We start from the raw sequence: 60,948 nt of genomic DNA, 5'->3' as shown, positions 1-60,948 counted from the left end.
TTTAAGTAGAGACGGGGTTTCACCGTGTTAGCCAGGATGGTCTCGATCTCCTGACCTCGTGATCCGCCTGTCTCGGCCTCCCAAAGTGCTGGGATTACAGGCTTGAGCCACCGCGCCCGGCCACCTTTACTGAGTTCTAAGGCCGAAGTTAAAGCAATGAGCTCAGCTTAATGACATGTCCTGGGTTACCACCGCATACTCTGCACATCTCTCTCCTTGTGGGTTGATGGAGCTGTTCCCGTCCATGTATAGCTCCTAGTCTACTGATGCCCAAGGCTGGTCCCGGAGGTCAGGTCTGCTAGAGTAAACTTGGGTCCAACACCTCTACACAGTCATGCTCGACAGGGCTCTAGCTGCTGAGAGCAAGGTGGCGGGTTCAGGGTGTTTCCAGTTTAGTAGATCAGTGGTTGAAAAGGACTGATAGATGAAAGTCTGTTGCCCCCACAGATGTAGGCCTGGTCATTATACCTTGTGTCTCCCTAAGAGGCATTTACATAGCTCGAGCAAGACCAGATCTGAGAAGGCCCACTTGACTATCTTGACTTCCTTCTTTGGCCTCTTGAGGCTCTGACCCTCCCCTTCGAGGTGAGACCTGGGGCATGTTAGCTCCTGAATCTTGTGTCTGAGGGGGCTGTTTGGCCTCGGTAAAGCGGGGTAGGCTGGGACACATGGAGAAAGAATTTCTGTTATCTCTGACGGCTCCTGCAAAACTGGCTTCTCTTGCTGTTTCTGGGACTCCCTTTTTAACTCTGTGTCTGCTGGCGAAGCTGCTGTTACTTTTACTTTTGGGTTTTTTGCAAGAATCTGTTAAACAGGGCTAAATTTGGCCGGGCGCGGTGGCTCAAGCCTGTAATCCCAGCACTTTGGGAGGCCGAGACGGGCGGATCACGAGGTCAGGAGATCGAGACCATCCTGGCTAACGCAGTGAAACCCCGTCTCTACTAAAAAATACAAAAAATAGCCGGGCGAGGTGGCGGGCGCCTGTAGTCCCAGCTACTCGGGAGGCTGAGGCAGGAGAATGGCGTGAACCCGGGAGGCGGAGCTTGCAGTGAGCTGAGATCCGGCCACTGCACTCCAGCCCGGGCGACAGCGCGAGACTCCCTCTCAAAAAAAAAAAAAAAAAAAACAGGGCTAAATTTATCCTGGTTTTGTCTATATTATATTTAACCATGAGTCAATCTAAAGGAACTTGATCTAGGTACACTGGCTGTCCTCCAACCCCTGTCACCACCTTAAATACATGGCCAATTGTTCCTTGTCTATAGTTCCTTCGGTGGGCCATCCGACACCAAAAGAGGGCATTTCTAATTCACACAGAGATCTTAACCTCTAAGGGGTTAACTTAACTCTATAATCTCCTGCAAAACCTTTCTCAAGGTTCTGTAACATGCATTTTAATAGAGTAAGTTTTGATGATTTGATGACTTTCCTTTTATTTTTTTGAAACTTTTCTTTTTGAAAATTTTTTTTTTTTTTTTTTTTTTGAGACGGAGTCTCGCTCTGTCGCCCAGGCTGGAGTGCAGTGGCCGGATCTCAGCTCACTGCAAGCTCCGCCTCCCGGGTTTACGCCATTCTCCTGCCTCAGCCTCCGGAGTAGCTGGGACTACAGGCGCCGCCACCTCGCCCGGCTAGTTTTTTGTATTTTTTAGTAGAGACAGGGTTTCACCGTGTTAGCCAGGATGGTCTCGACCTCCTGACCTCGTGATCCGCCCGTCTCGGCCTCCCAAAGTGCTGGGATTACAGGCTTGAGCCACCGCACCCGGCCTTTTTTTTGTATTTTTTAGTAGAGACGGGGTTTCACTGTGTTAGCCAGGATGGTCTCGATCTCCTGACCTCGTGATCCACCCATCTCGGCCTCCCAAAGTGCTGGGATTACAGGCTTGAGCCACCGCGCCCGGCCGTTTTTTGTATTTTTTAGTAGAGACAGGGTTTCACCCGGTTAGCCAGGATGGTCTCGATCTCCTGACCTCGTGATCCGCCCGTCTCAGCCTCCCAAAGTGCTGAGATTACAGGCTTGAGCCACCGCGCCCGGCCTCTTTTCTTTTCTTATTTATTTATTTTTTTTAGAAAGAGTCTCGCTCTGTCGCCGAGGCTGGAGTGCAGTGGCGCAACCTCAGCTCACCGCAACCTCCACCTCCCAGGTTCAAGCGATTCTCCTGCCTCAGCCTCCCGAGTAGCTGGGATTACAGGCATGTGCCACCACATCCGACTAATTTTGTATTTTCAGTAGAGATAGGGTTTCTCCATGTTGGTCAAGCTGGTCTTGAACTCCCGACCTCAGGTGATCCGCCTACCTCGGCCTCCCAAAGTGCTGGGATTACAGGTGTGAGCCAACATGCCCGGTCTTTTCTTTTTTTTTTTTTTTTTTGAGACGGAGTCTCGCTCTGCTGCCCAGGCTGGAGTGCAGTGGCCGGATCTCAGCTCACTGCAAGCTCCGCCTCCCGGGTTCACGCCATTCTCCTGCCTCAGCCTCCCGAGTAGCTGGGATTACAGGCGCCCGCCACCTCGCCCGGCTAGTTTTTTGTATTTTTTAGTAGAGATGGGGTTTCACCGTGTCAGCCAGGATGGTCTCGATCTCCTGACCTCGTGATCCGCCCGTCTCGGCCTCCCAAAGTGCTGGGATTACAGGCTTGAGCCACCGCACCCGGCCTTTTTTTTGTATTTTTTAGTAGAGACGGGGTTTCACTGTGTTAGCCAGGATGGTCTCGATCTCCTGACCTCGTGATCCACCCATCTCGGCCTCCCAAAGTGCTGGGATTACAGGCTTGAGCCACCGCGCCCGGCCGTTTTTTGTATTTTTTAGTAGAGACAGGGTTTCACCCGGTTAGCCAGGATGGTCTCGATCTCCTGACCTCGTGATCCGCCCGTCTCAGCCTCCCAAAGTGCTGAGATTACAGGCTTGAGCCACCGCGCCCGGCCTCTTTTCTTTTCTTATTTATTTATTTTTTTTAGAAAGAGTCTCGCTCTGTCGCCGAGGCTGGAGTGCAGTGGCGCAACCTCAGCTCACCGCAACCTCCACCTCCCAGGTTCAAGCGATTCTCCTGCCTCAGCCTCCCGAGTAGCTGGGATTACAGGCATGTGCCACCACATCCGACTAATTTTGTATTTTCAGTAGAGATAGGGTTTCTCCATGTTGGTCAAGCTGGTCTTGAACTCCCGACCTCAGGTGATCCGCCTACCTCGGCCTCCCAAAGTGCTGGGATTACAGGTGTGAGCCAACATGCCCGGTCTTTTCTTTTTTTTTTTTTTTTTTTGAGACGGAGTCTCGCTCTGCCGCCCAGGCTGGAGTGCAGTGGCCGGATCTCAGCTCACTGCAAGCTCCGCCTCCCGGGTTCACGCCATTCTCCTGCCTCAGCCTCCCGAGTAGCTGGGATTACAGGCGCCCGCCACCTCGCCCGGCTAGTTTTTTGTATTTTTTAGTAGAGATGGGGTTTCACCGTGTCAGCCAGGATGGTCTCGATCTCCTGACCTCGTGATCCGCCCGTCTCGGCCTCCCAAAGTGCTGGGATTCTTTTTTTTTTTTTGAGACCGAGTCTCACTCTGTCACCCAGGCTGGAGTGCAGTGGCGCGATCTCAGCTCACTGCAACCTCCGCCTCCCAGATTCTAGCGATTCTCCTTCCTCAGTCTCCCATGTAGCTGGGATCACAGGTGCTACAATACCCAGCTAATTTTGTATTTTTAGTGGAGATGGGGTTTTGCCATGTTGGCCAAGCTGAACTCGATTTCAGGTGATCTGCCTGAGCCACAGCACCTGACTGATCCTGGTTTTTTGGAAAAACTTTAAAGAGCACGCCTAGGGCCGGGCGCGGTAGCTCACACCTGTCATCCCAGCACTTAGGGAGGCTGAGGTAGGCAGATCACCTGAAATCAGGAGTTCAGCTTGGCCAACATGGCAAAACCCCATGTCTTCTAAAAATACAAAAATTGGCCAGGCACAGTGGCTCACGCCTGTAATCCCAGCACTTTGAGAGGCCGAGGCTGGGCGATCACCTGAGGTCAGGAGTTCGAGACTCCCTGGCCTGGCCGACACAGTGAAACCTCATCTCTACTAAAAATATAAAAAAAAAAAATCAGGCCGGGCGCGGTGGCTCACACCTGTAATCCCAGCACTTTGGGAGGCCGAGGTGGGTGGATCACGAGGTCAGGAGATCGAGACCATCCTGGTTAACACAGTGAAACCCCGTCTCTAGGCCGGGCGCGGTGGCTCAAGCCTGTAATCCCAGCACTTTGGGAGGCCGAGACGGGCGGATCACGAGGTCAGGAGATCGAGACCATCCTGGCTAACACGGTGAAACCCCGTCTCTACTACAAAATACAAAAAAACTAGCCGGGCGAGGTGGCGGGCGCCTGTAGTCCCAGCTACTCGGGAGGCTGAGGCAGGAGAATGGCGTGAACCCGGGAGGCGGAGCTTGCAGTGAGCTGAGATCCGGCCACTGCACTCCAGCCTGGGCGACAGAGCGAGACTCCGTCTCAAAAAAAAAAAAAAAAAAAAAAGAAACCCCGTCTCTACTAAAAATGCAAAAAATTAGCCAGGCGTGGTGGTGCGCGCCTGTAGTCCCAACTACTCGGGAGGCTGAGGCAGGAGAATGGCGTGAACCCAGGAGGCGGAGCTTGCAGTGAGCCGAGATCACACTCCACTCCAGCCTGGGCAACAGAGCAAGACTCTGTCTCAAAAAAATAATAATAATAAATAAAAATAAAGGGCATGCCTGGGCTACCAGGGCCCTCAAAAGCCTTGCTGTATCCCTCGTTAACTCTGGGCTACCCTGGCTCTTGGGGGAAGGAGGCTGCAGGGCCTCGGGCTGGCGGGTTGCAGCAGCTGCTGCTTGCTTTTACGTAGGGCAGCACAAAAGCGGGTAGAGTGACAGCACGTGTGGCAAGATTTTCTTAGGCGCGTCGGCTGAAGATGTGCGCTCAGTTATTCTCGCAACTTTTCTGAAAGTTTAAAATGTTCTTTTTACTGTTGTTTTGAGACGGAGTCTCACTCTGTCATCTAGGCTGGAGTGCAATGGTACAATCTTGGCTCACTGCAGCCTCTACCTGCCGGGTTCAAGTGATTCTCCTGCCTCAGCCTCCCGAGCACCTGGAAATATAGGCGCCCACCACGACAACCGGCTAATTTTTGTAGTTTTAGTAGAGATGGGGTTTCACCATGTTGGCCAGACTGGTCTCGAACTCCTGACCTCAGGTGATCCACCCGCCTCGGCCTCCCAAAGTGCTGGGATTACAGGTGTGAGCCACCGTGCCCAGCAGAAACTGTTCTGAGGAAGATGCTAGGGGGTGTGTTTGCTTTCAACACTGCATTACACATCGTCACAAATGAAGCCTCTAGAGATGACGCCCCCGTGAACTGTGTCAGTCTGTGGGCGGCTGTCCAGGTCCAGCCTGGACTCGTCCTGTGCGCTGGGTCTCCCTGGGCCTCGGCTGGGCCATGTTCCTTTCTCGACTTCTTCCTGCCATGATTCAGCACCTACAGTTGTAGGATGGAGGCTGCTGTGACCTGAAGCCCCAAGGGTCCTGCCTTCTGATGGCTCTCCCACACATTTCCCTTGGTTGACCACCAAACCCACACCAGCCCCTCCAGTAAGTGGGTGTTCCTCCCGGTTCTTCCAGAGTTAGCTGCCCCCAGGGCCCAGGACAGCTTCACCCCAGTGACCCAGCCTCTCGGGGACGCCAGCACGCCCATCCCACTGTCCCTCAGGTGGCCACGGCGAGCGTCTCATAGGAACCCAAGTGGATGCGTCAGCCCAGCCCACCCAGGCCTGCCAGTGCCCTCAAGCCCATGGGACCCTCCCCTGTTGTCCCCCATGTGGCACCATCCCTCACCTGAGTCCACCCTCCACCCTCCTGAGGAGCCTTGAAACGGCCTAAGGCAAGAGTCTGACCTTGGCCCAGATCACGGGGCATGAGCTCTGGGGGCCATTCATGCCCCTCCCCCATCTCCTGCCCACGGTGCACCAGGCTCCACTGCCGATGAGCCTCAAAGTTTCCGGGTCCTGCCTCCCTGGGGCCTCGGCCTGTGCCCTGCCCTCTGGCTAGGATGCCCTTCCCTTAAGTAATCTTCACAGACTTCAGTCTCCTCCTGGAGGTCGCCTCCTCCTGGAAGCCCTCCCTGTCCCTTCCATGACATGCAGACAGCCCAGCCCAGGCCACTGCAGGCCCCACATGGGCAGCAAGGGGTGAAGAAGGCTTAGAGGGGGCGGGTGGATGGGAAGATGAAGGCTAAGGGGAAGGGGGCCAGGAGCAATCCCTGAGGGTGGGATGGGGGGGACAGTGAACCATGGTGAACCACCCTGCCTCAGTTTCCCTCCTCCAGGCCGACCCGGCCACCCCCACCAGCACCTGTGCCTGAGGGGCAGGGCCTTCAGGAGCACTAACCCACCCGATGGGCCCATGTTCCCCGCCCCTCCCACCTCACACACACAGGCCCTCAGGCGTTTTGTTTATTTATTGAAAACAAACATCTGTGCGCTATGTACAGGCCCGGCTTCCAGGCAGGTGGGCGGGCAGGGGGCCAAGCTGGGTGGGAGAGCGACAGCAGCTGGGGGTAGGGGGGGTTCTGGCCCTCGCCTGGTCAGCAAGGCCAGCTTCTCCATTCCTGCTGCCTGCCAGCTGGCCCAAGCTGATGGCTTCCCGCTGGACAGCCACCTCCCTGCAGGAGAGCAGGGCCAGAGGAGCCTCTTCTCAAAGCAAAATAAATACGCGACTGACCCAGCCCCCTCCACAGTCCGCCCTCAGCGTCAGCCTTCATTGTAGGAAAAAAAAGCTGGTTCCAAGGCTGGGCAGGAGAAAGGCCGGCAGTGCCTGGTCCAGCCGGTGTCGCCTTGGGCGGTGAGCAGAGCTAGGAAGGGGCGAGGGGCTGGGCAGATGATGAGGCTTTAAGGCAAAGCAGGGCGAGGGTGTGCGCAGCCCGGGCCGGGTCAGCCTTTGGCACAATTGGGGGCGGCAGCCGCAGTGACCACAGGGCATGGCCGAGTACGGGGGCTGGAGGGCCAGAAGCCCCTTGGTCCTCAATCTCCACTCCAGGGCCTGGCAGGCACTGGGGGACATCTGTCCCCACGGTGGAGTCCCTGGTCCAGCTCTGAGTGGTCAGCGGAGCGTATCCTCCCTGGCCCAGCTCTGAGTGGTCAGCAGAGCGTGTCCGTGTTGAAGGACAGCTGGGCCTGTGCACAGGGGAGATCAGGCTTAGGGGGTGTCCTGTGCCACCCCCTTGTGGGGCTGAGCACACTTGTGCTGGCCTGCCCTGGCTCTCCTGCAGGCTGGGCCTGGACACAGGGTCTCCCCGCGAGCTCCCTCTGTGTCTGGGCTCTCCTGGGCCTCTGTCTGCTGAGTCTGGGGGTCACTGACTCTATGTCGGTCCCCTGTTCCCGGGCTCTGGCCCCCTCTGCCCCATCCTGGCTCTGTGCCCCTCAAAGATTCCAGCAAGTCTGGGCCCTGCGTTTGGTCTCTCCAGGCCTGTCTGCAAGTCTCCCTTGCCCACTCTGCCCCCTTGACCTCCGGACAGCAAGCATCCTGGGGCCACTTCTCCCCCTACCCTACCCGGGGCTGGAGCCGCCAGGCAGCCTAGGTGCGGTGGGCAGAGCCCTGGGCAGCCGTGAGGGCAGACTGCTCACCCGCTCCTCCTCGAAGCTGATGAGGCCCTCGTCCTCCGTGTCTAGGTCCTCAGGCTCATCTGCCACAAGTGCCCGGAGCTCCGTGGGGGCAGGCCGGGGCCGGAGCAGGCTGAGCAAGCAGCCAAGAGGGGACTGCAGTGCGGACGGCGGCTCCGTCTCCTGCTGCTCCAGGTTGTCGCTCTGCTTCTTGGCGAAGTTCACGAATACCTGGTGGGTGGGGCAGGCGTGTGGGGAGGGGGCGGGTCTGGGGTAGGGGGATGGGGAGGTGCTGGGCGGAGGGGGGCAGGGCAGGTGGGAGGAGGGGTAGGTGTGGTGTGCAGTGCCCTCGGGGCACTCACGTTGTCTAGTGTGGTCTGGCTGACCGAGTAGTCCTCGATGCCCAGCACGCCAGACACCTGCTCCATCTTGCTGAACACCTGGGCCAGCGAGATGTGCTCCGACTTGAGCTGGTACTGCACCTTTGTGTGGTGCCGCTCCTGCAGGGATGGAGATCAGAGGCCGCTGGCAGCACCCCCACCCCGCAGCACCCGCTCCGCGACCCTGCCTGGGACCACCCACCTTGAGCATAGCTTCTGGGAAGCTGCGGTTGAAGAACCGCACCACGTCCTTCACGCTCTGGCTGCTCTTGGTCCGCACCGTGATCATGTAGCCATCTCCAAACCTGGTGGGACAGGCCCATGGCCCAGAGCCCTGCGCCGCCCGGCCAGAGCACCAGCCCCCCAGCCTCCCAGCCCCACAGTCCCCACAGGCACCCCAGGAAGCCCCATAGCCTCCCACAGCCCCCCAGTCCTACAGCCCCCACAGTCTTCCAGGCCCCTCCCCTGGCCCCACTGCCCCAGGCCCCACAACCCCAGTCCCCCCAGCTCCCATGGCCCCACAGCCCTGCAGCCGCCCCCACTCTGGGCCCCACTGCCTGGTCCCACCCCTGGGCCCGCCCCGGCCTGCCCCTGGCCCCGCCCTGGCTCACCGGTTCTTCAGGTGCTGAATGCTGCCCAGGCACCGAAGGCGACCGTTCACCATGATGGCCAACCGCGTGCACAACGCCTCACACTCCTCCATGCTGCGGGACACACACAGGCTGGCACTAGAAGGGGTGCTGCGGGGTGGGGGCACGGGGGGAGGGTGGGGGCGCCCTCACCTGTGTGATGTCAGCACCACCGAACGCCCTGTCTTGATGAGGTCGAGAATGAGGTTCCAGAGGAAGCGCCGGGCCTTGGGGTCCATGCCTGTGGTGGGCTCGTCCTGGAGATGGGCGGCAGGCTCAGCCGCTGCCAGGCCCACACACCCCGGCCTGAACGCTGCCCCTGCCCGTGCTCACCAGGAAGTCAAAGGCCAGGCAGCCGCCCCCCACCCCACCCAGGGCTTACCAGGAAGATGAAGGCTGGGTACCCAATGAGGGCAATGGCCGTGGAGAGCTTCCGCTTGTTGCCGCCGCTGTAGGTGCCGGCCGGCTTGTCTGCGTACTTGGTCAGCTCCAGCTTCTCCAGAGCCCACTTCACCACCTGGCCGGGGAACGCAGATGTCAGCGCAGGCAGGGCCGCCCAGCGCGCTGGCTCCCTGCCCCACCCTGCAGATCCTCACCCGGGCCTCATCCTTCCAGGAGATCCCACGCAGCCGCGTGTACAGCTGCAGGTGCTCCCGGGCCGTGAGCTCGTCAAACAGTGCGTCGCACTGAGGGCAGTAGCCGAGGCTCTGTTGCACCTGGAGCAGCTCCTTCAGCACGCTGGGGACACGGCGGCTGTCAGCGCGTGGGGACGTGGCGGCCCCGCCCACCCAGGGTTCCCGCCGCACCTGTGTCCGTTGACAAAGGCCTCGCCCCCCGTCGTGCTCTCGTCGCCGGTCAGCATCTTGAAGGTGCTGGTCTTGCCCGCACCGTTGACGCCCAGAAGCCCGAAGCACTCGCCAGGACGCACACCGAGGCACAGGCGGTCAACGGCCAGGATGCGGCCAATCTTCCGGGACTTGTAGACCTGGCCAGGAGCCTGCCCGCTCAGCGGGGCATGGGGGCATGGGGGCGTGGGGTGCAACGCCCTCAACCCCATCCTGCTCCCACACTGCCCCTCTGGCCCCACCCAACCCAGGCCCTGCCCCACCTCCAGAGCCCAGGGCCCTGCCCACATGCCCCATGGCCCCACCCCACACAGGCCCCACCCCCAGAGCTCAGGGCCATGCCCACCCAGGCTCCACCTCCACTGCTGGGGCCCCACCCCCCTGGCCCTGGCCTTGGCCCTGGCCCACCCCACCCAGGCCCCACCCCAAACGCTCAGAGCCCACCTTGGTCAGGTTCTCAATCTTGACCATGTCGTTGTCGGCGTCTCCCCGGAGCACTCGCTGCCGCTCGCTAGCCACGTCCACATCATCCTCCACAGGCTTGGTAGACACAGGCATGCGCCTTGGGGGACAGGATGGACAGCGTCCAGCAGCTCGCCACCCCCACTGCCCCTCCCTGCCACCAGTCTCATGTCCTCTGGCTCCTTTCCCATCCCCTGCCCCACCCCCTCCTGCCCCATCCCTGCCCCCACCCTGCCCCACTCCCTGACCCCATCCCTGCTCCCGCCCTGCCCCCTGCCCCCACCGCCGCTATGCGCCCCGCTCACTGTGGCCGCCGCAGGAAGTTGTACTGGCACATGATGGTCAGGAGGAAGCCCACGACGCCCTCGACCGCCATGGCCACCAGCCCGCGGGTGACAATGTCCCATTCGAATGGGGACTTCATCTTGTCAAACTGGCCTGTGGGGAGCCAGCTCAGGGCCTGTGCTCTAGGCCTTGAGGGGCCCCAACCGCCTCACCCACCCCACGGGCCCCCTCACCAATCTTGGCGTAGTACTCGTTGATGTACTCGTTGTAGGCCATCTCCATGAGCCCGTGGCCCAGATTGTAGTTGGGGAAAATGAGGAAGCAGCTTTTCAGGTAACTGTTGACAACCTTCAGGTCCTGCGGGGTGGTCGGGGTCAGGCGCACAGCCTCCGCAGGGCCCGCCGCCCCCGCCATGTCGCCGCCACCCCACCTTGTCGTGCTCGAAGAGCTGTAGCAGGAAGGTGGCCACCGTGGCAGTGATGCCGATGAAGAGATTGATGACAATGAGGAATACGTAGGCCGAGCTGGGGACCTCGAACCAGAAGGAGGCCGGGTACATGATGGGCGTGATGGACCACCTGTGGGCAGGTGGCGGGCAGTGGTCACCAGGCAGCCCCGGCCCCATCTAAGGCCACTCCCTCATCCGCTCCCCCTTACCCATAGAGCAGGAAGAGGGAGAGGACAGCAGGGAAGTTGGTGGGCGATGTGTAGGCCGGCAAGTCGAACACAAACAGGATGATGACGCAGCAGGTAGCGGGGACCAGGTAGTTGAGCTGCAGGGGTGGGGGTGGCTGGTGAGAGACCCGGGGCAGGGCGGGGATGGGGGATGAGAAGGGCCGGGGCACCCCCGTGGCCACGCCAGGCGCACCATGTCCCACACGTAGTTCGCCAGCCAGTAGATGACGGGGTTGCAGCCGCTGACAAACTGCAAGTGCTTCGCCTTAGTGGACTTCTCGGCCACGAGGAAGACGACGAAGCTGGCCGGCACGAACGACATGGCCACGATGATGAAGATGGCGATGACGACATCCGTGCCCTGCAACCTGGAGCAAGGAAGCCCTCAGTCCTCACGGCCGGGCTGCAGCGCCCACCTGCCCCGCCTCATCCCCACCGGCCACACTTACAGGTAGTCCAGGGAGAGGCTGGCACTGGTCTTGTTCATGGGATGGTTGGTGACGGTGATGCCTGCACACGGCGGGGTGGGGGTGGCGGCTTCAGGCCTCTGCGCCATCTGGCCCAGCCCCGGCTCCTCCCCGCCCGGCCCCGCCTGCACCAGCTCACCGTAAGCTGCCGGGTTGCCCTTGCTCTTGGGCAGGTTGGCACGCAGGATGGCGTTGTTGAGGCTGTTGAGGTAGGTGGGCATGCTGTGATAGCCCTTGTTGTTGTAGAAAACCTGCAGCACGAAGAGGACAAAGGCCCCAGGAGCCCCGTGGGTCTCTGCAGACCTCAGGCGGCACCACACACCGCGAAGCCCCAGGGCCGCAGCCTTGCTCACCTGGGCAGCCCTGCGCACCGCGATCTTCCGCACCATGGGTGGGGCCCTGGTGCCAAATGAGGCTGGGATGGACTTGAGGACGTTGCCAAAGGTGATGGCCCCATACCTGGGCAGGCAGGTGGGAGGGGCGGTGAGGGTAGGCAGGCAGTGAGGCTAGAGGGACAGGAGTTGAGACCAGGTGGCTGGTAGCCGGCCGCCCTCGCCCACAGCCTCCCCACCCAGCTCACCGGTGCAGTCGGAAGCGGTCAGAGGTGAAGAGCAGGTACTCAGACACGTTGTGGCCGGTGATGTCGGTCAGGATGTCGCCTGTGACCACCCGCATCTGGGGCGGGTGCCCGCCCACACTGCTGGGGCAGGAGAAGCCGGTGCCCTGCGCGGAGCAGGTGCAGCGGACGGGCTCCCGTACCAGGTGCGGCAGGGAGGGCGCGGACGTCCACATTTCTGTGGGCACAGTGTGGTGCGGTGAGAGGGACCCCTCGCTGCCCCTGCCCCTTAGCCGGCCCCCGGAACCGCTACCTGGCCCGGCGGTGGGGGGCAGCGAGACGTTCCAGGCCTGTGGGTCCTCGTCCAGGGACGCTGGGGAGTCAGACGGGGCAGGCGAGGGTGGGGGCGGCACGAAGTTGGACAGCGGCAGCCCCTGCGTGAAGGACTCCAAGCACATGCTGTCGAAGAACCGAGCCGCCAGCAGGCGCGACTCCCCGCTGCTCAGGTTCAACGTGGGCCCCAGAGAGCCGTTGGCCGGAGACTTGAGCACGCAGGTGGCGCCCACCCCCGACGGCAGCCGGAATGTGCTCACGAGCTGCTGGGGGCTGGCGTCGGGTGACAGCCGCAGCCTGCGGGCACCCACAGTGTGAGGTGGGGCTGCCCGTCCCTGCTCCCTCGCCCACCCCACCCACCAAGGCTGCCCCCGCCAGCGGCCTCACCGGTACTCGCGACGCTCCTCGTTGGCGTAGGGGATGAAGTTGCCACGGGGCTGGGTGTAGTTGTGGTACTGGGAAGGTGACAGGGCCAGTGGAGGCAGGTCACCTGGCAGGGAGAGCACGGAGGCCTGAGCAGGTTCTGCCCACTGGCCAGCAGCCTCCAGGCCTCGGTCCCCTTCCACCAACCCCAAAGGACCCATGCCTGGGATCTGGGCCCCGAAGAGGCAGGACTCCCGGATGAACCCCGGCGTGTGCCCAGCCTCAGGTGCGGGGTGAGGCCCAGAGTCAGGAAGCTTGGGAGAGGGCATCCTCAGGGCTCCCGGTGGAAAGGGGGGACATAAGCCCGGCACGCCCGCCCAGCTGGTGGCCTACCAATCTCGGGGACGGACAGAGCCACGGTCATGGCCACGCAGACGAAGAAGGCCGGCAGCAGGATCTGGGAGAAGAGTGCCTTGGAGTTGCGGCGGGCACAGTGGAAGCGTTTGACCAGCAGCCCGTGGAACTGGCGCACCTTCAGCCACCCGCCGTCCAGCTTGCGGCTGCCCTGGCCAACCCTCGACAGGGCCTCCGCCTCAGCCTCTGTGCAGACAGGTAGGGGCTGAGCAGGTGGCTGCACGCTACCCTCTCCCCACTGGCTGCCCCCATGCCGCTCCCCTCTAACCCCGCTCCCCCTCCCCGGCTGCCCCAGCCTCACCCAGCCACACCCACCTTGCAGGCTGACGTTGTCTGGGTCCTGTGGGTTATCAAACAGGGGGCGGTAGTCGCCATAGACGTCGGCGTAGCCAGCTCCCTCGTCACCACGGGCAGAGCCCACAGACGACGCCGACTGCAGCGATGCCTGTGACTGGGCCAGCTCCGAGCACCGGGCCAGGTTGCCGGCGTGACCCTCCCCAGACACCGTGCCCTCCGCCCCGGGGAGCACGTCCTTCCTGGACTCCTTCACATCTGCCGCAGCAGAAGGGCCGAGGGGATGCTCAGAGTTACTGGCCCCTAGGCCTGCCCGGGACCCCCATGCCCGGCCTTTAACCAGTTCCCAGGGTCATACACCTGTCCAGGACCTCTGGCCACCATGACCACCCACCCAGGACCCCAGGCTAACCCTGGGGATGCCACCTAGGACCAAGGTGGCGCCCCCAGACACCAGGCAGGAGTGACAGCACAGGCCCGAGCTGGGACCTTGTGGGTGGGGTGGGCTGAGCAAGTGGCCCGGGCCCCTCACCGGCCTCACTGTTCTCCAGCGACTGATCCTCCTCCGACACCTTGAGGAACACCTCCTCCAGGGTGGTGTCCATCAGCCCAAAGCTACTGAGGTGCAGCGCGTCCAGGCTGCGCTCCAGGTGCTGTGGGGGCAGTGGAGGGGGAGGCTGCGGCAGGGACGCCCAGGCAGGGGTGCGTCCACCTCCACCGCCTGCAACTGCCCCCCAACCCTTAGGCCCTGGCCTGCTTTTGGCCCTCACACCTGGAAGAGGCGCTCGAAAGCCCCCTTCTTGGCAGCCTCGCTGGGCAGGATGTAGGAGAGCTCCGTGCTTGTGTCTGAGACCAGCAGGCAGGAGGCCACGTGCTTGCGGATGAACTGGGACACCTGGAGCTCGGAGCAGCTGCTCAGCGGGGTGCGACCTGGGGGGCTGGATGCCAGCCCTGGCTCTGTGGGGGATGTGGGAGCAGGGAGGAATTCACTCAGGGGCTAGGGGGAGGGACCCCCGATGGGAACCCAACTGAGTCAAGATATGGGCGTTGGAGAGGGCTGGCCAGGCCTCAGCAGGTATCCCGGGCCCAGTGGGTGATGGTGAGGACCCAGCCTCTCCAAGATATGGGCGTTGGAGAGGGTGGGCCAGGCCCCAGCAGGCATCCTGGGCCCAGCAGGTGACAGTGAGGACCCAGCCTCTCCAAGATATGGGCGTTGGAGAGGGTGGGCCAGGCCCCAGCAGGTATCCTGGGCCCAGTGGGTGATGCTGAGGACCCAGCCCCTCCATTGTGGATTCTCAGGTGGGGGTCCCGGGGAGGGGGTGGCCCAAGGCCAGCTCAGGCAGCTTCAACACAGACCTTGGGGGCCCCCCGACTCGGCAGGCCGCTTGACCAGCGTGAGGCGGTACCCATCACCATAGGTGCCCTTGAGGAAGAGCGGGGAGCCGCAGCACTTGAGCTTCCCGTGGGAGATGATGGCAATGCGGTCCCCAAGCAGGTCAGCCTCGTCCATGTGGTGGGTGGACAGAAGGATGGTGCGGCCTAGGGCAAGGCCAGACCCAGGGTCAGGGGGCAGGGGAGGCACCGTCTGCACCCCTGCCTGCACGGCACCCCTGCCTGCACGGCACCCCACTCACCCGGCTTGTACTTCAGGATGAGGTCCCAGATGGCGCGGCGCGCGTAAGGGTCCACGCCCGCCGTGGGCTCGTCCAGGATGATGGCGCGAGAGCCGCCCACAAAGGCAATGGCCACGGACAGCTTGCGCTTCATGCCACCTGACAGTGTCTGCACCAGCGAGTGCCGCTTGTTGGAGAGCTCCAGGTCCTCGATCATCCTGGGACAGGGAGGTGTGGCATGGGGCTGGGGCTATGCACAGCCCCAGGGCCTCTCCCCACCCGCTCCGCCCCACCCTGTGCCCACCCACTTGTCCATCTCTCTGCGGATCTCCTCCTGGGCCATGCTTTTGAGCCGTGAGTAGAACCAGAGGTGCTCCTCCACCGTGAGCCGGTCAAACAGCACGTTGTGCTGCGGGCACATGCCCAGGTTCTTGCGGATCTCATCCATCTCCGTGCGGATGTCGTGCCCATAGATGGTGGCGGAACCCGACGTCGGAGGGAACAGGCCGGTCAGGATGGACCTGGGTAGGTGGGCGGGGTCATGACCCCACGCCCTCTGCAGGGGCCCCACTCTGCCCCTGACTAGGACTCCTGCTCTGGTCAGCAGATGCCCACGGCCTCGCCCCTCTGAACACTCACATGGTGGTGGTCTTGCCCGCCCCGTTGTGGCCCAGGAAGGAGACCACTTGGTTCTCGTAGAGGTTCAGGCTCAGCTTGTTCAGGGCCAGCTTCTTGTCATCCTTGTAGACCTTGGTGAGTTTGTCCACGCAGACTACCAGAGGCAGGTGAGTGGGCTCCTCCTCCATGCCACGTGTCTCCTCTGCACCAGGGCTGTGGATTAGCAGGGTAGGGGCGGCACCAAGGCCACCCAGGACTCCGAATCCAGCGCCCACCCATGCCACCATTCTGGCGCCAGCCTCACCAAAGCGCCGGCTCTCCATGGCACAGGCCTGGTCCTCCTCCATGACACTGAGGCGGGGGGTGCGTGCCCACGGCCAGCTCCACTCCCAGGCTTCTGTCCGCCCACTGCCCAGCCAGTAGGACTTCTGCAGTGGGAAGTACCAGGGCCGGGGCAGCCCGTACATGCCTGGGGGTCGGGGAGGGGAGGGGAGGCTGACCTAGGGCCTGGGGTGACCATCCACCACGTGGGCCATGTGCCCACCCAGGGAGCCACCCGTGCTGCGTCCAGGAGTGGACCCAGAGCGCTGGTCCCCAACGCTGGCTGGGGACCCCGCCTCTCCCCTGCCCTCCAAGGGCTGGCCAGTACCTGGGTGCACAGCCTCGATGTACCATGTGAGGATGCCGTAGACCACGGCGTCCACCATCAGCATGGTGACGGCCAGGAGCAGGTTGAAGTCATCCCCCTCCACTGGGGACTGGCTGAAGGTGTGCCACTGGATGCCCACGCCAGCCACCTCGTACAGTGCGAAGTACTTGGAGCCCAGGCCAAAGGCCGTCGTGGACATGAGGGACTGAGGAGGCAGTGGTGTCAGCGCGTGGGGTGGCCAGGCAACCCAGCAGCCCGCCTGCCCGCGACTCTCACCGCGATGCACTTCTCGAAGGCTGTGATCTTATCATGCGCCACCTCCTCTCGGATTGCCACATACATATAGGGCACGTAGCTCAGGAAGTAGATGATGCCGCCGCAGGCAGAGGCCAGCTTGGCCTTGGAGTACAGCACGGACACCAGGAAACTGGGTGGGCAGGGGCCATGCGCGCCGTCAGCCACCCACACTCCTGGCCTCCTGGGCAAGCCTCTGCCAGGGTCCAGGGGGCTCCGAGAGGGTGTGGGGTGAGCTTGCTGGGCCAGTGCCTGCCCCAGGTCCCTGCCACCATGGCCCGTGCTCACCAGAACATGATGGTGGCCACGGCATAGACGGCCAGGAAGAGCCAGATGATGACCACGTGGCTGTGCATGAGCACCTGGCCATACTTCAGGATGGCGGTGAGCGCTGTCACGGAGATGGACAGCTGCACAAAGCCGGTGATGAACCAGGCCACCCAGTGCACCGCGTTGTTCAGGCCCATAGTCTTCATCACCTGCGGGTGGGCCAGGGGCTTGGGGCAGGCCCCGGGGAGGACGCCGCCCCTCCCTGCCAGCCCACGCCTCCAAGGAGGGTCCCGACCCGCCGCACCTCCTTGAGCCGGTGCTCCTTCTCCGCCACGATGTGCTGGATGGTCATGGCCACGGAGTAGACCCAGGAGATCACCATGCACAGCGGCATCATGTGCTCGATGACGAACAGGAAGCTGTGGGGAGGCCACGCTCAGGCGCCACTCAGTCCCTGCCCCAGCCCAGCCCCGGGCGCCCGGCACTCACTCATCGCGCGTGTAGCAGGGGTAGGGGAACATCTGCACGTAGCTGCCTGGCTCCACCACGTCGTGCCCCACAAAGGTGTCGATGATGGCGCGTTCCATCATGTCTGTGGGTAGGGGCCGCCATCAGGTGCCGGGCAGGCCCTCCTGTCGTCCCACCTGTCCTCCCCCATGAATCCTGAGGCCGGTCTTCCGGGCCCGCCCCTCACCCTGGATCCAGACGAAGCCGTAGAGGAAGTAGAAGCGGCCGCCAGTATTGGGCCCAGGCCGCCAGTAGGCGCGGCGGATCTCGTTGGTTTTCTCGGTGAAGCTGGAGTTCTGGCGGATCTTATAGTGCACGTGCGGCGGGAGCGAGCCGTCCTTCCGGGTCTGGAAGATCACACCTGGGGCCGGGAGGTTGGGGCGGGGCCAAGATGTAGGGGCGGGGCCAAGAGGTGGGGGTGGGGGCAAGGCACGGGGGCGGGACCAAGGCGTGGGGGCGGGGACAGGAGGGTCCAGGGAAAGGTGGGGCAGGGCTGGGGTGGGGGCCCCAGGGTAAAGGTGGGCAGAAGTGGGGAGGTGCAGGGAGGGGGCGGGTTGTGGGGTGGGGCCGTTTGGAAGGGGCAGGGGTGGGGAAGGGAAGTGGCGGGTGAGGGGGCAAGGCCAGGGCGGGACCAAGGAGTGGGAGGGCACAGGGGGACAAGTGGGGCTGGGCTGGGGAGGAAGAGGTCTGTGGCGGGCTGCGGCGGAGCGGGGAGGGCAGCTCACTGGCAAACACAGTGACGTTATCCTGGTAGGCCTGGTTGAGCGTGTAGTTGACAATGCTCTCCTCGTCCGGGAAGCCCTTGAAGATGTCCACGCTCACCTAGGGGGAGGGGCATCGCTGGAGCCCTCTGGGGCATGCACGAAGCAGGGGGTATGGGGGTTGGCTCGGCGGCCCCACCTCACCTTGGACATGAACTGGATCCAGCCGCAGGCCGCGTTGTCAATGGTATCCAGCTGCTGCAGGAGGGCCATGCCACTGGGCAGCGAGAAGTTGTCCTGTCTCAGGGCCGGCGGCAGCTCATCCAGCGACAGGTTCAGTGCCTCGGGGTGCAGCCGCAGCTCCGCTACGTACTAGGGGTAGAGGAGCAGCTCAGAGGGGGGCCTGCAGGCCTGCCGAGCCGGGCAGAGAGGGGCTCCCCGCGCCACCTGCGGCTGCCTCCCTCGTGGGCACCCTTGGCACCTGCTGTAGCCAGTGCAGGTGTTGCTGCAGCCTGCCCTGCTCCAGGAAGCTGCGAATCTCGGCCGAGATGTTGAGCCAGACCTGGGCATAGTGAGTCACGTTGCCCACAAAGGCAAAAGTCTCATTGGCCTGCAGAGGGTGAGGCAGGGGCATGGAGTTTCCTGACGGCCCCCCGCCGGCTTGGGGGCTCTCACCCCACTCACCTCCCCAGTGGCTGACCTGTTGAAAACAACCAACCCTCCCCACCTTTTTTTTTTTTCCCCGAGACACGGTCTCAGTCACCCACGCTGCAGTGCAGTGGTGCAGTCCCGGCTCACTGCAGCCTCCACCTCCCAGGCTCAAGGGATCCTCCCACCTCAGCCCTCCAAGTAGCTAGGATTACAGGTGCCCATCACCACACCTGGCTAACTTTTTTATTTTTGGTAGAGATGGGGTTCCGCTATGTTGCTCAGGCTTGTCTCAAACTCCTGAGCTCAAGCGATCCTCCCACCATGGCCTCCCAAAGCGCTGGGATTTCAAGCATGAGTCCCACGCCCGGGCTCTCCACACCTTTCTGCAGTGTGCACGTGAAACCTGCTTTGCCCTCCACTCCCAGGGCAGCATGGCCTCCGGACCCCCAACTGCCCAGCTGTGCCCACCAGCTCCTTTGCTGGACCTCTCTCCATGTGTCCCTTAAGCACCCCATGCTCCACCCTCATTTCTCCCACCCTTATTCTAGGGACCCCCCTCTACACCCAGGATTGGCCTCATCCACAGGCCCTCCCCTCCCAGGCCAACATCCAGCCCTGGCCTCTGCTTGTTCCAGACAGGACCTCTCACCCAGAACGCAAACTACCCAGCTGCCCGCCCACGGAACACTCTGGAAGGTCTCCGGACACACCCATCCTCCACCAGCACTGCCCTGGACCGGCCACACCCAGCCGGGGGACCCTGCCGGAACAGACTCTCCAGTGCCTTCCCACAGCAGCCCCTCCCTAAAGGAAAAGCAGCCCCCTGGTCCCCCACCTGCAGAGCCTGTGTACCCAAAGCTGCACCCCGGTACCCCTCCCATGTCAGTTCTGCCGACCCCCTCTGCCCAGGGGTCCCAAGCCTGCAGAGACCCCCTCCCACTCTGCCTGTCAAGTGTCCTAGACCCGCGCACCTTGAGGATGACGCGGTCGACCTCAGAGCCGGCAGGCGCGTACAGGATTTTGGGGTTGCTGGTCATGAGGTGCACGAGGAGGCCCAGGTTCCGCTGCTCCTTGCTCGTGAAGCCCAGGGAGCTCATGTTGCCCCGCCGCAGCGCCTCGGGCTCAATGGTGCTGGGGCAGGGGACAGGAGGTGGGGCCAGGCCATTAGGGGGCGGGGCCGCAAGTGGGAGGGGCATCGGGATGGGGCGGGACTTCGGCGCACAGGGCAGGGCGCCAAATGAGACCTCCAGAGCCAGGGCCTAGAGTCAGGGCTCAGGCCCTGCCCCTGGCTGTCCTCCTCACCCCCATTCCCCTGCCGCCCACCTACCGGTTGTTGCCACACAATATGGGCTGCAGGCCGGCCCAGAGCTGCACGAAGGCTGAGCACTGGCCCTGCAGCGTGTCCGGGGAGGCCGGTGCTGCAGCAGAGGCTGCGCCCTCCTCAGCGGTGGCGTTGGGGCCCACGAATGTCCCTGCCCCAGTGCCATTGGCCACCCCACCCGCACCGCTGGCTGGGGGTCCGGGGGTCCGGCCAGTGCAGGCACCCTGGGGCAGTAGCAGGGCCAGGGCCGACAGGACATCCACATCCTGCAGAACCTTCTGGGCATCCAGCAGGTCCCCCAGAAGCGCCTGCAGCCTCCGTGGGGATGGCGCCTGTGGCGGGGAGTCTGAGCCGTTGAGGGCATCCAGGCCCAGCTGAGAGGAAACAGGCATGTGGGCAGTGAGGGGTAAGATGGACTGCAGGTGGGTGATAGGTCAGGTGCGTAGCGGGGAGACAGCAGCTGGGAGGCACAAGCTGGGGATGCTGGGAGGGAGTCTGTAGCCTGGGTAACGGGAGCCCAGGACAGGAGCTGGGATGGTGAGCAGGGGTGGGGCACCAGCCATGGCGCCATTAGATACCCACCCACAGGCAGCATCCCACGCACAGCCTGGGCCCAGGAGCCCCGAGCTCTCCAAGCAGCCCCAGCCCCTCTTTCAACTCAGGCAGCAAGCAGCAGGCAGTGGGCAGGCAGGGCCTCACCTGCTGGGAGACCTTGGCCATGTCCAGCTGGTTCCGGAGCTCATCGGCCAGCCCAGAGAAGCGCTTGGCACGTGCAGCAGCCTGCCCACTGCAGACAGCATCCTGGTAGCCCTGCAGGGCCCCCTTCTGACTCTCAGGCACAGTGAGGATTCGGCCCAGCTTCCCGGAGCCTGGCGTGCAGGTGAGCTGCTCCAGGAGGGCAGGAGCCAGCAGCAGCTCCTGGGGTGGGCACAGGGATCAGTGGAGACACAGCAAGGACTTTGTCCCCAACCACCAGGGCCTCAGGCTTCAACCTACCCCACCCACCGGCTGGCTCTGGGGCTGCCTGGGTCCTACGACATGCCTCTACCCCTTGTGCCTGCCATAGACCCCTGGGACCCTCCCCCTCTCCCAGGAGGAGCTCCAAGTCACTAAGGGGGCCCTTTCCTCACCCACGGAGCAGAAGCACCCCCAGAGGCAGGCAGCACTCTAGTCCCATCCCACACATGGATGCCCTAACCTCCATCCGGAACAGGGGATTGCTCCCTAGGTGGCTCCAGGGCTCCTGACCCTTGTGGAGGCCGGACTGTGAATCCAGGGCAGACGAGGGACCAAAGAGCAGGTGGTAGACCTGGGAGGTGTGGGGGCGTGGCTCAGATGGGGGTGTGGGGGCGTGGCTCAGATGGTGGTGTGGGGGCATGGCTCAGATGGGGTGTGGGGGCATGGCTCAGATGGGGTGTGGGGGCGTGGCTCAGATGTGGTGTGGGGGCGTGGCTCAGATGGGGTGTGGGGCGTGGCTCAGACGGTGGGGGCGTGGCTCAGACAGAGTCCTGAGGATGGCTCAGCAACCAGGGGGCATGGCGGGGGCAGAAGGGAGTGGCCAGGGCTGGGAGCTGTCCTTGCCTCACCTCGGGAGGGTCCACACGGGCGGCCAGGAGGGCTTGGGCTGTGCTATTGGGCAGCGACAGGTTTTGCGTCAGGAAACGCCAGAGCTCCTGCGGGTCTCTGGCCACCGAGTCCAGAGAGAAGGAAGACACTGGACAGGCAGGAAGGCGAGGCTGAGAGGCCGCTGCACCTTGGCAAGGTGTCCTACATGGGCTCGGAGCCCAGCCCAACACCACAGCTCTGCCACTGCAGCCTGTGCGTGGCTGGGAGCTCAGGGCAGGTGGAGGGGCCCAGGGTGGACGTGGGTTTCAGCCCAGTGACAGCAGAGCTAGGCCCGCAGCCCTGTCCCCCAACTTCCCTGCACAAGGCACACCTGTGGATCTGTCCAGGTGGCTCCCCGAGGTGCCTGGGCCCGCACTGAGGGCCTCCAGATGCTGGCGCAGGGCCTCGAGCTCTGAGCCCAGGCTGGGCCGCGCTGGGTCGAACAGGTTGCCTTCCTCCACCACACGGTCCAGGCGCTCGAGCAGCTGCGTGACCCTGCACCAGGGCGGATGTCACTCACTGGATGGGCTGGGGAGGGGTGGGTACTCCGAGGGACGGGTGGGCACTCACGTGGAGTTGGCGTACTGCAGGAAGCCGAACTCGTCCCGCTGGCCGTCCGGGCACAGCGACTGCATGACAGGCAGAATGCCGGCGGACGTCAGGGGCGCCGCTGTGTAGAAGGCTGGCGGACCCACAGGAGAGGGCAGGGTCGGGGGTGAAAGGGGAGAGAGAGAGAGAGGAATCCAGAAGGGGAAGGAGACGGAGGCCGAGAGGAGAAATTTAGAGAAAGTCAGGAAGGAGAAGCAGCGTTAGGGAGGAGGCAGCACAGAGCCCTGGCCCCAGCTGGGCTACAGGCTAAGCATTCTGGGGCGAACGACTCCAGCAGGTCAGAGGTCAAAGAGCCACTCACCACCCCTTCTGCCATAACTCCTAGAGCATTCGTTTCCCTTCAGCCAGTGCAGGCCCACGTGCCCTGGCACTCTCCCCCCGAAAACATTTCAGCTGTGGCACTGCCTACAGAGACCAGGGGAGGACATGGGACCCCCTCTGGGCAGTGACCTCTGACCTCTGGCCAGCTGGTTAGTGGAGTGAGTGCAGGAGTCTGAAGGAGTATGAAGGGAGAGTAGCCAGGCCGCTCCAGCCCCAGCCCAGGCCAGCCCATCCTCAGCCCAGGCCAGCCCAGCCCAGCCGAGCCTCCGCCCAGGCCAGCCCAGACCAGCCCAGCCTCAGCCCAGGCCAGCCAAGCCTCAGCCCAGACTCCGCCCAGAAGCCGAGGCGCCCCACCCCTAGAAGGCAAGGCCAGGCAGAGAGATGCTGCCTCAGCTTGACCCAGGCAACAGTTGTGGCTTTAGGTGGCCCGGCCTCTCACTCCCTACCACGGCCCACTTCACTGCCCACCACCCCCCATCTGGAGCCAGCTGTTCCTGAGGCCGGCAGGGGGCCTGGGAGGGCTGTTAATGAAAGCGGGGAGGGCGCTCAAGCCAGGACGGCCCATGGGCCCCCTGCAGCTGCTGCCCAGGCCAGCCAGGAGGAGGCGGCCGCTCACTTACAGACTGCATGCCAGCCGAGGACAAGAGACCATGCGGGGGTGGGGGGGTCAAAACAGAACAGAGGAGACCAGTGAGTGCCCACATCACCAGGAACAGGCATTGGCATCACCATTCGCGGCCACAGGCCAGCCCCGACCTCCACAGCCCAGCCAGGAGGCGCGGCCCAGGACCGCACAGAGGAGCAGGCACCGCACCTCAGGGACTCTGGGAACAGGACGCCCATGTGCAGATGTGCACACACAGCGCAGGCGTGCGAGGTGCCGGGAGGGCTCCCCCTCCGCGCTCCCCCAGCTGTGCCCGGGGCCTCCTGCCACGCTCACCTTCCTTCACGGAGATGGTGGGCTTCTTCTGCCGCAGCCCCAGCAGGATGAAGAACAGCACCAGGGGGATGAAGATCTCGAAGGCCAGGACCCACTGGAAAGGGTGGGCCCAGTGAGGGACAGGACAGACCTGTGCTCGCCCAGGCCCTCCCCAGCCTTCCACAGGACCGGCCCAGCCCAGCCCAGCCAGGACCACATGCTCCCTGGGGCCAGGGAAGGTGGGCACAGGCCCTTCGGGACCACTGAAGGTCTGAGCCCCTTCCAGGGTACTGAGGGTAAGGATTGTCTGGCTCAGCAAATCAGGTTTCTGGTCCCCAGCCCACAGTGGGCCTACCTGCCCTCTGAGGAGCCTCAGGGCCTACCATGATGAATTGGCCAGCTTGTGGTCTACTCTGACCCATGTATATCCCAGCTCATCTTCTTCCTCTCTACCTCCAGGGCTACCTGGGCAAAATCTTGAGGACCATCTGAGCCACTGGCCCCACCTACAGTTCTCACACTGCCCCGGGTTCACCTTCCTCCCCCTTCCTCCCCACCAATACAGGGGCCTGGGGAGATGAGTAGACCTGGTTCAGAGACGCCTGGCCTGAGCCCAGGGCCCTGAGCCTCGGAGAAGACCCGGTAAGGGGTCTGACAGCCCCAGTCCCTGAGGCAAAGGCACCTTTTTTGTTTGTTTGTTTTGTTTTGAGATGGAGTCTTGCTCTGTTGCCCAGGCTGGAGTGCAGTGGTGCAATCTCAGCTCACTGCAAGCTCCGCCCCCCGAGTTCACACCATTCTCCTGCCTCAGCCTCCCAAGTAGCTGGGACTACAGGTGGCCGCCACCACACCCGGCTAATTTTTTCTATTTTTAGTAGAGATGGGGTTTCACCATGTTAGCCAGGATGGTCTCGATCTCCTGATCTCGTGATCCGCCTTCCTCGGCCTCCCAAAGTGTTGGGATTACAGGCGTGAGCCACTGCGCCCGGCCCAAAGGCACCTCTTTCTGCCCTGTTCCCTCCCCTGACCCGGGGCAGCCAGTCTTGGGCCTTGAAGTTCAGTTTCCCCAGGTCAGCTCCTGCTAGCCCAGGCTGGGCACCAAGGTGAGCCCTAGCAGGACCTGCGTGGAGTGAGAAAGAAGCACTTTGCTCACTTCACCTGAAAACCAAGGACTTCACTGGTTCTTGTATCCCAGCCCCCAGCTCAGGGAGGAGGAGGAGCTTGGGCCAGCTACTCTCAGGAGAGCCCTTGGCAGACCAGCCCTCTCTGAGACCCACAGGACAGAGGGGCCCTGCCCTCAAGGGCGAGCACCCAACTCGGAGGCATCCTTTGTCCTCATCCCCATCCCAAAACCCTTCAGAGCCCCCAGTGTGCTGTGTGGTCCGGGCCGAGCCCCCGGTCCCTGGGGTGGGGGCGGCTGCTGTGTTTACTGTGCTTGGACAATAGGGCTCTGTGGCCGGGAACATCATGCTGTGGGTGCCCCATGCCCGCCCCAGCCTGTGCCAGCCTCTACCCACTCCCTGAGCCAGGATAGAGCCCAGGGCTCGTCGAGGCACTGTGGGCACCAACAGGCACCAGGGCGAGGGTGGCTGCCGGACTGGGGCAATGTCAGAGGCAGGGGTCACAGCGCAGGGCGCCAGCCCTGCCCACACCCGGCCTGCTACGGGCGCTGTAACTGCAGCAACAGGCCCAGCTGCCTTCCCCATTGCTATAGCAACGGCCTCGCACGAGCTGCTGGGAGGAGGAGGAGAGTCCTGGCTGGCGGGCGGCAGGCGCCACAGGAGCATCTGGTTACAGGCGGCAGCACAGGTCTGGCACGCCCTGGGTGCCCCACATGGGTGCCTCCAGGTGGTCCAACCTCCGTCCCTCAAGACCAACCCAGTGCCTTCACATCGCCTGGAGGCCTGGGTGCCCTCTCTGGGCATGACCCCTCCCTGTAGCTCCCGCCTACTGTGTCGGAGGGAGAACAGGTGAGATCCGAAAGTGGCACTGCCACCTGCCATCCCAGTGACTTCATGACAGTGAGCCTGTCCCTTCACCAAGAACAGCCTGTAGCCCAAGGGCAGACCCACGTCCAGCTAACTAAGAGGAGGTAGGTCACACAGACAGGGGAACTGAGGCAAAGAGCTTGGAGGAGTCTGCTAGCAGCACGGAGGTCCTTGGTACCCACCCACCAGACCCTGGGCTCTGCCCAGGGTGCACCCCTGCCCCAGCAGGGCGCATGGCACGCAGGCCAACCTCTGTCATCCAAGCCTGGCCACAAGAGTCCAGCTCTGATGTCTAAGATCCTTCCCAGGAAAGCAGGGACCTGGTAGGAGTGTGCCCAGTGTCCGGCCAGCCCCAGCCCCACATCACAAGCCTGGCAAGGACTCAGCCTCCCTGGGGGAAACAGTTCCCCACCTGCTCCAGCCACAGGCTAAGGACCTCCACTGTGGCCCAGTGGGCCTCTGGGAGCCCTGTAGGGTGGGGACCCAGAAAGGTCCTGGGGGGCAGTCCAAACTAGCAGCTGGGAGCCACTCTTGCGGTCAGGACAGTACACACTTCCCACCTGCTTGCCAGGTGTCCTCATAGGCCACACTGCCTTCCCTGAGCATTGTCCCCACTGGAACAGGGGCCACCATTCCAGCCTCTGCTCCCAGGCCCAGTGGGGACCTTCCTGACAGCAACCTCCAGGGGCTAATAGTAATGCATGCCACATGCCACATCCCTGTTCCCTTGGCCCTGCTTTGCTGTCTCCAGTGACCCAATGCCAAGGACTGCAGGCCTGATCCATGGGACTCCACTCAGCCAGTTCCAGGTGCCTGGCCAGGGCGTGTACCTAACCCAGGCTCCCTGCCAAGGCCAGGTGCCCAGGGGAATCCTGCCAGCCATGGTGATGATGGCCACCCCACCTGACTGCAGCCTCGGTTTCCTGCAGTGCATGTTGAAAGATAAACAGGCAGGGACTGGTGCAGCCCAAGGGGTCCCGCCCGGGCGCTGACTGGGCAAGAGGATGTGTCCGCCTCAGGCCCCCACCTGCTCTGGGCCCTGGCCTGGACAATCCCAAGGGCTTTCAGAAACCCAAGCTGGCCCAGGCCTGGGGCCTGGGAGGTGTCCCTTCCCTTCCCAGGCTGGAGCCAAGCTGGCCAGCTGGGGGTACGACAGGACACCCATACCCCCAAGCCCCTCGCTCCACACAGGACTTCTGTCCCTGACGGCTGTGTGTCCCGCACCCTCAGGTCCACTGGCTGCCCAGGCAGTGCTGGGAACCTGGTGGTCACAGCTCCAAACTGTAGACCCAGCCCCCAGAGGAGGTGGGGGACCAGAAGGGAATAGAGTGGATCAGGCTCAGGGAGAACTGACCCCAAAGGACAAAGGGGTGCAGAGATTCAGGCTGGCCGAGGCTAGCACAAGGACGTTCCCAGTGGCGAGAGCATGAGCAAGGGTCATGGATGTGCCAGGAGGGGTGCGGGGGAGGGGAGGCGGAGAGATGCCTGGGACCAACCTCTATGGCAGGCCTCGGCCCAAGGGCAGGGAGGGGCAGAGGGAGGGAAGGGACAGGGTCTCCGCTGGGGCCCCAGAGAGGCTGGGCCCAAGGACCATGGAGCCTCAGAGTTGGATAGAGCCCCCCAGGCCTGCCCTCTGTCCTGGGAACCAGGGCCTCCCTTGAGCCAGAGTCCTGAGAGCCGCTTGCCCCCCGCCCACAGCGGCCCCAGAGAGCGCGCTGCAGAGGGCACGGGTGCCGTGACTCAGCCGAGCACCGCGATGTCAGCGGACGCGGGACCAGGCTGGCCACGACCGAGCCACCTCCCCGGAGGCCGCAGCGCCGGCAGCGGAGAGCAGGGCCCGGCGGGGAGGGGGCTCGGGCCCGCGCCGCCCCCAGCGCCCGCCGGGGTCCGCGCGCGCCCGGCCGTCCGCACGTGCGCGCGGGGAGCGCGACGCTGGCCGCGGTGCGCGCGGCCTCGGGCTGCGGGCGGGCGCGTGGGGTGGGCTCACCGGGCTCCGGCGCTTGAGCGTCACGTTCTTCCAGAGCAGCAGCTGCAGCTGGTGCAGGAAGCCCATGGCGGGGCCGCGCTCCGCCGCCTCAGCGCCGCGGCCCGCTCCTCTGCGCGACCCGCCGGGCCCCGCCGCCCGCCGCGCCGCTGGGCATCGCCCGCGCGGGGGCGGGGCGCTCGGGCGTCCGGGACCCGATCCGCGCTGGCTCCGCCCCGGCGGCCGCGGCGACAGCGACTCTGCCCGCGCCCCGCCCGCCCCCGCTTAAAGGCGCCGCGCTCCGTCCGCGCCCGCCAGGAGGCGCCCGCCGCCCGCGCTGCGCCCGGGACCGACCCGGGCCCGAGACCCTGCGCGCGCCGCCGCCGGGAAGCCTCCCGGCCGCCCCTCGCCGGGCGTCACGCGACGCGCCCACATCCAATCCGAGACCCCGGCTCAGCCCTCGTAGGCCAGGGGACCCTCGGGCGCTGCGCTCTTCTCCCAGAGGGATCCGGCTGCGCCCACCGTGCTGGCGACTCTGCAGAGGCGCCCCAAGCCTTCACTGTCCCCGGGGCGCGCCAAGCGGACGCTGATGAGGCGCCAGCTCACCCCCATAAAGGTCTCCTGTGTGCCTTGTAAACCAGCACTTGGAGTCCAGGTGGCGCCCAGCTGGAGGGGAGGCAGGGCGGCCCGGTGGGTCGGTCCTGCGGTTCCGAGCAGCCAGCGGAAGGGGGAAAACCCGAGGCCCCAGGAACGCTCGCCGTGGGCGGAGCAGGCAGGGGACCGAGACTGCCCCTGCTGCACGCGGCTCATTTTTCACCCCGTATCCGGGCAAGTCTGTTCTCTGCACCGAGAGTTCAGGGTCAGGCGGTTCTGCGGCTGTAGCTTGGCACCTGCCGGGGCGCCCCGGGGAGGTGGGGCAGTTCCTCCGCGTGGCCTGCAGAGGGCGACAGAGGGCAGGCTGGCCCCATGGGTGGCTCTGACGGCGCCTCCCAGCCTCAGTTTCCCTACCTGTGAATGGGGTGAAGTAGGGCTGTGTGGTGTCCAGTGTCTGGGCGCACATAGAAGGCTCACCCTCAAGTGAAAGACCTCTGGGGCCACAGCTCCCCACTTCCAGCTCCTTTGCAGCAGGAAGGTGACCCTGGGCTGGTGGATGAGGATCAGCCTCCCACCCCAGCCCGCAGCCTCAGGACACTTGCTTTTCCCTGCTTAGTCCACAGGGCTAGGTCAGGGCAGGAAGCTACTAGCAGGTGTTTCCCACAAGCCACAGCCATGGGTGAGGGGGGCTTCCTGCCCTCAACCTGCCCACCCCGACCTGGGGTAGGGACAAGCCCAGTGCCCCGGCCCCGGGGGCTTGGCCTGTTGAGTCCCTGGTCAGCACCGCCCGTGGGTTGGCCTCCCTCCTCCTCGCCCCACTCCCCACCGGCCACTACAGGGGCTCCCTGGCTGCAGCCGCATCCCCAGTGCCTCCCCAGCACTTGCCACCAGAGGGAGCTCCAGGGCACAGGTCAGACCCTGTCACCCAAGACATTCTCCAGCCTGCGGACCTGGCAGATGGACGCTTTCAGCCTGGCCAGTCCTCTGAAGTCTGTTCCCTACCCTTCCCCAACCTTGGCCTGTTTCTGGTTTTTGTTTTGAGACAGGATCTCATTCTGTTGCCCAGGCTGGAGTGCCATGGTGTGATCACGGTTCACTGAAGCTTCAACCTCCTGGGCTCAAGCCATCCTCTCACCTCAGTATCCCAAGTAGGTGGGACCACAGGCGTGACCCACCACGTCCTGCTAATTCTTGTATTTTGGGTAGAGATGAGGTTTCACTACACTGCCCAGGCTGGTCTTGAATTCTTGGGCTCATCGCCTTGGCCTTTTGGGGGCCACGGAAGGCTCTCTGTTAAGGGGCCGTTTGGTGGAGGCTGTAGGAACTGGAGGAGCCAGCGGGCAGCCTGGCACAGGGAGAGCTCTCAGATGGAGGGTGAGCAAAAGCCCCGAGGTCAGGAGACAGGATCCCCGGTGGGGAACAAGCAGCCCCATGGCTGTGGGGGCGACATGTCAGGGAGGGCAGACACAGGTTCTGTGGCCCTGCACGGAGGTGACCCACGAGGCACTGGTCAGACCTTTATTGTCCACCGCCCTCCCTCCCTAAACCCAGAACAAGCTGGTTTGCTCCCCGTGGTCTCCTGGGCCCCGCCCCAGCCTACCACAGGGACCTTAGAACTGTGGATGTGCCAGGGACCCGTGCCTCTGCTACAGAGGAAGTTTGGGGTCCCAGGTTTGGCCCCCACAAACTGCAGCCTGGGGTGTCCCCAGCCCCAAGGGCCCTGCCTTTTACCCTCTTCCAGCGAGGCCTTGACCCACCCAAGATCTGTTCAGGGTGGAGAGGGTCCTCCTCAGCCTTTCCCCTCCCGTCTGCCGCAGTGGGCACCCGTTACCTCCCTCCTGCCCTCACCTCCTCTGCCTGCTCCAGTGCCTACCTGCACCCCCCACCCCTGCTTCCTGACCTCTGTCCCCAGCCTCCTGTTAGCCCGCTGCTTGCCAGTAAGGGCCGGATGCCTGGTGGTTTGATTTCGACACCCAGCCCTTCCACCCACACCCACCTCCCCCGGCCAGCAGAGCTCAGGCCTGAAACCATCCCTCAAGGTCCTCATAGACCTGGTTGCGGGGCAGGTGCGGGTAGCGGTCACAGATGGCACAGAAGCGCTCCCGCCAGTCGGTGAAGAGTCGCACGCGCAGCCTGTCACGCCAGGCAAAGAAGCGTCGGTATCGGCTCTCATTCATGCCCGTGAGGAAAGCCGCCAGCTCTTGGGCTGAGCCAAAGTCATCCACATGTACGAAGGCGTCGGCCGGTGCGAAGGCCTCGTAGGTGGCCCGTGGGGGCCCCAGCACCACCGGCACAGTGCCAGCCACAAGTGCATTGCGCCAGAATTTCTCTGTAATGTAGTCACGGTGCTGAGAGTTCTCAAAGGACAGGTAGAAGCGGTACCGGGCCACGGTGGGCACCAGGCAGCTGGTGCACAGCGGCCGTCCATTGGCACGGCCAAAGACGTCCACCCGCAGGTGAGGCGCCAGCTGCTGGTACAGCCTGGCACGCAGCTGCCGCTCCTGGAAGTTGCTGACCACCCAGGCGGCCACCCTGCTCTTGGTTGGCAGTGGTGGCAAGGGCCCCGAGTGGGGCTCCAGGCGGCCATAGGGCACAAAGATGTCCGAGTCACGCCGGTAGCTCAGCACCCAGTTGAAGATGCCTCGGAGGCGGCTGAGGCCGTGGGTGTGGCTAGGTGACTCCATGGAGGCCCACACCCAGGGCTGTCCTTGTGGCCGCTGGGCCAGGGGCAGGTGGGACCGCCGGGTCTGCAGCTCGCGGTGGTGGAAGACCACGGCGTCGGCGCTGGCCAGCAGGCTTCGGTTGGCACTCAGGTGGCAGCGGGTGATGCCGTAGCGGGTGCAGGTGTCGCCCGGCAGCTCTGGGGGCTGGTCAGTGAAGGGCCAGTGCCAGACAAGGATGGTGATTGTGGGCTGGGGTGCCGGGGTACCCCGAGGGGCTGACCCCAGCAGCCACAGGAGCCAGAAGGCAGCGAGCAGAGCCACCCCGGCCAGGCCCCCCAAGCCCCGCAGCCTCCGGGTGGGGCCGTGCCCTGCAGCAGCACAAGGGAGGGGAGGCTCTGTCACTTGGGCTCAGGGACACCCAACAGCCCCACTCAGCGTCACCCCCATCCTCCCCTCCCAGACTGCCTAGCTCTCCCCAGCCCGGGCTTTCCCCAGGGCCAGACACTCACCAGCATTATTCATCCACGGTCTCCCAGAATCAGTCAGCTAAGACACCCGAGATTCTCAAATCACAGCAGCCGCCAGAGATGCCCTGAAATCACAGCTGCGCCCTGGCTCAGCCCCGCCTGGAACTGTGCTCCTTTTATCTCTGCCCAAGGTGAGGGAACTCAGGGGACCTTCCTGCTCCTGCCCCGCCCCTGCCCCCACAACCTTTGGCATCAACCACTGTCCCCACCCCCATCTCGGGGACTTGCTAGTCCTGGGGCTGCTGGGAGGGGTACAGCCACAAGAGGGGTGCCAAGCCAGGCCAATACGACGCCCCCCCAGCCCACCCCACTGGTCTCCAGAGAGGCCCAGAGATGTCCAGCTGGGCAGGCAGAGGATGGGGAGGCACAGGCAGGCTTGGCCTAGGGCAGGGAAGGCCCAGGTGCGGGCACCCTGAGCGGAGATGGCCCCCCAGCCCCCACCCAGCTACCCAGGCCTGGGCGCTGCAGACAGCGAGCACACTTCCCCAGAGGGCCAGATGGCTCCTCCCACCGCAGGATCACCCACTTCCCCCAGCTCACCACCAGCTGGGCCCTGGTCTCCCAGGAGAATCTTACACAATGCAGATGTGCTGTGCTCAGCTCTTCGCCAGAGGCTACGGCTCCCAATTGGGCCACCCCACCCCACTCTGCCACCTCTGCCATCTAGGAACCCAGACGCCCGGAGAGGAGGTCTGTCCTGGGGCCCTTAGCCTTCTCACAGGAGCCCAGCGCGTGCCTGCAAGGGCCTGGTCCCAGAGTGAACTGTGGATGGAGGCTGCTTTCTCCTTTTCCCTGTCCAGATCCATGCCCATAGACGCCTCTGACTATAGGCTAGGCCCGGGGTCCCTTCCTCCAGGCTGCAGCAGAGGGGCTTTCCAGGCTGGAAAGGAAAGGAGTCCTTTTGTCCCTGACGCAAGCAGGCTGGGGGCTGGCACCCGCTCCAGGAAGAGGACAGGACCCAGCTTGAAGAGTCCCTGCTTCCTCTAGCCAGGGCCTGGAGCCTCGGGGCCAGGTTCCTTCTACACCAGCCCATGTTGGGCGTCAGCCAGGCTGGGATGGCCCTGCAGGGTCACCCTGACCCCCAGCCAACACCCCGCTCTCAGCCACAGTGGCAGGCTCCATCAGCTTCACCCCAACCAGATGGCCGCTCTGCTGCAAAGGACCTTGGGTGGTCCCAGGCACGGACAGACCCAGCCCTCATGCCCAATGTGATGTCCTGGAGATCTCAGTGCAGGTCAGGCTTGGTTTGTTTGTTTGTTTGTTTGTTTGTTTGTTTTCTGAGAAGGAGTCTTGCACTATCGCCCAGGCTGCAATCCCAGCCCTTTGGGAGTCAGGATCAAGTGGTGTGATCTCGGCTCACTGCAACCTCCACCTCCCGGGTCCAAGCGATTCTCCTGTCTCAGCCTCCCGAGTAGCTGAGATTACAGGCGCCGCCACCACGCCCAGCTAATTTTTGTATTTTTAGTAGCGATGGGGTTTTCCCATGTTGGCCAGGCTGGTCTTGAACTCCTGACTTCAGATGATCCACAAGCCTCGGCCTCCCAAAGTGCTTCGATTCCAGGCGTGAGCCAACGTGCCCAGCCAAGTTTGCTTTTTTGTGTGTGGGTTTTGTTTCTTGGTTTTTGTTTTTTTTTGAGACAGGGTCTTGCTCTGTTGCCCAGACTGGAGTGCAGTGGTGCAGTCACGGTTCACTGCTGCCTCAATCTCCTGGGTTCAAGCAATGCTCCCACCTCAGCCTCCCAAGTAGCTGGGTCTATGGGTGTGCATCACCATGCCTGGTTAATTTTTTAAAATTTTTTGTAGAGACAGAGTCTTGCTATGTTGTCCAGGCTGGTTTCAAACTCCTGGGCTCAAGCAATCCTCCCACCTCGGCCTCCCAGAACGCTGGGATTCCAGGAATGAGGACACGTCTGTCCTGTCAGGTCCTTTGAGGGCTCAGATCGTGTGTCCTGGGAGGAATGGCAACCATGAACTGTTGTCCAGGCCTTTACCCCTCCGAGGGGCCTGCCTCCCACCACCCCGTCCCTGTCCTGTTGTACTCTAGGGCCCCAGGGGCTGCTGGCCTCTCCCCGGCCCCACAGTGAGTACGAGGCTGCCTTGGGAGGGGAACCAGGCAGCTGGAGACTGAAGTGGGAGGATCCCACTGTGGGGACAGAGGCAAGACTGGGACAGGGTGGTAGTCAGAGGCCCCCACCCCTGTGGCCCAGTGTAGCCTCCGAGCTGAGCTGTGCTGCGGAACTTGTGCAACGGCTAGAGGGAGGAAGGCTGGAGGGAGGGGGGCTGGAGGGAGGGGGACTGGAGGAAGGGGGTTTGGAGGGAGGGGGCCTTGGAGGGAGGGGGCTGGAAGGAGGGGGGCTGGAGGGAGGAACTTGGAGGGAGGGGGCTTGAAGGGGGGGCTGGAGGGAGGAGAGCTGGAGGGAGGGGCTTTGGAGGCAGGAGGGATTGAAGGGAGGGAGGCTGGAGGGAGGGGGGCTGGAGGAAGGGGGTTTGGAGGGAGGGGGGCTGGAGGGAGGGGGCTTGGAGGGAGGGGGGCTTGGAGAGAGGGGGACTTTCAGGGAGGGAGGTTGGGGGGGCTGGAGGGAGGGGGCTTGAAGGGTGGGGGGCTTGAAGGGAGGGGGCTGGAGGGAGGGGAGCTTGGAGGGAGGGGGGCTTGAAGGGAGGGGTTCCTGTGGGTGTCATGGGAAACTGTCAGCACCTGAGCTGCTTGGTTTAGGGGCTGGCACCAGAGTGGGCAGCCGCCTCCCGCCCCTCCCTTCCAGCCCCCCATGTTTTGGGTGATGACCACAGTGGCACCTGGGCCTTTAATCCCACCCCAGCATACTTTTCTGGCAGGGAGCCCCCGGGGAGCCACACCTTGGCTTCAGCCTCATGCCACCCCACCTCTTCTCCCTGCAACGGGCACCCGGTGGCAGCTCCTGCAGGAAGGAGGCTGTCCTGCCACACCTGCGGGTGACCCGGCCTCTGGCTGCCAGAGCCCGCCATCCTTCCTGTTTGTGCTGCCAGGCTGGCAGGGTCCCTCGCCACCGACCTCAGCCGCAGCCAGTCTGCTCCCTTCCTGGGTGGATTTGCAGGAGCCTCCCCCACCCTCTGCCCCTAGCTTGCTCCTCCTTGAGGACCCTGGGCCGGGTGGCTGCCATGGGGCCCAGCTGTGCGTGGGAACCTGCGAGCTGGCAAACGGGGCTCGGGGGTTTTGCCCAGAAATGGGTCAGAACGAAAGCCTCTCAGAGGAAAGAAAAGGGCATGAGTCAAAGAGAAAGTTGGGGGGGTAGGGGCTCCTCCTCATCTCACCCCACCCAGGCCTCCTGACTCCCTGGGTTTGTGTGGACCCAGGCAGGCAGCCAACCCCAGCTCCGTGGTCTGTGGGCATCGTGATGATCAGGACACAAGCTCTTCCCAGCTGAGCCTTCACTGTGGGCCAGCTTCCCAGTAGATGACCACGGAAGAGGCCTCAACCCAGTGGGCCCCACTCCAGACCAAGAGCAGACCACTGGCCAGTGCCCCCCGCAGACAGCGGCACCTAGGGCAGCAGCAAGGTGAGGGGCACCCAGCCTCAGCCCGAGGGGCGCCTCAGAGAGCGGACTGAGCCTGGCTGTCTCCCTGATCCCTCACCTGCTTCACCGGGTTGGCTTGAGCGAGGCAGTCCAGATGCGTGTCTCGAGCGCCCCCTGGTGGTGTACTGCAAAGCTACATGGCCCCGGCGAGAAGGGAGCCGGCCCTTCATCCTCAGTAACAAGGTAGAACCGGGGGCTGGAGACACCCTCTGACCCCGCCTTTGGAAAGGTAGGTGGGTACACGGAGCCTGGCAGGTGGCCAAGGGGACCCCCAAGTGGAGGGACTGGTCGAGGAGCAGCACGGGGTGGTGCAGCGGGTGAGCCCAGCACCTCCCCTCCCACTTTCGTCCCATCGAGCCCCAGGACGTTGGGGGGATCACGTCTGTGTCCTTGTTCTCCCCCAGGTGGAGCTGCTGGGTGGGGCTCTGGTCCTCCAGGGACCCACTCTGCACCCCAAGTTTTGCCCTGACCCGCTCCTCTGTGTTGTGTGGCTGTAGGGGAGGGCTGCAGCCAGGGACTCTGCACCTGGGGCCGGCCCACCCAGCCTCCCAGAGCCAGAAGCTGGGGAGGTCCTCGCTTCCTAGGGTGTCGGCTCGGGGATCACATGCCCCACATTCTGGGCCAAGCATGGTCCTGCCCCAGCATCTTGCTGGGTTGGGGGCATCTCCGCATAGATGAGTGCCACCCCAGGTTCTCTGCCGGGGTCTGGGCATGTCACCCTTGGGTATCTGTGCTCAGGAGGTCACCAGGTGTGGGCAGGGCACCAAGTGGGGAGGTAGCTGAGGCTGGAAGACACACATCAGTGCCCCGCTGGGCTTTCTCAAGTGGGAACTGCAGAGGGGGCTGGGCTGCCGGGCCAGGGTTAGCAGGCTCAGGCGGGCTCAGGGCTCAGAGTCAAGCCAGAAACCACGGTGAAGTCTGCCTCTTGCTGCCACCAGGGCCCTGGGACAGGGATAGCAACAGCAGAAGGTAAAGTGGAAAGGAAGTAATGGGACCCCAGGCAAGGCTGAGCCAGGTCCCAAGCCCAGGATTGGGGTCTCCAGAGTCCCTGGGGGTCCCCACATGGCAGCTCACCCACAGCCTGGGGCCTATGGGAGCAAGGGGGCTCCTGATGGCTGGGGGCAGGAGCTTGGACAAAGTTGAAGGCCGTCTGTCTGAATTGGCCGGGGGCCAACGAAAGCCAAAAAGCTGGCGTGGCGGCTTATGCCTGTAATCCCACTTTGGGAGGCCAAGGCAGGTGGATCACCTGAGGTCAGGAGTTCGAGACCAGCTGGCCAACATAGTGAAACCCCGTCTCCACTAAAAATACAGCAATTAGCCAGGTGTGGTGGCGTGCACCTGTAATCCCAGCTACTCAGGAGGCTGAGGCAGGAGAATCGCTTGAACCTGGGAGATGGAGATTGCAGATAGCCAACATCGTATCACTGCACTCCAGCCTGGGTGACAGAGTGAGAGTCTGTCTCAAAAAAAAAAAAGGCCGGGCGCGGTGGCTCAAGCCTGTAATCCCAGCACTTTGGGAGGCCGAGACGGGCGGATCATGAAGTCACAAGCTCAAGACCATCCTGGCTAACTCGGTGAAACCCCGTCTCTACTAAAAAATACAAAAAACTAGCCAGGCGAGGTGGCGGGCGCCTGTCGTCCCAGCTACTCAGGAGGCTGAGGCAGGAGAATGGCGTGAACCCGGGAGGCGGAGCTTGCAGTGAGCTGAGATCCGGCCACTGCACTCCAGCCTGGGCGACAGAGCGAGACTCCGTCTCAAAAAAAAAAAAAAAAAAAAAAATCCAAAAAGGCGAGTGGGCAGCAGGGTGCTGGGCTGCATGGGGGCCTGTGCCGCAACCGGAGGACCCCAGCCCCCTGCCAATCCTTCCCCAGCTCAGGCCCACCGGTTCCCTTCTCATGCAGCTGCTCTGGGAGGAAGTCCCTCCTTGCCAATCCCTGAGAGAATGGGCAGCAGGGACCATGGGGACAGGTTGGGGACCCCAAGAAGAGGAACACACTAGGAGGCTGCTCTGGGGACCCTGGGTCAGGCCAGCAGGACAGGTGAGTGTTGTGACCTGAGGGACTGACTGTGGAGTTCCAGGGGAGCCTCCTAGCCAGTGACACACTGGCCTGGGCCAGACACTGCCCTGTGCCCTTGAGTGACGCCCGGGCCTCTCTGCACCTGCCTGCTTTACCTGTGGCTAATGGTTTAGAGTGAAGGACGGTGGGCATGGGCGTGGGCGTGCCGCGTGGGCTCAGCGTTCACCCTGCCCCATGCACGCACCCATCACACCAGGGCCCACACACAGGCTCCCATCACACCCTGCCCATCACAGCAGTGCCCAGAGGGCCACGGAGGCTTCCAGCTGAGGGCCAGCCCAAGGTCACAGTCAAGGAGTGAGAGGTGAGGGTCAAGGGGGCTTCCAGGTCTGGGTGGGCTCTAGCCCCCAAAACACGTTGCTTAGGTCAAGCCAGTCTCCCCCAGCAGAGGTGAGCAATTTTCCCCCAGTCTGCCGGGCCCACCCTTTCTCCAGGGACTGTGCCCAGTGGGTCTTATCTTCGCCATGCCAGGTGTGATGGTTAATACTGTCAACTTGATTGGATTGAAGGACACAAAGTATTGATCCTGGGTGTGTCTGTGAGGGTGTTGCCAAAAGAGATTAACATTTGAGTCAGTGGCTGCAGAGGGCAGAGCCACCCTTCATCTGGTGGGCACAACCCAATCAGCTGCCAGTGAATATAAAGGAGAGAAACGTGAAAAGGAGACGATGGGCCTCGCCTCCCAGCCTGCATCTTTCTCCCATGCTGGACGCTTCCTGCCCTCAAACATCGGACTCCAAGTTCAGCTTTGAGACTCAGGCTGGCTCTCCTTGCTCTGCAGCTTGCAGACGGCCTACTGTGGGACCTTGTGATCATGTAAGTTAATACTTAATAAACTCCCCTTTATATATATATATATATATATATATATATATATATATATATATATATATATATATATTTATTTATATATATATATATATATTTCTTTTTTCTTTTTTTTTTTAACACAGAGTCTTGCTGTCTCCAGGCTGGAGCGCGGTGGTGCAATCTCAGCTTACTGCAACCTCCGCCTCTTGGGTTCAAGCAATTCTCTTGCCTTAGCCTCCAGACAGTTGGGACTACAGGCGCCTGCCGCCACGCCCGGCTAATTTTTTGTAGTTTAGTAGAGACGGGGTTTTACTGTGTTGCCCAGGCTGGTCTCAAACTCCTGAGCTCAGGCAATCTGCCTGCCTCAGCCTCCCAAAGTGCTGGGATTACAGGCGTGAGCCACCGTGCTTGGCCCCCCTCCATATATATATCTCCTATTAGTTCTGTTTCTCTAAGAGGACTCTGACTGGCCAGGTGCGGTGGCTCACGCCTGTAATCCCAGCACTTTGGGAGGCCAAGGTGGGCAAATCACCTGAGGTTGAGAATTCGAGACCAGCCTGGCCAACATGGAGAAAACTTGTTTCTACTAAAAATACAAAATAAGTTGGGTGTGGTGGCACATGCTTATAATCCCAGCTACTTGGGAGGCTGAGGCAGGAGAATCCCTTGAACCTGGGAGGCAGAGGTTGCGGTGAGCCAAGATCGTGCCATTGCACTCCAGCTTGGGCAGTAAGAGCGAACCTCCGTCTCAAAAATAAATAAATAAATAAGAGAACCCTGACTAATAATAAGAACATACCAGGGCTGTCTAGGCGCCTGGGCCTCCAGACTCCTAATAACCACTGAGGCGCTTCTGAACCCAGTCCTCCTACATCCCCAGCGTCAGTGGGACACAGAGTTTCAGCCCCTGCACCCTGACCTGGTACTGGCCTGATCTGGGCACTTTTGACCACATGGTCCCCCACCCTCCCTTGGGGCCACTTTGCTCCAAATTTAGGAGGGGCCAAGTCTCAGCTCCAGGTGTCCAGGCCTCTCCCATCACACCCCTCACCTGGCCCCATGAGTCCACCTGGCTGTGCATAGCTGGTGTCACACAAGTACCTCTGCCTGCCATCCCCTCTCCGCGTGCTGCAGGGCCTGACGTCCGCGGTCCCCATGAGAAACCCAGACTCAATGTCTGCATCATTTTCCTTCTGCCTGGAGGTGATGGGCACCCACATCCAGGTGTGTGTGGACTGTCCCCTGCTCCAGCCCTCTTTATCACACAGGATGGGGTCTTTCGGACCGTAGAACCAACTCTGGGCTGGCCCAGCCCTATGCTGCACCCTTCCCCTCTCCCACCTGAGTAGAAGGGTCTGCAGGGGTGAGGCCTGGCTGAGGAGGGTGGGGATGATCCTGTGGCCTCTCCCCCAGCTCCACGGGACAGGAAGGTCCTCCTAATGAGGGGACAGAAAGGCCTCCACCCTCTGGGGGTGCAAGAGCAGACGCCAGGGCCCCCACTCAAAGGTCCATCTACCAGGGCCCCACATGGTGGATGGAGACGGCGGAAGATTAACACAAGCTGGCAACACAGGCAGAAGCCGCAGGTCTGAAATGGACTTTAATTGGCTTTTGTCTCTAGAATTCCCCACCCATTCCTGCGCTCCACGGTTCTCCCTGCCCCTCCAGTTTGGGGGTCCAAACCGAACAGGAGAGGTGCAGGGGACCAGGAGGTCTCCTGGCACAAATGTTTGGGGGTCTCCCTGGCAAGGGATCCCAGGGCCTGAAGCCCAAGGCCCAGTCACAAGCACACAGCATCAAAACATGTTTTTAGTGGGAAGCTCCGGGCCCTGCCCCTCCCCGGGGGTCTCGAGGTCAGGGAGCAGGTGGGCGTCTGTCTGCCTCCAGGTCATGGCAGCGCAGGCGGTGAGCCGGGGGCCGGCAGGGGCGCGGACAGTGCGGCGTGGTCGAATAGAGGGTTGCGCACCTCCATTTCCCCGGTCTGCGAACGTGGGTGTCAGGCCGGGCAGTGGGTGGACTGGGGGCATGCTTGCTGGGAGGAAACCCCAGGAGATGGTATGCCCCTCCCTATACCCTGAGGCACTCACTGGGGCCAGGCCCGGGCACTCGTACACCGTGAAGTCTCCGTCCTCATTCTCCTCATCCGAGGAGGCCGTGTCCAGCTCCTTGGGTGGCTCTTTATGCCTGGGTGGGGGGGGATCGCTGGGTCCTCCCCACACCCTCGAGGTGCCAGTGGCCCAGTCTGGAAGTGGGCACTCAGCCCACCTCAGCCCTGGGGTGGCAGGGGAGCAGAGCCCAGGGTGAAGTTGGCCAGGGGAGGTGAGGGTGCAGGGCGGCAGGGGAGGTGAAGGTGAGGGTGCAGGTGAGGGTGGCAGGGCCCAGGGTAAAGTTGACCAAGGGAGGAGGAGGTGGGGATGGGAGGTGGGTGGGAGGGGGTGGCGGGGCCGGGGCAGCCACTCACCGCTCTAGGCACAGCATCTGCTGCCGCTGGTGCTGGTAGTGGTACATCTCCGCGCTGTGTGCCAGCCGCTGGTCCCCAGGCTGTGGGAAGGAGTAGGGGAGGGGGTGAGGGTCAGGTGGCGGTCAGAGTTGGACGGGAGCCTCAGGGCCGAAGAGGGCCACACACCGAGATCCGGGGCGCTGCAGGTGAGCCAGGGGACTTTGCAGCGGTGTAGTCAGTCTTCTGGGTCAGGCGGATCTCACGCTGCAGCCTGTGGGGAGTGAGGCCTGAGACCTCTGAGCATGTGGTGCCCTCCCTGCCCTGCCCGCGGCCGCTGGCTCACCTGCACCAGCAGAGAGAGGCTACGGAGAGGGCAGCCACGCCGGCCACACAGAATGCCAGGATCAGCACTGCAGAAGGGGGCGTGTGAGGGCGGCCTCTGCGGGGGGCCCTGCCGCCCCTGCCCACCCCCGACCAAGACCTACCGAGGGCGAGGCCGTCGCCGTGCCCTCCCCGGGGCTCCAGGGGCGACATGTGCACCGGCTCGGATGACACAGGGGAGCCCAGGGAGGTGTGGGGCGTGGGCATGGGGGTTCCTGGAGTGGAGGGGAGGCCCAGCTCCAGTCCTTGTCCCCGTGCTGAGAAGCCCAGGGTGGCTGTAAGAGAGGACAGGTTAGAGCGAGAGCACTGGGCTCCGGACAAGGCCATGGGGCAGGGGAATCGGGGGTCTCACCAGGCTCTGGGAGCCGCTGTCGGGCCTTGGGCAGGGGCGGAGTTGAGTGTCCAGACTCCTTCCGGGCAAGCTCCTGGGCCAGGAAGTCAATCTCATCTTCCAGTCTGGGCTGGGGCCGGCCCCCACCTGGGGAGGGTGAGGGACCATCAGGTGGAGGGACCCCATCCAGGAAGTAGCCCCAGGCCCGGCCTCCCTGTTCCTGGCAGGTTCCTCCCAGGCGCCTGAGGACTGGAACACGCCTGGGGGCCCTCTCCCTCCCGGATTGCCATGGTGACAGTGTGGGCGCTTCCTGTGAGGGGCAGTGCTTCCCGGAAAGTGGGGGCAGGGCAAGGGGGAGGAGGTGCTAGGGAAATGTCCAAAGACCGGGCAGGGGGAGGAAGGAGTGGGATCTCTCGCCCCAACCCATGTCCATAAAGGGCTGGCCAGCACAGCCCCTTCTGCTTCCCCACCTCCAAGCACCTTCTCAGGCAGAGGGGCAGTGACTCCCCAAGGAGTGCGGGAAAGCCGAAGGAAGTCAAGCATCCGGGTCCCCTCCCCAGGTCGTCAGGAGAACAGGGGCAGCCGTCAGGGGTGGGGCTGGTGGCAGGGCCCCAGTGGTACCCACTGTGGGCTGCACAGTCCAGGCAGACGCTCCCCGGTAGGCAGGCGATGAGCCCACACAGACCCTTACAGCCGCTTCTCAGTGCCCCTCTCAACACCCTCTCCGGGAAGCCGCTGCTGCTCCCACCCCCAGCACCTCTGAGCAAAGCCCTCACCATACCTACAGTCACTCAGTGACTGACCATCCCGACAGATGCGGCTCAGGCTGGCAGGTGGGTCACACCCAGCACCCAGCCGTGCCAGCACGCGTAAACATGTGCCAACGGGTGGACAGGACAGTGAGTGGCGGAAAAGAGCAAGCTGCCTGCGGACGGGGAAGTGGGGGCCTGGAGGGCTTCTGGGCAGACCCTGCAGAGCCCAGGCCCGGGGAGAATGGACCCCTCCTCTCCCGTGGCCACTCCAGCATTTCCTATTGTACAGCCCTTCCCCTAGGAGGGCCTGAGTGCCCCAGACCTGGGTCCAGCTCCATTTGGAAAGGATGGGAAGCTTCGTGGAGAGTGAAGGAGGATCTCCCAGGCCTTGGACCCAACACCCCACAAGGTCCAGGGGTGCTGGGACCACCTGGCACAGGCCTGGGCATCGAGAATTCTTTTTTTTTTTTTTTTTTTTTTGAGACACAGTCTCGCTGTGTCGCCCAGGCTGGAGTACAGTGGTGCAATCTCGGCTCACTGCAACCTCTGCCTCCCAGGTTCAAGCGATTCTCCTGCCTCAGCCTCCCGAGTAGCTGGGATTACAGGCATGCGCCACTACACCCGGCTATTTTGTATTTTTGGTAGAGACAGGGTTTCACCTTGTTGGCCAAGCTGGTTTTGAACTCCTGACCTCAAGAAATCCACCTGCCTGGGCCTCCCACAGTGCTGGGATTACAGGCGTGAGCCACCGTGCCCGGCCGGCCGCTTCTTACAGGGAGAGGTTCACGCAGGGACATCCCCCCATCGACTTCCCCCTTTGCCCTCGTACCCGGAGGCCGGCGCATCCTGGGCACACAGAGCCCTTGCTGGTCCTCCTGGAAGGGTTGAAGGCAGGGCCCACAGGCATGTGCACCAGGGGGACACCGTGACCGCCTCTTCAGGGCACAGTCCAGGCTCCCGGGACAGGCGGCTGCATCTGGGAAGGAAGCAGAAGGCAGGGCCGGCTCACGGCCCCGCAGGGCTCGGCCCCTGCACATGGCAGCGATGACACCCCCAGAGCTGGCCGGGAGCTGGCCAGGCTTGGTTCTGGCCATTGTTCTGGACAGGCCCTTCCTCCCTGCCGCAGGGGCTCAGAATCAGGAAGCAAACAGTCCTAGAACTTCTCAGAACTACCCTGCCCCTCCCCCTCCCCGGGTCCACTTCCAGGCCTGATAGAGCCCTCAACTCAGAAGCTGAGCCTCACTGTCCAGGCAGTGCTGAGTTCTCTTGGGCAGGGCCATGCAGCCCCACAAGCCCAGTCTCCAGCCTCAACATGCCCCACAGCGAGCCAGGAACCCCATCCAGATTGGAAGTCCCAGAGGGAAGGGCCCAGGTCTGTCTCTGGGGAGCAGCAAACGATGCTGCCAGAGGCCTCTCCTTCCCGTGCGGCTCTGCCTTGAACCCGGCACTGAACAAATGCGCAGCCTGGAAGAAGGGACGCGGCTCCTCCAGCCTCTGGCTTGTCCCCCAGGCACCAAGGAGACCTAAAATGGAGTCTGCTGGCCTCACTGACCTCAGACACAGAACACAGGCAGGTCACTCCCAAAGCCACACCACCAGGGGCTGCAGTCAGGGGCCAGGTGGCACCCGAGGGCCTCAGGAGGCCAAGGCTGGCAGTGCTGGGGACGGCAGGCCAGACACTAGTTCCTGACCACACTTTCATCTCGCTGATGAGGGGCCCAGGCCACGGTACCAGCTGACACATGTGGCTAATCAGTCTTATCCTGGTGCTGGAGAACTGGGCGAGAGAGCAATAGCCCTCTGCTTCAGTTTCCCCTCTGGGATGCAGAAGCTGAGTTGTCTCAAAGCTAAAGAATGTCCCCAGTCACGGCGAGCCAGTGGAGCCAGGGGAACCCCAGCAGGGCCATCAACCCTGCTTGGGGAGTCTGCGGTGGGACCTCGGGCTAACCAGGACTCTTCCTCTCTGCCCAGCCCCACACTGCACACTGCAGGCGGGCCACTGGGGCCACACGGGGCATCTGTCCTTCTCCAGACCTTGGCTGGCTGGCTTGGTTTCCTTGGTAACCTGACACTCAGGGCCCTCAGGCTGTCGGCTTCCCTTCGAGGCAGTTCCAGCAGCCTCAGCAGCTGCAGTGGCAGGTGGGCACAGGAGCCAATGCCAGGCACTGCCCACCCTCCATGACCTGGGGCAGCAGCCTCAGTATCAGTGGGCCGGGACTTGGGCATGTTAAACATTAAACCTGTGCCCTGGGCCCATCTGCCAGCTTGGCACCTGGCGAGTAAGGCAGTCCCTACCCCTGTGCTGATAACCCACAGTCCACCATGCCAAAGGCAGGGGCCTGAGGTACAAAGCTGGCTCTAGGGTCTGGGTTCCAGGCCCCTCCCAGACCCTTATTCCCCAGCCCAGGAGCCTCCATCCCCCACTTCCTCCTCCTGAGAGGTCTCAGGAACAAGAGCAGCTAGAGAGTGGTTGGCACCCCCCACCACTCAACGTCTGGGCTGCCTGAGGGCCCTCCCTTCCAAGCACTGGGCACTGGGAGTGGGGGGGTTGCCTAGGGAGGGCCCTGCTAGGTCTCCTGGTGAGGCAGACATGAAGCTGCAGAGGCCCATGAACTGAGGACTGGCACCCGCCACCCACCCGGGCTCAGCACAGCAACTGCAGCCCCGTTTCCTGAATAGGTGGCCTCCGCCTTTCCTGGCCGACCACACTCTGACTCTCGGAAGCCTGTCCTGTTCATGCCCACCTCCCATCCAGGGGCACTGTGCCCAGGAGGAAGCCGGCCTCACTCTGGTCTCTTTGAGACCACACATGCAGAACCAGGCTGCCCAGGTCAGCGCCTCAGCTGTGCCACAACCCACTTAACTTCTCCATGCCTCAGTTTCCTTGCCTGTAAAATGGGCTCGCAGTACCTCTTCTGCAGGGCTGCCAGGAGGATTGCACGAATGCAGTCACAGTCTCCCAGTTCAGTCCCCCCAGAAAAAGGTCAGCTTTGCATCCTGGGTTCCTGCAGGGAGCTCTGCTCTCTGGAACCTCAGGACCCATCTGTGCAGCTGGACCCTGGGCTTATCACCCTCCTCCGGAGTCCACCTGCAGCCCTCAGTCCCAAAGAGAATGCCAGTGCCCTCGAGGGCAGGGGCTGCAGGAGGAGGCTCTGAGGCTACAACAGCCTCCCCACATTGAAGCTAGAACAGGACCCCGAGCCGGCGCCATCAAGTGTCCCCGGAACTTCAGTGCCCACCATGGCGCACAAGGCCGGTGCCCAGCGCCACCCAAGGAGTGAGGACAGGCAGAGTAGCACTAGGCCCCGACCCCGGGACGCGCACGGGCAGCGAAGCCGGCGGGCACTCAGGGCCAGCCCGCACCCGCAGGAGCCCCGAACACGGAGACACACAGAGACGCAGGCAGACTCCCAGCGGGCCCGCCCAGAGCCAGATGGCCGCGGCACCGAGGCCTGAGCCAGACGGGTTCCCTGCGGAAGAAGCCAGGAACCTCAGGTTCGCCTCCGGGAACCGGCAGAAACCCCATCCGGCGCGGCCTTTCGAGGCTCCGCGCTGCGCCCTCCCGCCGGACCTGTTTATTCCATCCTGGGCGAGGCGGGGCCGCCGCCACTAGCGGACCAGGCCTGCAGGGCCTGCGGGCCTGGGAAAGACAAGGGCGGCGGCGCCCGGCAACCCGGTCCCCGCCTGGCGATCCCGGCCCCGGGGCGCCCCGCGGCCTGCGCCCAGCGCCCTCGCTCACCCGGGTGGCCGGCGGCGGCTCCACGCAGGGCCGCGCCTAGGACGAGGCCGGAGAGCAGCAGCCGCAGCAGCCGCAGGTGCCGCGGGGAGGGCGGAGGCAGCGGCGTCGCCATCCTTCAACGCCGCCGCCGGGGCAGCATGGCACCGCGAGGCCGGGGGCTCGGCGCGGGCTCCGGGCTCCGCGTCGGGAGCAGCGGAGGCAGCCGGGGAGGACGGAGGGGAAAGAGGAGGCGGAGGCCAAGGAGAAGGAGGAGGAAGAGGAAAGGCACGGGCGGCGGCGCTGACGCTGCAGCAAGGATCCGGGATGGAGGCGCCGGCGAGGCGCGCGCGCGGAGACTGCGCCTGCGCGCTCCACCTGCGGGGGAGGGAGGGCGGCTCCAGGCTGCACCCCCTCCCCCTGCTCCAGTTCTGGTCCCCTCTCCGGGCCGCTCTGTACCTCTCTCGGCCTCAGGGTGTCTCGGCACCTGCGGCCTCCGGGGCCGGTGCAGTTCCCAGAAGTCCGGCTGGGTTTGGGCCGCGGGTGGGTGTCTCCGGGATGCGCTCCCTTCTGGCCTCTTCCCGGTAGGACTCTCAGCCCCTCACCCGCACCCGCGATGGGGCAGAGGACCTGTATGGGCCTAGCCTCTCGAGCGCACAGGGACACAGGAGCGCCGGGCTCACGCAGACAGGTGCTCACAAGCTGAGCAGGTGCGCAGGGAGGCACAGGTGTGCCCACAGAGGCAGGGGCACCCCCACTCGCGGGAAAAGCAAATACAGGAACGCAGAACGGCCCCGGCCCCGACTGCAGCTTTGGCTGGAGCCGGCGGCCGCGCTCAGTGAGGCCACCAGGTGGCAAGAGTGACCCGGAGCCACTGAGGACTGCAGCTGGGAGCTGTCCAAGGTGTTCACGGTCCCCAGGTGAACCCTTTAGCTCCCCCAGGACAACGAGCATTTTTTTTTTTCTTTGAGACAGAGTCTCTGTCGCCCAGGCTGGAGTGCAGTGGTGCCATTTCGGCCCACTGCAACCTCCACCTCCCGGGTTCAAGTGATTCTCGTGCCTCTGCCTCCCGAGTAGCTGGGATTACAGGCGCGTGCCACCACGCTGGGCTAATTTTTGTATTTTTAGTAGAGACGGGGTTTCACCATGTTGGCTCAGCTGGTCTTGAACTCCTGCCCTCAGGTGATACGCCAGCCTCAGCCTCCCAAAGTGCTGGGATTACAGGCGTGAGCCACTGTGCCCAGCTGACAATGGGCATCTCTGATGCCCCCCTTGCACCTCACCTGTTGCCTCCCAAGAGCACGCCCATCCCATCCCACTAGAAACCTCCCTCGACTAGTCATTCAGAGAACAAGAGTGAGACCTCCAACCCGGGATGTCCCCTTGGTCCTTCCAGTCTCAGAACTCCAAAGCTGGGGCTGGCTGCCCTCAGGTTTATCAAATGACTAAAAAAAAAAAAAAAAAAAAAGCTGGGCGCGGTGGCTCAAGCCTGTAATCCCAGCACTTTGGGAGGCCAAGACGGGTGGATCACGAGGTCAGGAGATCGAGACCATCCTGGCTAACACGGTGAAACCCCGTCTCTACTAAAAAATACAAAAAAACTAGCCGGGTGAGGTGGCGGGCGCCTGTAGTCCCAGCTACTTGGGAGGCTGAGGCAGGAGAATGGCGCAAACCCAGGAGGCGGAGCTTGCAGTGAGCTGAGATCCGGCCACTGCACTCCAGCCTGGGCGACAGAGCGAGACTCCGTCTCAAAAAAAAAAAAAAAAAAAAAAAGGTGTAGGGGGGAAGGAGGAGCAGGATAAGAACCACCATCCTCCCAGGACACTGAACAGAAAGACAGCGTCTAAGCTCACTTCCCAGAAAGTTGAGGAGGCGAGTGGGCAAGACCAGGCCTTCCCATCCTGGAGAAGACTGGCTTGGGGAGGGGCTGCGGGGCCTGGCCGGGGCTGCAGGATGCCTCTTGGAAGTGTAGGACACTCAGTCCCAGGTGAGAAGGGCAAGTTGCCCTGTGACAGTGCATGGCCTGGCTCCACAGCCAGGTTCTGTGCAAGATTCCTGCCTCTGGGTCCTGGTCCTGATCTCATCTCCCACCCCTGTGCCACCTCCTGATGAGGACCTGCCCTCCCTCCACTCTCTACCAGCACTGACTGCCCCCTAGGAAGCCGCCTGGCTGGCTGCCACCCGCTCTCCACCACCTCCCTGACCCCTACCCTCCAGTGAGTGGTACAGGCTCACTGTACTAGGACCCAACCTCCAGTCTGGCCTTGGTCACCAACGCAGATCTGGATGTGATGGTTTTGGGGAACTCTGCTGGCCAGAGAAGACTCAAGGTCCCAGGAATGCTCCCTCGGGCCAACCATTCCTGCAGCTACTCTAGGCTGCCACGGCACAGCAGGGGAGCAGCCAGTGCCCCAGGCCTGGCTCCAGAGCAGAAAACAGTAGGGAGGGCTGGTGTCCACTCTCAGGACCAGGGGTAGGCCTGTGCTGCCAGAACGGCGGGAAGGTGGGGCACAGGCCACAGCAAGGATGCCCCATCCCACAGACACTCTCCTTTCACGTCTCTAGGAAAATCTTTTTATTACAAAACTTTTACAAGTAGGTGCTGGGCTGGCTGCCAGCCCGTGGGCTGTGACCCTCCCCAGTAAAGACGCAGACCCCACAGACGGAGCCTCTAAGGGCTGATTCTCGGAACCAAGGCCCCACTCCCTGGAGACCCAGCCCTGAGGAGGAGGAGGAGGAGGAGCACGGGGCCTGCAGTGACGCCCAGGCTGAAGCGGCTCAGGGAGCTGGATTGATCGCTCTTTGCCCACTGGGGCCCCTGTGGGTACCAGAGTCTCAGTTCCCATTTCCTGGGCTGCCTTAGGGGCAGAGACGCTGAGGGTGGGGTGGAGGGATGGAGAATACAGTGCTGGAGTGGAGGGATGGAGCATACAGTGGGAGGGTGGAGGAGTGGGGGATAGAGGGTGGGTGGAGGAATGCAGGATACAGGGGAGAGAGGTAGGTACAGGGGTGGGGGTGGGTGGAGGGGTGGGGATACAGCGGTGGGGGGAGTGATGGCACAGCTTCCCCCGCCGGCCCCTAAATGGTGCTTGGCAGCTTGGCGGAGTGCACCTGATGCAGCAGCAGGACAAGCGCAGCCAGCAGCGCGGAGGCGAAGAGCAGCAGGAGGACGACCCAGGAGCTGAAGTCCGTGCCCTTGCGCAGCCCCGGCGGGTCGGCGGGGATCAGGTTAGTCAGGTTCAGCATGTAGCCGAGCGCCCAGCCCACTGCAGTGTCCGCGGCCTGCGGCGAAGGGCGTGGCCTCAGCTCCCGAGAGGCCCCGCCCCCCCAAGGGCGGCCCCGCTCCGCTCCGGCCCCAGCCCACCTTCTTCTGGAAGATCACACCGCCGAAGGCGCGCTCGTCGAATCCGTAGCCGCGACTCAGCAGCTGCTGCACGAACATGGCCCCGGCGCAGTAGTCGGCCAGGTGGGCCTGTTGCCCCGGCACCCGAGCTTGCAGCTGGGATGCGGGCAGGACACAGTCAGGCAGGCGACCACCAGGAGGTCTCCGCCCCACGGGGAGAGGGGGCCGGCGGCGTGCTTCACCCCTCCCCAGACACACACGGGCGGTGCAAGGCCAGAGACCACCACACAGGCCCGGACACGAATGGCAAGACCGAGTCTAACGGGCACCCCCGGCTGGGCACGCTTCCATCCCTCCCCAGCCAGCCTGGAAGGCCAGTGAGGAGGGACAGCAGGCATGGCCACCAGGGAGCAGGGGCAGCAACACGTTGGTGTGTGGCCAGGGGAACAGGAGGAGCTCCAGGCCTGAGTCCCAACCTGCCCCACCCCAGTCTGTCTGAGACTAGGCCCTGGGAGGACGAGATAGGGCCTCGCTCACCACCCCAGTCCTGGGACAGCTCGTACGTTTCTCTTGGAGTCTCCAGTGGGCACACTCCCTGTGCCCAGCCCTACTTCCATCTTCCCTTGCATGGCACCATGGAGGGACCAGTGGCAGAGCCAGAAACCTGGGCACCGGCCTCCCCTCTGCCCTCCAGATCTGGGATGAGGGTCGGGCCTGGCAAAGCTTCTCCAGCCCGCCCGACTTGTTCACAGCCTCCCGGCCACATCCCCGCCACCTCTGGAGTCAGCCTGATGCCTGCCATCGCCCCCACTGCAGCGGGTACTCCGAGAGGCCCCTCCATGCAGGGCTGGGGAGGTATGCAGACATGAAGGCTGAGCCCTTCCACACGGCCCTGGAGGAGGGGGAGCGGGACTCACCTGAGCCCAGGTCTGGTTGCAGACGTTCACTGCGGCGGCCTCCAGCTGCTGTAGGGTGGCCACGGGTAGCCCCATGGAAGTCCGCAAGAAGTCCACCGTGTAGAAGAAGGCAGAGAAGGCCTGTAAGGTGGCACAGGCACGCTGTGAGCAGACCCCAGCAGCTCAGGGCACCTGCCGCCACCCGTCTGCCCCTACTCACGATAAAGTTCCCAGCCACTGGGGGCTGGAAGACGCCATTGAAAGAGCATCGGGAGAAGGGGCAGGAGGAGAAGCTGAAGAGCCCAGAAACCAGATCTCGGCAGAGGTGGGGGTCACTGCTTCCCGACAGGCTGACCCGCGCGCTGCTGTTGAAGGTCTGGGGCCGCTGGGCCACGGTGCATGGTGACTGGTACACATCCCCGAGCAGCACATGGGTGGAAAAGCCCCTTGGCCAGCAGGGGTGGAAGCTGTGGGTCTGGGGGAATCACCAGCATGACAGGGCGGCACCACCGCCGCTCTAGGGGGCCAGCCTGACGAACCTCCCCCAGGTCTCACTCTGGCAACCTCACTTTTGTGCTCAGGGGCAATCCATGGTTCCCCACTGCCTGCTTGACAGATCCCAACGCCCCTGACCGGGCTCCCTCTGACAGACGTCCCTGGCCCTCCCTTCTCCAGGCCCAGCCCAGCCACTGGCCCTTTGCTCACGCTCTGACCCTCCCACCTGTCTTTCCAGCCAATTAAAGCCCAGCCTGGAGAAGCTTTCCACAGCACGGTGGCTGTCCAGGCTCCGCTCCAGGAGGGGACGGTGCAATGCAGGTTAGCCAGGGTGGAGGGGCACCTGGAGAGCGCTGGCCAGCAGCCGCTGGAGGACCTGGTCACGGCCGTAGCAGAGGAAGCTGTGGGTGTAGACTCGGTAATGCTGGCCGTAGAGACGCAGCTGGACCTCACTGGCTCTGTCCTCAGCCGGACTGGTCGTCTCAAAGGTGATCTGGGTGGAGGCACCCCCCAGGTCCATGGCCCCCAGCGTCCCCTTCCGTGGCCGGAACCACCGGCCCACCCAGCCGTACTGTGGAGAGGGAAGTGTGGGGTCAACCAGGGACTGAGGGCACCCACGCCCCCTGGCTCTTTGGCTACCTGCTGGGCCCACCTTGATGAAGTTCTCGAGCAGGTAGTTGGCAGTCACCCAGCCAAACACCCCCTCTTCCTGGCCCGAGAGGATGCGTGCACCCCGGAAGTCAAAGGGGTACTGGGTCAGTGTGTGCGTCACTGCCGTGAGCACACTGGTTGAGGCCTCTGGATTGGTCAGGCTGCAAAACACAGAGAACTCCAAGAGGCCTCCTCCCCAGGTGGCTGTGAGCCTGCTGTGGCAGTACTCGGGGTCCACCCCACAAGGGGTCACAGCCAAAAGCTATCATGGGGACAGGGCCAGGGCACAGGCACACTCACTTGAGCAGGCGCATACCCGCTGTGGCTCCCAGGTAGAGGGGCGTGCCCGCGTGTCTCTCTTTGGGCACATCCCGAAGCGCCTGTTCAAGACATCCAACAAGACTCTGGCCGGCCCCAGAAGGGTTGTCTGCGTAGCTGGAGATGCCCCCGCCTAGAGGAAGGCAGAGAGATGAACCTGTGCCTCACGGGCAGCCCCTAGGTGGGCCGTAGGCCAGGAGAGTGAGAGTGGGGGTAGGAGCCATGGGCTCCCTGACCAGGTGGCACACCTTCCCAGCTTAAGCCCCCAGAAATGCCCAGGTTAGAGCAAAGGGGCCCAGCCGCCACCTAGAGACCGAGGCTGCTGCCTGCTGAGAGGGTGTGAGTGCAGGGGCTAGGACAAAGCCCTGGGCATGGTCGACCCAAGTTGGCCTCCTGGGGCCTGCCTGGGTATGCCCGCCAGGCCCCCAGACCTCCTCCTGCTCCATCTGGGGCACAGAAGCCAATATTGGGCCCGGCAAGGCCCAAACCTCCTACCTGCTGCCTGGGCTTCCTTTCTTTTTTTTTTTTTTTTTTTTTTTTGAGATGGAGTCTCGCTCTGTCGCCCAGGCTGGAGTGCAGTGGCCGGATCTCAGCTCACTGCAAGCTCTGCCTTCCAGGTTCACGCCATTCTCCTGCCTTAGCCTCCTGAGTAGCTGGGACTACAGGCGCCCGCCACCTCGCCCGGCTAGTTTTTTGTATTTTTTTAGTAGAGACGGGGTTTCACCGTGTTAGCCAGGATGGTCTCGATCTCCTGACCTCGTGATCCGCCCATCTCGGCCTCCCAAAGTGCTGGGATTACAGGCTTGAGCCACTTCCTTTCTAGAATGCAAACGACTCCTGGCCCCACCCAGGCGGAGGGGGCCCAGCCTGTCTTTCTTTCCAGGGCTTCTGCCTGGAGTGAGCCCCACCCAACAGTAAGCAGAAGGCCCTAAGTGCTTGGAAATGCACCGGCTAAGGCTGGAGAGGGCCCCAGAGACCCTGCAGTGAGTGGATGTCCTGGCTGGGCTGGGCTGGGTCTCACCTGGAACATCACAGGAGCTGTGCTGGCCCACGATGCCTGTGTCGTTCTCCTTGTCTGCCGGCCACTTGTAGATAAACATGGACGTGTGTGAAGAGCCAGCGTCCAGGACAATGCCGTACTGGGGGGAGGGGAAGGGAGTCAGCCTGGTGTGTCTGGGGGCCCTGACACCCTGACACCAAACGTGAAGTTGGGTGCCTCCAGTTTGCCACCCCCTTACACGCAGTCATGTGCCAAGCCTCATGCTAAAGCTCAGAGGAGGCCAGGACAACTGTGGTTGGAAGGAGAACAGCGGGGGGAGGTGACTCTTCCCTCCTGACTACCTGAAGCCAGCATGCCAGGGTCTGGGCAGCAGCCTTCCTGGCAAGGGCAGACTGAGGGACTGAGTCAGCGATAGAGGGACAGAGGGTCCCCAGGGACTTTTCCTTGGGGCACAAGGTCCCCAGGCTCAGGGAGAGGAAGCTCTGCTGCAGGAGGAGCCCCCTAGAGTCCCTCTTCCTTCTTCCCCTCTTCCTTCCTCCCCTCTCTCCTTCCAACTCCTCTGACCCAACCTGAGGATGCAGGAGGCGGGGCCCAGGATGCAGGAGGCAGGGCCCAGGTGAAGAAGGTCCGCCAAGGCTGGCCGTGGGCCTCAGAGCCAGGTGGGCTCTAAAGACACGTTTTCCCTAGGCCTCCAAGCCAGGGCCAGAGAGAGAAGCTGGCCCTGCCCTGCTGGGGGCGCTGGGTGGGCGTTCCTGCAGACCTGGGTGGCACGAGCTTGTAAATGCCCCTTTCCAGTTCCTGCCCCAGCATCCTGGATCCACTGGGAAAGCTGGGGACCAGTCTCCCAGGCCCAGGGGCCAATTCCAGCCTGTGAGAGGGCTGCACCAGTCCATCCCCACCAAGGTCTCCCCAGAGCCCAGAGCATCAACAGGCCAGGGTGTGCACCGCCACCCAGCCATCCTGCAGAACCGCAGAGCTGCCCGCTTCTGACTCCCCATCGGGCTGGGGGGCTTGGCTCTCCTCCCCACCCTCCACAAGCCCAATAAAGGGTTAAAGGGGCCGGTCAGGAGGTCCCTGGGCCTGCTGGAGTGGAGATCCGGGCTAGCCTGCTCCAACTTTTTGAGGACCTGCCAGGGCTGCTCCGGTCAAGCCCTCCTCTCTCTCTGGGCTACCCTTGTGTCCCAGAGGGGGTCCTGGGCTTGTGGATCCCTATCTGGGCTGAATACCCAGTTGATGTGCCTCTAACCACACCCTCCGGGGCGGCAGCACAGGGCAGAAGTGGCCCAGAGTGCCCCTGGAGGCCCGCACAAGGCTGGGGGCGGGCGTCTGGCAGCACCCAGGGGGCATCGCCGGGGCTGCATCCCGGGAGCGGGGACACAGCCTCTGGGCTGCGTTGACGGGCTCGCGGCGAGCGCGGAGTTCCCGGGACTTGTTCCTCCGGCACCGCGTCGTCCTGGAAGCGACACCGCCACCCCGCGTACCTGGTTGGGGAGCGCAAAGCGCGGAACCCGGGACCCCACCCAGCCCTCCAGGAGCAGAGCGCGGTGGGGGTCTTGGGCTGACCCTGCTCGGGTTCCCAGCCGCGCACCCCCTCCCCGGCTCCCGGGCCCGGCCCGCTGCTCCCCGGACTTGCGCTGGGTGCCCGGGCGCGCACCTTGAGGGCGGGCGGCTCCCGGATGTCGCGGGTGGGGACGCACAGCAGTAGGAGCCCGGCGAGGCCCGCGGCGGCCAGCAGCAGCGGCGGCAGCAGTGACCGCACCTTCCCGGCCATGGGCGGGCGGGCGCGCGGGAGGACGACGCGTGGAGCCAGAGAGTGCGGGGAGCCGGAGGCGGAGGCGGGCTGGGCCGCGGGACCGTGGGGTAGGGACCCCGGGGCGGGACGAGGGGCGGGAGGCCCGCCCCCGTCCCGCCCACCACCGGCCACGCCCACGGGCGGACGGGTTCCGCCTCTGCGCCCGAGCTCCCGCGGTCCGGCCCGCGCAGGTGAGACGCGGGCGCGGCTGAGTCACCGGCGCTGCTCCCCCTCTCCCGGGTCTCAGCCCGGGCGTCCCGCGGCTACGGCCCACCTTCCCCTTCCCGCCCACTCAGCAAGGGGATCCCCCGGCCGTGGAGGCAGGAGACCTGGCGTGGGGGTGGGCGGGCGAGGCTGGCTCGGAGGGTCCGGCTCTGGAGAGCCGCGCTTTTCCCGTGCCCGGGAAAGGAGGCCAGACTCGCTTGCAGGAATGAGGCACTGTCGGCTGCGGAGCCACGCGGGCCCCGGGCTGGGGACTCAGGAGGAAGCCGAGGGTCAGCACCTGCTTGTGGAGCAAGGCCCTGACGCCAACTCCCAGGGCTGGTGAGGACCAGGCTGGCCTGCGGGATGCCCTCCCGGCCAGCGAGGATCCGCCAGCCTGCGGCAGCTCCAGAGACACTCATCTGACCCAGGCCGGACCTACCCTTGAGGCCCAGTCAGATCCACTTCACCTGGGCTCTGTACTGAGGTGAAGGTGAGGACGCAGGGGCGGGGAAGGGCAGAGACGGCCCAGGTCACACCGAGCCTAGAAACAGAAGAGAAGCAGCATAGACTGGGCCAAAGGTCCCTGCCTCCCAGCCCAAGGCCTCGGCCGCTCCTGCTGCCCCTAGGCCTGAGGGACCCAGAGGCTTGGGCTGCGGAGGCCAGAGGAGGCTGCCCCAGGACGGGAGCAGGCGGGGCCTCTACACGGCCTGAAAGACAAGGAAGAGGGTCCCCAGGCCAGGTTTGGGGTGCGGGTCAGCAACGGGGACGTCCCCAGGCTTCTGGGGAGACCTGGGGCAGGCGAAGCGCAGCTGGCCCTAGACGCAAGCCCTGCCCCCTCAGCCCTACGACATGGCTGGCCTTTCGGCTCTGAGGCCTCACAGGTCCCGCATCCCAGCCCGTCCAGGGGCCGCCCCCTTCGCGCCTGCTGCAAAGTGGGAATTCTTGTCCCAATAATTCCAGCCTCACAGCGTCAGGGAGCCACGAGGCAAGGCCACCAGGGAGTGCGGGCTGCTGGGGCCCAAAGGGCAGCCCCCACAGGGCAGGGTCCAGACCATGCATGGCCTTCTGGAACGGGCAGTGACAGTTGTGCCGGGATTGCTGCCTGGGCTGAGGGTCTGGCGCCACGGGCCCAGCAAAGGCATCTTTCTTCCAGCTCAGGACCCCAAAGGGAGGGGTGGGAACCCTGGGAAGCCTCTGTGCTGCCTCACAGCCTCACAGCCCAGCCTGGCCGGGCCCCAGCAGACAGTCTCTGGGTGTGGCCAGTGCTAAGCTCCAGGCCCCAGGCCCCAGTTTCCCCCACCGACACCAGGCCTTTCTTCCACCCCAGACAGCCCAGAGGAGGGAGAGGCACGCACAGTGCACATCACGCCTGAAAAGGAAGGAACAAAGGGAGCCCAGAGGCAGGGTGCTATGACCCCCACTGGCCTGCGGTGCCCCCACGTCCTTCCAGGCCCAGCAGGGCTTTCTGGTGTTCTGGACTCTTTTCATGGACAAAAAGCCTGGGCCAGGGAGCAGGAGGCCTGCCAGGTCTGAGAGGATGGGGAGGGAGAGGGAATCTGGACTCTGCCCTGGGGAGACAGGCTCATGGCCGAGTGCCCAGCTTCGCCTGGGGAGGGAGAGGCAGGGAGCCGAGAGCAGCCAGGACAAAGGCTGAGGCTGAACTCTCTTTGAGACAGAGTGAGGGCGGGGAAACGCCCCTTCCTGGCATGGACTCGGGGCCCCTGGAAGGTGGACTTGGGAGAGCGTCAGAGGGAAGCTGGCAGGAGCTGAAGGGGTGGAGGGGGGCTCTGGGTGGGGCAGCCCTCGGCCTCCAAGACCCTCTAGGGGACGGGGGCTCCAGATGTGCTGCACATGTCCTGGCCCAGGATGAGCTGGAAACATGTGGATGCAGAGAGGTTAGGGGAGAACCCCTGGGGGAGGAAACTCAGAGCCTCCCTCCCAAACAGGGCTTAGACCTCCCAGGGAGGGGGCTTTCCTGAGGCCTGCTGAGATCTTGGCTGCCCTGCCTCAGTCTCCCCATCAGAAACTGGTGCTGTGTGGCTCACATCTGTAATTCTAGCACTTTGGGAAGCTGAGGCAGGTGGATCACTTGAGGTCAGGAGTTCAAGACCAGCCTGGCCAACATGGTGAAACCCCGTCTCTACAAAATACAAAATACAAAAATTAGCCGGTGGTGGGCTGGGCGCGGTGGCTCACTCCTGTAATCCCAGCACTTTGGAAGGCTGAGGTGGGTGGATCACGAGGTCAGGAGATCAAGACCATCCTGGCTAACAGGGTGAAACCCTGTCTCTACTAAAAATACTAAAAAATTAGCCGGGCGTGGTGGCAGGCACCTGTAGTCCCAGCTACTAGGGAGGCTGAGGCAGGAGAATGGTATAAACCCGGAAGGTGGAGCTTGCAGTGAGCCGAGATCACGCCACTGTACTCCAGCCTGGACGACAGAGCGAGACTCCATCTCAAAAGTAAAAGGAAGAAAGAAACTTGTGCTGGGGCCGAAACACCATAATTATTTAATTGGGAAAGGCCTTTCACTCACTGCTCCCTTTCTTCAGGTACTCATTAAGTCATTCAACAAACGCTTGCTGAGTACCTCCTGTGGGCCCAAAGCATGCCAGGCTCCATGCACGCACAGTGAGCTCCATGGGGAGGGCACCGACTGGCCTGGGGAGAGCAGAATTCGCAAAGGCCCCCGGGAGGCGGGGAAGCCCGTGCTGTCCTTTTCGAGGTCAGAGACACAGCAGAACGGGAGGTGCACATATGCACAGTTGGTAAGAGCAATGCCAGAGCGGCGGCAGGACCCCATCAGTGGTCTCTGATGTGCTGGACGTGGTGTTCTGGGACTTGCGTCTTTTTTTTTTTTTTTTTTTTTTTTTGAGACGGAGTCTCGCTGTGTCGCCCAGGCTGGAGTGTAGTGGCCGGATCTCAGCTCACCGCAAGCCCCACCTCCCGGGTTTACGCCATTCTCCTGCCTCAGCCTCCCGAGTAGCTGGGACTACAGGCGCCACCTCGCCCGGCTAGTTTTTTGTATTTTTTAGTAGAGACGGGGTTTCACCGTGTTAGCCAGGATGGTCTCGATCTCCTGACCTCGTGATCCGCCCGTCTCGGCCTCCCAAAGTGCTGGGATTACAGGCTTGAGCCACCGCGCCCGGCCTTTTTTTTTTTTTTTTTTTTGGAGGTGGAGTCTGGCCCTATCGCCCAGGCTGGAGTGCGGTGATGCAATCTCAGCTCGCTGCAACCTCCACCACCTCCCGGGTTCAAGTGATTCGCTTGCCTCAGCCTCCCAAGCAGCTCGTATTACAGGCACCCATAACCATGCCCGACTAATTTTGTATTTTTAGTAGAGATGGGGTTTCACCATATTGGCCAGGCTTGTCTCAAACTCCTGACCATAGGTGACCCGCCCGCCTGGGCCTCCCAAAGTGCTGGGATGACAGGTGTAAGCCACTGCGCCTGGCCTCTCCGCCTGCCTCGGCCTCCTAAAGTACTGGGGTGACAGGTGTGAACCACCGCGCCGGCCGCACGTGCGCTCTTGTGAGCACTTCTCTGGGGAGCATCCCGGAACCGAACTGCTGGTTGTCAGGCAAGTGTGTGTTCCGCTTCTCTAGCAAGCGCCAAATTCTTTTCTGAATGATGGCTCCAGCTGGCACCATGAGCATTTTGTCTTAATTTTATCTTATCTTATTTATTTACTTTGAGACAGACTCTTCCTCTGTTGCCCAGGCTGGAGTGCAGTGATGTCATCTCGGCTCACTGCAACCTCCGCCTCCTGGTTCAAGCAATTCTCCTGACTCAGCCTCCCAAATAGGTGGGATCATAGCCGTTCGCCGCCAGGCTTTTGCATTCTAATAGAGATGGGGTTTCACCATGTTGCTCCTAGGCTGGTCTCGAACTCCTGAGCATCCGCCCGTCTCGGCCTCCCAAAGTGCTAGGATTACAGGCATGAGCCACCGTGCCCAGCCTAATTTTTGTATTTTTAGTAGAGACAGGGTTTTGCCATGTTGGCCAGGCTGATCTCGAACTCCTGACCTCAAGTGATCCGCCTGCCTTGGCCTCTCAAAGTGCTAAGATATAGGCGTGAGCCACCAAACCCAGACCCCTGTATCCTTTTATTCGAGACCGGGGCCTCACTATGTTGCCCAGGCTGGTCTTAAATTCCTGGCTTCAAGCAGTCCTCCTGCCTCAGCCTCCTGAGTAGCTGGGGACTAAAGGTGTGTGCCACCTGCCTGGCTTTGGCCCTCTTTGATTTTGAAACTGGCTCAATTGTCTCGTGGAACCGATGTTTATGGTTTCTTTGAATAAACACAGAGATTGATCCTCCTAATCTTAAAATTTGAGAAAGTGACGTTTGTCCTATTTGAGTTCCTTTCTCAGAAAACCAACCGTGAGGGCTTCCAGATAGAATGAAAGAGCTAAAACCCAACAGATCACGGTATCTTGGCAATGAGATGCCAGACCCCCCACTGTCAAGATTGCCTGACCAACCACCAGCTTCCTGTTGACCAACTCCTCTCCTTTAGCTGCCCCTAATTCCTGTTTTCTCACACCTAGTTACATGGCTTCCCTGCTCTGCAAACCCCTCATTGTAGTCGGCCAGGGAGATGGATTTGAGACTGAGCGCCCATCTCCTTGGCTGCAGCCGGCTTAAAGCCTTCTCCTAGGCGGTGCTCCTGGTCTCAGTGATTGGTTTCTGTGCAGCGAACAGCAGGGCCTGGATTGAACCCGTGGTATTTTGGTGACAGTCTCCCCCTCCCCTGCCACCCCCTGCCTCTTCCCTGTAAGTAGGTAACAGGTCTTTGATTTGTCTGTTTTAGCAACAGGGTCTGGCTGCGTTGCCCAGGCTGGACTGCAGTGGTGCAATCGTAGCTCATTGTAACCTCAAACTCTTGGCCTCAAGTGCTCCTCCTGCCTCAGCCTCTCCAGTAGCTGGGACCACAGGTCCACACCATGGCTGGTCCCCCCTCCCTTTGGCTTTCTTTTTTTTTTTTAATTTTTATTTATTTTTATTTATTTTTTTTTTTTTTGAGACAGAGTCTCGCTCCGTCGCCCAGGCTGGAGTGCAGTGGCCGGATCTCAGCTCACTGCAAGCTCCGCCTCCCGGGTTCCTGCCATTCTCCTGCCTCAGCCTCCCGAGTAGCTGGGACTGCAGGCGCCCGCCACCTCGCCCGGCTAGTTTTTTGTATTTTTTTTTAGTAGAGACGGGGTTTCACTGTGTTAGCCAGGATGGTCTCGATCTCCTGACCTCGTGATCCACCCGTCTCGGCCTCCCAAAGTGCTGGGATTACAGGCTTGAGCCACCGCGCCTGGCCTTTTTTTTTTTTTTTTTTTTTTTTTTTTTTGAGACAAGGTCTTGCTGTGTCACCCAGGCTAGAGCACCATGGCTCAATCTCAGCTCACTGCAACCCCTACCTCCCGGGCTCAAGGGATTCTTGTGCCTCAGCCTCCCAAGTAGCTGGGACTACAGGCGTGTGCCACCACACCCAGTTCATTTTTGTAGTTTTAGTGGAGATGGGGTTTCCCCATGTTGGCCAGGCTGGTCTTAAACTCCTGGCCTCAGGTGATCCACCCTTCTCGGCCTCCCGAAGTGCTGGGATTACAGGCATGAGCCACTGCGCCCGGTGTCCTCTATGGTTTTGATATCACGATGGCCTGATCTGTAATCCCAGTACTTTGGGAGAGCGGCCTAGGCAACATAGTGAGACCTCGTCTCTACCAAAAACAAGCAAACAAAAAAATTGCTTTAATTTTTTTTAATTAGCTGGAAAAATTAGCATAATATTTGGATTATCCCCTTCCTGCAATTTATGGTAGAACTTGCCTGAAAAAAACACACCTAGACCCGATTTTTCGGTGGTACCTTGTTTGTTTGTTTTTAAGAGATGGGTTAGAGACCAGACTTACTATGCTGCCCAAGCTAGACTCAACCTTCTGAGCTTAAAAAATCCTCCCACCTTAGCCTCGGGAATAGCTGGGACTATAGGCGTACACCACCGTGCTGGCCTCTATGGCACTGTTTCAATTTATTCGATAGTTATACGGCCAGATGGGTTCTCTATTTCTTCCTGAGCCAATTTAGTATTTTTTTCTTTTCTTTCTTTTTTGTTTTTTGAGATGTATTTATTTGTTTATTTTTATTTATTTATTTTTTTTGAGACGGAGTCTCGCTCTGTCGCCCAGGCTGGAGTACAGCGGCCGGATCTCAGCTCACTGCAAGCTCCGCCTCCCGGGTTGATGCCATTCTCCTGCCTCAGCCTCCCGAGTAGCTGGGACTACAGGCGCCCGCCACCTCGCCCAGCTAGTTTTTTGTATTTTTTAGTAGAGACGGGGTTTCACCATGTTAGCCAGGATGGTCTTAATCTCCTGACCCGCCCGTCTCGGCCTCCCAAAGCGCTGGGATTACAGGCGTGAGCCACCGCGCCCGGCTTGTGTACTTTTTCTCAAGCAAGTGTCTATCATGTTTGTTTCCTATTTTACTATTTTTTTCATGAAAGAGGAAACCCTATTTATACCTTTATTTTTTATTTTTTTCGCGTGTGTTTTTTTGAGACAAGTTCTCACCCTGCCACCCAGGCAGGAGTGCAGTGGTGTAATCTTGGCCTCACAGCAACCTTGACCTCCCAGGCTCAAGTCATCCTCCCACCTCCACCTCCTGAGTAATGGACTACAGGCATGCGCCACTACACCAGTTAATTTTTAAATTCGACACATAGTTGTTTAGACGTGTGTGCTTTAATATCTAAAAGTCTGGACTTTCTCGGATTCTCTCTCTTTTCTTTTATTTATTTTGAGACAGGGTCTTGCTCTGTCACTCAGGCTGGAGTACAGTGGCACAATCATAGCTCATTATAACCTCAAACTCCTGGGCTCAAGTGATCCTCCCACCTCAGCAGCCCCAGTAACTGGGAACACAGGCATGAGCCACCACACCTGGCTAATTTTTATATTTTTGGTAGAGTCAGGGTTTTGCCGTGTTGCCCAGGCTGACCTCAATCTCCTGGGCTGAAGCAGTCGTCCCACCTCTGCCTCACAAAAGGCTGGTATTACTGGCGGGAGCCACTGCACCTGACCGATAAATGTTTATTTTATTAAT

At 62.4% G+C, this 60,948-nt stretch overlaps 4 protein-coding genes, 1 long non-coding RNA gene and 1 other non-coding gene across 14 annotated transcripts in view; 1 reads left to right on the top strand and 5 right to left on the bottom strand.

The window, feature by feature from the left end:
- Positions 1–6,434: 6,434 nt before the first annotated feature.
- Positions 6,435–28,144, bottom strand: ABCA2 (ATP binding cassette subfamily A member 2). Of its 5 annotated transcripts, none has more exons than XM_077966926.1 (49): positions 27,996–28,144; positions 23,393–23,496; positions 23,073–23,075; positions 22,093–22,204; positions 21,854–22,017; positions 21,504–21,631; positions 21,116–21,226; positions 20,617–20,835; positions 19,924–20,291; positions 19,568–19,727; positions 18,427–18,555; positions 18,150–18,317; positions 17,970–18,066; positions 17,432–17,605; positions 17,227–17,329; positions 17,042–17,156; positions 16,756–16,946; positions 16,450–16,600; positions 16,174–16,378; positions 15,829–15,993; positions 15,546–15,726; positions 15,215–15,427; positions 14,928–15,124; positions 14,650–14,832; positions 14,066–14,250; positions 13,826–13,946; positions 13,315–13,551; positions 12,979–13,185; positions 12,610–12,712; positions 12,203–12,519; positions 11,914–12,127; positions 11,687–11,792; positions 11,473–11,584; positions 11,316–11,376; positions 11,060–11,234; positions 10,849–10,964; positions 10,622–10,769; positions 10,425–10,548; positions 10,212–10,344; positions 9,889–10,006; positions 9,406–9,584; positions 9,196–9,337; positions 8,982–9,116; positions 8,753–8,856; positions 8,582–8,674; positions 8,173–8,275; positions 7,953–8,090; positions 7,615–7,821; positions 6,435–7,164 (listed from the first exon to the last, which is right to left on the bottom strand). In XM_077966926.1, the coding sequence occupies exons 1-49, from the start codon at positions 28,127–28,129 to the stop codon at positions 7,129–7,131; spliced, it is 7,389 nt and encodes a 2,462-aa protein (XP_077823052.1). In that variant the 5' UTR covers positions 28,130–28,144; the 3' UTR covers positions 6,435–7,128. The 5 variants fall into 5 exon arrangements, with proteins under 5 accessions (XP_077823052.1, XP_014971782.2, XP_077823053.1 ...); XM_015116296.3 differs by lacking the exon at positions 27,996–28,144 and adding an exon at positions 27,344–27,506 and having other exon boundaries at positions 23,393–23,486; XM_077966927.1 differs by lacking the exons at positions 23,073–23,075; positions 27,996–28,144 and adding an exon at positions 27,344–27,506 and having other exon boundaries at positions 23,387–23,486.
- On the bottom strand, positions 10,549–10,621 carry MIR1232 (microRNA mir-1232). The gene has a single exon (NR_032306.1). It is a non-coding gene; the product is annotated as a microRNA mir-1232 (primary transcript).
- A 1,273-nt stretch (positions 28,145–29,417) lies between the features above and the next one.
- Positions 29,418–31,925, bottom strand: FUT7 (fucosyltransferase 7). Of its 3 annotated transcripts, none has more exons than XM_077967067.1 (3): positions 31,680–31,925; positions 31,086–31,225; positions 29,418–30,944 (listed from the first exon to the last, which is right to left on the bottom strand). In XM_077967067.1, the coding sequence occupies exons 2-3, from the start codon at positions 31,096–31,098 to the stop codon at positions 29,929–29,931; spliced, it is 1,029 nt and encodes a 342-aa protein (XP_077823193.1). In that variant the 5' UTR covers positions 31,099–31,225; positions 31,680–31,925; the 3' UTR covers positions 29,418–29,928. The 3 variants fall into 3 exon arrangements, with proteins under 3 accessions (XP_077823193.1, XP_077823194.1, XP_014971780.3); XM_077967068.1 differs by having other exon boundaries at positions 29,418–30,780; positions 31,680–31,811; XM_015116294.3 differs by lacking the exon at positions 31,680–31,925 and having other exon boundaries at positions 31,086–31,246.
- Positions 31,926–39,124: 7,199 nt separating this feature from the next.
- NPDC1 (neural proliferation, differentiation and control 1) lies at positions 39,125–45,523 on the bottom strand. Of its 2 annotated transcripts, XM_015116293.3 has the most exons (9): positions 45,187–45,523; positions 42,277–42,423; positions 40,717–40,842; positions 40,469–40,639; positions 40,327–40,393; positions 40,170–40,254; positions 40,005–40,084; positions 39,631–39,727; positions 39,125–39,524 (listed from the first exon to the last, which is right to left on the bottom strand). In XM_015116293.3, the coding sequence occupies exons 1-9, from the start codon at positions 45,296–45,298 to the stop codon at positions 39,432–39,434; spliced, it is 978 nt and encodes a 325-aa protein (XP_014971779.1). In that variant the 5' UTR covers positions 45,299–45,523; the 3' UTR covers positions 39,125–39,431. The 2 variants fall into 2 exon arrangements, with proteins under 2 accessions (XP_014971779.1, XP_077823195.1); XM_077967069.1 differs by lacking the exon at positions 45,187–45,523 and having other exon boundaries at positions 42,277–44,190.
- A 2,199-nt stretch (positions 45,524–47,722) lies between these two features.
- Positions 47,723–53,700, bottom strand: ENTPD2 (ectonucleoside triphosphate diphosphohydrolase 2). 2 transcript variants are annotated; one of them, XM_015116291.3, is made up of 9 exons: positions 53,520–53,700; positions 51,887–52,004; positions 50,848–50,998; positions 50,549–50,708; positions 50,240–50,467; positions 49,622–49,876; positions 49,423–49,542; positions 48,527–48,661; positions 47,723–48,444 (listed from the first exon to the last, which is right to left on the bottom strand). In XM_015116291.3, the coding sequence occupies exons 1-9, from the start codon at positions 53,634–53,636 to the stop codon at positions 48,241–48,243; spliced, it is 1,488 nt and encodes a 495-aa protein (XP_014971777.3). In that variant the 5' UTR covers positions 53,637–53,700; the 3' UTR covers positions 47,723–48,240. The 2 variants fall into 2 exon arrangements, with proteins under 2 accessions (XP_014971777.3, XP_077823190.1); XM_077967064.1 differs by having other exon boundaries at positions 48,527–48,592.
- A 1,584-nt stretch (positions 53,701–55,284) lies between these two features.
- The window catches only part of LOC114672687 (uncharacterized), a 6,688-nt gene continuing 1,024 nt past the window's right edge, over positions 55,285–60,948 (top strand). Inside the window, exon 1 of the long non-coding RNA XR_013405262.1 lies at positions 55,285–55,388. This is a non-coding gene — a long non-coding RNA (uncharacterized LOC114672687). The remainder of the gene's footprint in view (positions 55,389–60,948) is intronic.

This window comes from Macaca mulatta, chromosome 15, assembly GCF_049350105.2.
Source record: "Macaca mulatta isolate MMU2019108-1 chromosome 15, T2T-MMU8v2.0, whole genome shotgun sequence".
Classification (NCBI taxonomy): Eukaryota; Metazoa; Chordata; class Mammalia; order Primates; family Cercopithecidae; genus Macaca; species Macaca mulatta.
Note: the sequence above shows the minus strand (reverse complement) of the source record. Positions and strands in the feature narration are given on the sequence as shown.

Excerpts from the sequence above, each read along its gene's own strand:
- ABCA2 (XM_077966925.1), bottom strand. The coding sequence starts at position 27,409 with ATGGGCTTCCTGCACCAGCTGCAGCTGCTGCTCTGGAAGAACGTGACG. Across the intron at positions 22,205-23,392 it reads CACCATCTCCGTGAAGGAAG|CCTTCTACACAGCGGCGCCC; the intron begins GTGAGCGTGGCA and ends TGGGTCCGCCAG. Across the intron at positions 17,330-17,431 it reads CGGCTTCGTCTGGATCCAGG|ACATGATGGAACGCGCCATC; the intron begins GTGAGGGGCGGG and ends CCCTACCCACAG.
- ENTPD2 (XM_015116291.3), bottom strand. The coding sequence starts at position 53,636 with ATGGCCGGGAAGGTGCGGTCACTGCTGCCGCCGCTGCTGCTGGCCGCC. Across the intron at positions 50,999-51,886 it reads CAGCTCCTGTGATGTTCCAG|GCGGGGGCATCTCCAGCTAC; the intron begins GTGAGACCCAGC and ends GCCTTCCTCTAG. Across the intron at positions 50,709-50,847 it reads GCGGGTATGCGCCTGCTCAA|CCTGACCAATCCAGAGGCCT; the intron begins GTGAGTGTGCCT and ends TGTGTTTTGCAG.
- NPDC1 (XM_077967069.1), bottom strand. The coding sequence starts at position 42,541 with ATGGCCAGAACCAAGCCTGGCCAGCTCCCGGCCAGCTCTGGGGGTGTC. Across the intron at positions 40,843-42,276 it reads CAGGATGCGCCGGCCTCCGG|GTGGGGGCCGGCCCCAGCCC; the intron begins GTACGAGGGCAA and ends CACCCTCCCCAG. Across the intron at positions 39,525-39,630 it reads AGTGCCCGGGCCTGGCCCCA|ACCGGGGAAATGGAGGTGCG; the intron begins GTGAGTGCCTCA and ends CCACGTTCGCAG.